Source organism: Aythya fuligula, chromosome Z (genome assembly GCF_009819795.1).
Source record: "Aythya fuligula isolate bAytFul2 chromosome Z, bAytFul2.pri, whole genome shotgun sequence".
NCBI lineage: Eukaryota > Metazoa > Chordata > Aves > Anseriformes > Anatidae > Aythya > Aythya fuligula.
The window spans coordinates 51,855,666-51,927,754 of NC_045593.1; the positions used below are offsets into that span (position 1 = coordinate 51,855,666).

Consider the following 72,089-nt stretch of genomic DNA (forward strand, 5'->3'; position numbering starts at 1 on the left):
CATCTGTGTTCATGTGTTCATCAGATCAGTACATGCTGTCACCTTGACCAGTTAGCCCTTTTTGCTGTTTTGCTGAGGGTGTATTACAAGAGATCTGATCTCTTGTATCAGACTTTTCTTTTTTTTTTTTTTTCACTGAATTGTATACTTAGCCAGCAAAGATTGTTGTTTCTTACAAAACTTAGTGCTATTGATTCCTGTTGACACTTAATTCACAGGAGGTGTCTGGCATCTGCTGGGATGGAGTCTGAAGGAATTAGAGATCATTGCTGCAGTTTCTCTTAATTAGAGTATTTTCATTTGAAGAAGCTAGCACTGGCAGTCAGACATTACCCCTTTGACAGGCACATGATCCAAGCTGACTTTTGTTCTCCCAAAGGGTCAAATGAACATCACAATTCAACAGAGCCAAGTTTAGCCTACATTACAGCACTATAATGGAGGGGATAAACTCTTCTCAAGCTGCTGTCTCTGTGTCAGCTGGGCAGCACGCCTTTCTTCTACCCCCGCCTTGAAATTGGGCTAATTGAGAAAGAATGACTTAAAAAGAAACTATCCCCATGCTATGTTCCTGCTTCGTAATTTTTTAAGCCAAAATTGTCATTCTGACTGACCTTTACAATTGTTATATTTTAAGAAGCAGAAAAATGAAAGAAAAAAGAAAAAAAAGCCAGATGGTATGGTCAGAATGGAAGCCTCCCTCGAATATTACTTTTATTATCATTATTTTAAAATCCAGTTGGTGTGGAAGTCAGTCCTGCATCACTTATCCTCTGACCAAGCATTACAGGGACAGACTGCTGCCAGGCTGCTATTGCACACATCCATTACAGCACAAACAGCAGCTGCTGTGCTGGGCCTCCAGACGGCATATGGCAGGCACCAGCCACAGGAGGCCGATCGAGCCCTTAACATCTGCAGGCAAACGGGGCTTCCCCCCCCCACCCCCCCCCCCCCCCCCCCCCTTTTTTTTTTTCTCCCAGATCTCACTTTTAGTGAAGGCCTCTTCAAGAAGCTACACTAAGCGATAGTTTTAATGGGTTTGGACTGAGTCTGGTATGTTGCAAATGAAGCTCATGCAAATTGTGAAGAAGGAAAGAGTAATTTTTTTCTTTTTAATTATTATTATTATTATTTTGCACAAATGATGTTTAGCTATTGATTTCTTTGCAAAACATCACCGTGTCAGAAGGCACAGTGATTTTTACAGCGCCACTGGAAAAAGGGAAACCTCTTGAGACATAGCAATAGGAGGTTCCAATGAAGGTTGGAGAAAGTTGTTTTATTGGAAAACAGCCATGAGCTGACTCCATGCCTGTGAACGGGGAGGCTAAAGGTACTGCTGTCCTAGAAGGAGATGAGGAAAGGGACCACCTAGGGAGCATGGATGAGATCTGCCAGGCTCCAGGGGAGATGAAGGGAGCAAGCACTGACAGGACAAGTAGACTCTCCCAGCCTCTCCCAGAAGTGGGGAATTAACTCAGTGAGATAAACATACAGGTTCTTTTAACAAAAGATTAAGGCTTATATAATACAGAAACCTGAGAGCAAACCTGTGCTCTCAGTGTTGCATGCCTTGGTGAGAAGTGCCTTTTCTGGATTCACTTGGTTAAGCTTGCAAAAGAGATTGGTTCTGCTGCACCCAGGTATGAGGTTGCAGGGACAGAGCAGTTTCAAATGGGAAGAGCTGCAAGCCAGTCCTGTCCTTACAGCAGGTTTACAGAGCTGCGTGGCAGGAGTGGGCTGCTCTGCACAGGAGGGCAGCTGGAGCTGAGGGTGACACCATACTGACCTATCCCTGGTGGCCAAGCCAGCAGAGCAGGGCAGGGCAGACACAGGGTCCTGACATGCTGGAACTCCAATGATTTTGCAATACTTCCTTTCCTTTGATACAGATCCTCTCCTATAACCAGGGCAAAGTGGTTAAATGGAATTAACATAAATGCTCTACCAGCCTTTATAGGTCTTGCAGTAGATAAAAATGGTCAGCTGTATGTATACGATGTCAATGTTAGACAGGAGGAAAAGGAATATCCATTCTTGCAGCAAGACTAGAGAAAGAGAACTCTATCTTGTAGGGATTCGGGCTGTCAATTTTTCCTGATAGGGAAAAGAAACCAACTAATAGAAAGATATTCCAATACAATTGCTAACTACACATTTGTAGTTCTGAATCCAATTCTGACATTTTCCTGAATTTTACACATAATTAACTGGAAAAGTATCAAAGGAGAACATAATTTTTAAATTATTTATTTAATTTTTTAATGAATCAGGAGGGGGAAAAAGAGGAAACATCTTTCCTTTATTATTGATTCAGGGAGAACACACAGTGAAAAATTGGGCTGAATGGAAGGAAGACAGAGTCATACCAAAGATCTCTGTCCTCTCTAATATCCTTCTTTTCTTTCTCTTGGTACAGAATTCTTTAGTGACACTTTTCTCCATGTATCATGAAAGCTAGTTTTACTTTTTCAGACTTTTTTTTTTTTTTTTTTTTTTTTTAATTTATGATTATATTTCAACACAGGTATGTTTAATCCTGTCATTCTTGCCTCCTGTGAAAGACATCACATGCAGAAAGCATGATGAAAAACCAGGCATTCTTGTTCTGATGAAAAGAAAGCCATTCTGTCCTATATAATGAAAGTCTGTTTACATACGTGCGTGGGTGCACATACAGACTGTGCGTGCACACACATAGGCAGGGATGGCTGTCTCACCACCTTCCTCAGGACTGGATGGTCCTGGTCCAGGATGTGAGCCATTCTTTTCCCTTATGTGGTGCATCAGAAATGATTTACTACTTCCTGCCAAAGTCCTTCAACTCAAAAATTACTTTTACATATGCTACTCTTTCTTCAAATGTGCAGGCAATTCTTTCTTCTGTGGTCAGAAACCCATCAACCCAGGTTCTAGATTATTTTCTGCTTTATGTTAGTGTAATCCCTCTGACACCAGAATACACGTTCAATCCCCGTGCATGGGTATACTTCAATTACATCAATATAAGAGCATGTAGGGGACTAGATTTTCTTTTAAACCTGGATTTTTAAGTCAGGGAGGGGATGCAACAAGGAACAGAAGTGGAAACACATTTATTGTGTGGACTGATTAGAATATTTGGTGGTGTAAGGTAACCAGTCGTGTCTTCTTGATTGATGAGAAGTATTGCATGGGGATATAGACTGCAGACAACAATTTAAGTCTTCTTTGTGCATGTGTTTCTCTGATAGTTTTCTCCAGCATCATGCTCATCTTCTACAGTTGTTGGGATGGATCCTGTTGTGTTCAGCAGGTACTGGGCTAACAGAGATGGCCCTTGCTCTTGTGGTGCCCCTTATCTCCAGCAGGTAATACAATGAGCCATTGAACAGATCATGGATAAAGCAATGTCTAACAATGGAAGTAGTACCCTGAGGTCCCATCTTCCACTTCAGAATGACATTGTACTTGTTCTTCAGAGAGGGTGGCCATCCAAAGCAGGAGAAGGTACAGGTAAAAATACCTAATAATTTCTGAGCCTTTTAGCAAAGGGGTGATATGGGGTCATTTAAACTAAAGAAGGGGAAAAAGAAAACAAACAAACAAAACACTTCCTTCTGTATTACAGAGAACAAAAAGAATTAATCCCTTTGGAAGCAGAGCTGTACCAACACAAGATTAATCTGGTATTTAAAATGTCAGATGCAGACTTGATTGAAGGCCAAGTAGTCATTGGTATCTGGGCTGAACATGGTGCTTGCAGTAGGACCTTAGCTTGGATGGAACCTGTAGACAGGCAGTTTTCCTCGTAAATGAAAATCATAGCAAGAATTAGCTGTTGTTTTCCTTTCACAAAGAAATTTTTTAAAAATCAGTGTGTTCATAGATATGGCTCACTAAAGAACTCTATAGTTATGATGTCAAAGAAAGATTTATAGTAACTTCAGAGACATATAGAGCAAATCTTGATTGTGGATCCAGAGACAGAGTTGGAGACCCTAAACTTTTCTGGAGTAGGATTTGCTCAATGCAAGCACTTCAGAAATTGACTGAGAGCCATGGTGATCAGGTAATACCAGTGTGTGCAAAACTCTTGGTGTAACCCTTCTGCCAGGACATGGCTGACAGAGATAGGGGCTGCCTGCAGTCACCACTACATTTAGGACCTAGTCAATAGGCCTGGTGGAAAAAAATCAAACAATCTAGATGTTGATTAAGATATACTTCCCTTCAAAGTGTAAAGGTGAACAGATTACTCCCCATAGAAGAATCCTCCACCTCTGTGATGATATATATACGTCTTCTCAAATTTTCGATAAGAGCACTTCTTATGCCCTGTTTACAATCTGTGTTGTCAAATACAGCACAAACAGCAAAACCATAATGCCAGTTAAACTTGTTTTATTACTTCTTCTCCTCTCCTCACATTTCAGACCTCTGGAGTGATCTGGAAAGAAGTGGCATTGTCTTCCAGGCATTAACCACCAATCTTAAATATGAAAAAGGGAAGGAACATGAGGTCAGAGAAGCATGTGAGGTTTAAGTGAGGATCTTGGCTAACAATAAATCAAGACGAAAAACAGAGAAACCTGTTCAGGTTGCTCTCTTTGCTCCATGTGGACTTGTGCTGTAGTTGTTACCTAGTCTGTCAGAGGCCAGAGGTGGTATAAAATAAGTTTTAGAACAGGCAAGATAACATGCACTAAATAGTGAAAAGAAATATAGTCAGTGCTGTATGCTTTTTCTCTTTGATCACAATCTCTGCCAAACTCTTTCTCCTAGAAGTGCTATGGGTTCAATGTTTTGGCTTGAAGTCAATATTTTGATGTGTTCCAGTTCTGGTCCAAGAGTTGCACACAGCAACTCACACAGTCCTTGTAGGATTTTAATGCACAGCTCCTCAGTATTACCAGTCTGTGCTGCATTTCACAAATGGAACATTTAAATTAGACAACTTCAAAGATGTTAAAGAGTTTGAAAGAGGTTCTTTGAATATAGGTTAATGCTAGGAAGCAATCTTTCCTATGGGATAAGAGGTTAAACCTTTTTTATGTATGTATGTATGTATGTATTTATCTAAAATCATCTGCAGATATGACACCTTCTACAAAGGTAATATAGTATTTGATAAGGTTCTGTGTTGAATGACAAGTCACATGTAGTTTCTTGGGCATTGGATGTATGTGGGAAATATTTGTTCATTTTCAACTAAACTTTGTAGATTTCTCTCTAGTCCACAATGACATTGCAGAAGGCAAGAATTTAATTTAAAACTAGCAATTTGAGTGCCTTTCCTCCAAAAGTCTTTAAGGTCAGTGGAACAATTTCCACTCCCCACAAGATAAAGAACCTGATGGGTGCTCTGTTTTCACCAGGTTGTTTCAGACTTTAACATTCTACAAAGATACATTTGGAAAAAGTTAAACAAAGATATTTGCAATTATCTCTGTGCATGTGTGTGTGCTAGGTTTAAATACTTAAAGAAAGTTCAGTGGGGATGAGAATAAGGAAAAAATAGACATTCATTTCATCTAATTATTCTTTTTCTTCCACTAACTTTATACAATAGCAGAAGAATTATTTTAATATACAGGGATAGTTATTTAAAGAACTGATACTCACAGGTCATGTTGATTACCTTAAGCTCTTCAGGCTAAGACATCTGATTACACTGCTCTGTAGAAGTCACATGTTTTTGCTACTTTGATCACACTACTCTGCAGAAGTCAAGTGTCATCACAGTTTCAAAAATATAACCTCAAATAGTAAAAGCTTGATCTCAAAAACCAGTTTAATCCAATCATGAAAATCATGAACAAAAGGCTGTTTAGAAACAGTTATTAAAATAATTTCTTTTTCACTTTGAGAAAGAAACTGTTGCAAAATTTCAGCACATCTGTGTAATAACTCTTACTCAATTCTTTAAGTCTTTGTAGTTTATATATTCACAGTTAACACTAGAGAGACCATTAATTCATCCGGTCCGTCCAAAGGCCAGGGAATTCCATGCAGTTACTCTTACACTAAATCCAATAGCATGTGCTGTGGGCTTACTCTTACCTCAGGAACAGTATCCTGACTTGCCTGGACAACATTAGGAGGCGGAGAACGTGCTCCTTTCTGGACTGATTCTTTCAGTGATTAATCTTCCGCAGTGTTCAATACAAATATCTTATTTCTAATTTGAATGTGTCTACCTTTATTTGACAGCTTTCTGTTTTCATCCTCTGGAAGGCTTGCACAACCCAAAATGCATACAGTTTTAGGAAGAGAAGATGTCCATGACCTCTGCAGAACCATCAGTAAATCATAATTCCATCTGAAAACAGGCAATATTTTTAATGAGCAACAAGGGATTAGCTGATGTATCTATACACTTATTTTTATGAGACTGACCCTTGATCTAAAATCATGGTCTGTTCCATCACTGGCTTCTTTACATCCAGGATTCAGAGTGCTGGGAAAGAGATATTATGCAGTTATTATTACTACTGTCATTTTATATATGTTTGGATACTGGGGCAAAGAGGTCTCGGCTTTGTAAATATTGATGTAAAATAAGATATTTTTTTCATTAAAAATGAACAACACAGAGAAAGTGAAATAATACTGTCATTGGAAGTTGCTTTTACAGAGATGGAAAAAAAAAAAGAAAAAAGAAATAAATGAAAAATTAGTGTCACTCCTTTAATCTTTCTTGTAGGAGGGAGAAAAGAATCCAGGGATCCTGGAGTGTCACACAAAATCAGAGTTGTGCATCTCTCAGAATTAAGATCCCTCATTGAGTAACTGGTCCTTGTTGCATCTAATTTATTGTCAGGATTAGAGCCTGTGATACATGGCCAGTGGACGTGGGTACTTGAGAAAAGTGATGGAGCAAATGCAGCACGACCAGGCACAGCTAATTCAGTGCAGGCATTTGTGATCCCACTAGGGAGAGCTCACGCACTGTATTCACACCACAAAAAACTGTTGCAATATGCTCCTGCCTTCCTTTTCTTACATCAGCCCGCAGCATTACAGCAGATGCACGAAGCCTAAAGTGTGTGTATATAATGTTTAAAAAGGCAGAATACAACAGGAAATGGTTTGGATGTTTCTGCCTATATCCTTCTTGTTGTAATCAGGTTTCCCACTTTGTTCCTGAGGTGTTACCTATGATAACAAAACCAGAACAGAGGCATCTGTTGCATATATACATATTTTTTTTCCATAGGTCTTGAAGAACAGATCACCACCCCACTCATCTCTGTTCCTTGTATACACAACTCAGGTTGTGAACCAATTTTTCTGCACCTTGTTTCCTTATCTATAAAGATAACGATACTTCCTGCACCTGTATTCACTAGCTGGTTGGCAGAGCCTTCAAAGCAGGGGCCAGATGCAGCCTCACTTTCAATTGCAGCCCCCTGTTTTTACTGTATCCTGAGCAAGACATTATCTGAAACATATTCTGAGCATAAAAAAGAAAACATTAGGTATTGTTCGGGGAAGAGGTCATCTCTTTACAGTAAAGTTGGGCGTAAGAGAAAAGAGAGGGATCATTTTCTAATCTTGGAAAGTTGGCTCACATTAAAGTACAATTTCCATCTGGAAACAGACATTGATGTTTCTAACACAAGTGCTTCTGTAGCAAGCTGCTATTCGCAATAGAACTGTAAGGGTTGCTATAAACCACCAGAGGTTGCTGTTACCAAATTAAAACAAAACAAAACAAAAACAACAAACACCCACACAACCAAAAACTAAACACTCAGATTCATTATAGGACAAGTAGATCTTCTTCATTCCCACACAAGTCTCCCTCCCACTTTTTTGTGCACATCTTCCAGTCCTTACTGCCAGGTCAGTTTGGAAAGAAGAATGGAAGGACTAGGAAAATCAGGAATGTTTGGTCCTCTGACTTTTAACAAGTATGAAGAGAAAAGTTTCCCTTTCAGACTGAGGTCTTGTGGGGAAAAATATTGCCTGTATCCTTTGTTTCTTTTCTGTCTTCACACAGACCTTGGTCTTTCATTATGCTCTTGGCACAGTGACCATAGTCACAGACCTGGGGAAGCAAAGCCACCAGAGCAGTGCTAAAGCAAACTCTGCCTTGGATCAGGCATTAACAACACTTCCCAAGGCACAAATCTGAAGGAGGTGTTGCCAGGATCCCAGGACTACTTCCATATAAGACCTCTGCAGCCCCAGCCCGATTCACAGCAGCCCCTGGGGTCTGCCATGCCTGAAGCAGCTGTAGCCTAGCAGTTTTGTAGTTTATAGCCTCCCTAAGCAGGTGTGAAGGTGGAGCAGGTAACCTCTGTCACCCAGAGATGAAGATGTGCATTGCCCCCCTGTGCCTGCCCTGAAGCACTGAGAGGATTTTTCAGTTACCTTGAAGGACGGACCAGGACCTGCTAGTCTGATGTAGTGTTGGTGCCCTACTTGCACTTTTATAAACCTATTCTCAGCAAGGGCTGGTCCTTGTCAAAGGTCTGTCTCTTGCCTGTTCTTCATTCATACAAATAGGAATGAAACCTCCACGTAACAGTTTTGATTTCTGATACTCAGCAAAGTCCTAGGTGGTTGTCTTTCGTTGTGAGCATGGTAATATTTGTAGCATTTATTGCTCACTGTTTCTAAAGGATTAGGTGAGGAGGTCCAAAGTGTCCTGTAGCACCTACAGGATTAAGAAACATTAGACTCAATCTTCCCCTGTACTCAATGTGTCAACCCCTCTTACTTGTAGTCAGCCATTCTTACTTGATTACACATACTCAATTGGCAGATTCAGCAACCTTCTCACTAATGAAAATAGGTTAAACTCACTTGCAGAAACCAAAGAGAAACCCATGCTTGCAAGTATGAATCAAATATGAAACAAAAACAAAAACAAAAACACAACAAAACACCAACAAACCCTCTGCTTTTCAGAGAGGAGGAAAGGAAAAGAGCCAGTGTAATGTGTGTCACGATAAGTTATTCCTTCATCAAAGCAGAATATTAAGTGTTTGAAGTCCTCCTGAGTTCCTGCTGTCAAAACACAGGAGCTTCTAAGTGCTTCTTCTAACATGTCGTGGCTTCCTCATATTAGATTTTGTAGTACTGTCAGAACCCTCCTGGATAGTAAAGACTCACTTAAACTACATGTGATCAATTGCTACCAGCTCCTAAAAAGTTGCCATAGTTTCTACAGCTTGTTGTTCTTGACTAACAGTTGACAAATCCCTTTTATAATACCTCTTTCATTTCAGAGATACATGGTTCTGCATTAGATAAGGATGAGAGCCTGCCCAGCACAATTAGTCAGAAGTACGCTTGCTCAGACTTACAGATGTTAGTCTGTTTATATTATTTTTACTCCTTTACAATGTAACCACTCTTTAAAATGGAAATGCAATGAAATTACATCCATTCCTGTCCATTTGTCCTTTTCTTTTCTCCCCTTCTCTTCACTAGACTGTTTTTCTTCTGATCTTCCCAAGATCAGAATTTTGAGGGAAGAAAGGGAGGAGGGAGGATGAGGAACGTTTTCTTATTTTTCAAGCCTCATCAATTTTATATGTTGCATAAAATGTAGTTTCTTTTGATTTAAAAATCTGGTGTCTGACACCTAAAAGAGAAATTACCTCCCCAAAAGAGAAAGCAAACAAAGAAAACAGATTCCTAAAAGATTACATACAAAAGCAAAGTACCCTGTAGGCATCCAGTGGAAAGAAGAGAAAATAAGTGGAAAGGGCTAACAGACAGATCAGAACATTTTACATATGTTGTTTTATTGTGTATGGGAGGCATTTCTGTTAAAAATAAAAGGAGAAGGCATTCCACAAAGTGGAAAAAATAGTAATGGTTTACCATGGTAATGGAAATGAAAATCTGGCTTACATAACAAGGCTTAAGAGAGCCTGTTCCTGTCATATCTCAGAGAACAGCTTCCAGCCTTGTGTTGAAAAAGATAGAACTGAAGAGGTGAAAGTCTTTGCTTACAAGTTTCCTATTAATGGAAGGAGAAGACTGTTTTAATATTAAGAGTTACATGGGGGCTAAGAAATTGAAGTCTGCTTTAGAGTAATCTGCATGTATAAAAAGAAAATATATTTCTAAATATTGTTTGTTATCTGACTGTGGAGCTGATTCAACACCAAGCCCTGGGGAAGCTGTAATAGGTAGCAGAGCAGCTGAAGAGAAGCATCTTTGATCTGGGGAACTCATGGAGGGGAAGTGGCTTGCATGGCCACATCAGCATTGCATTGATTTGGACTTTGCTGCTGTGCAGGATAATTGACACTACCCTGTGGCTAGATGGTCCTCAGCTGAAAGTAGTTTTCCAGGAGGAAAAAAAAAAAGAAAAAAAAAAGAAAGGAAAGAAGAAAGAAAAAAAGAGGAGAGGAGAGGAGAGGAGAGGAGAGGAGAGGAGAGGACTGTAAGATGGCTAGTTATCATCAATTAAGTACCAGGTGTTACTGCAAATTCTTGATGACCTTACTTATCGTTTGAGAAGACATTTCAACAATATTTTCATAATTTATGTTATTAACTAATTAATTAATTTCTGTAAGTGCAGAAAATTGCACTTGAACACCTGAAAGTTGAGCTCAAATTTTGCCGGGCTTCTGGCTGTGGACTCATGGCAGCACTTTGTGAGAAACCTCTTCTGAATTTGAACAAGACCTGGTTAAGTCTGCTACACACAGGGGAAGAGAGAATGCATATTGTTGGTAAGAAAAGGAGGAGGTTGCTGAGATTTTGCCTTTGTTTTTAGAGAAAAACAACTTTAAATCATTAAAAAATTAGAATGTCTGTATTTTTCCTCCCTTCACTTTATCTTAGGCAGTCTGTTACACAGATAAAGCTCTTCATCCCAACATGCAGAACAATGTCTGTTTTAATGTCCTGGCCATGGATTGCATAGAAGAGCTTTCCAACAACACTGCTTCAGGATCAGAATGAATGGTATGAATATTAACCTAGAAGGACATTTTCAACAGCTGCTATCAGATGAAAGCTATCAGTCAACAGAACTATGAACACAATGTCTTAAGAAACTATTTTCTATCAGAACTTCTACCTCTAAAGTGCTTTGGAAACTCTCCTCTCCCAGTGTGTAAAACACATTTTCAAAGTAAGTTGGCCATGTGACAGGGAGAACCACCTGGTGCTCTCTCTACTTACAGGAATAAAAAGGAGTTGCTTAAGTCTCTGGCTTTATGGATGTGAAATGTTCTGTGGTTTTGGAGAAGAATAAGAACAAGTTTTATGACTGATAACCTTTATTAGATTTTGTTTTGTTTAATATGAATCATGGAAGCCTTCGTTAACTGGAACCAATTTTCTCTATGTCAGAATGAAGCAAGCCTGATAAATGCGAATTTCCTCATACTGATCTCTCCAGATGACTCCCTTTAGTGGTGCAAAGTTAATCCATCTGCTTCTGTTTCAGTCTTGAGCACAACACAACTGTCACAATATTTTTCAAGAGGCACCTCTGACAGAATCTGACCTCACATAATGAGTTACTTTCAAATAACCATGTAAGTCATAATGGTCATAAACTTCCAGTTAACACTAGGAAGCATGTATAGCAGAGCTATATATGGGAACATCTCTAATGCTTACCACTGCTGGGCTTGAGGAGGAAATTCTTTTGTACATATCTATCTTTTAACATGCCTTGACTTGAGTGAAAATTACATGATATGTTTCCATACAGAGCTGGTATCTGATAAGCAAGGTGGAACTCAAACATGTGGGGTGAATGGCAGAATGTGCTGAAGTTCCTGTATTGGCCACACTCTGTGTTACAAGAAAAGAACTCACAAAATCACAGAATCATAGAATCATAGAATATCCTGAGTTGGAAGGGACCCTTAAGGATCATCAAGTCCAACTCTTGACACCGCACAGAATGTGTAATGACACATGCATTACCAGATTTTGATCTGAAAATCATCACTAGTTTATGATCTGGCATAAAGCTCCACTACAGCTTTCAGTCTCTCTGCATATTCCTTGAAATCCTCGTACTATTGCAAAAGTTTGCATATTGCTAGCAATTATTTTTATAGAGCTAATTTAGAGAATTCTTATTTTATGCAGTCAGATCCAAAGAATTTTAAACCTTCCTGTGGTCAGCATAATTCTACGGAATTACAGCTAATAGATTATTATTATTTTTTTTTCTTTTATCTGTTTAATTTGGACACTAACTAATAAATATGAATATTCATTTGTATTACTATAAAAAAGGTAGAATGTCTGTTCTACATATACTCAGTAGAGATAACATGTCTCTATCTCTAAGATTTATTTTTTTTTCCCCTTGATCATATCGACTGCTTCACAGTGCAAGTAAATGGAAAAAAAAATAATTCATTGGGAGATGCAGACTCAGATTTTAGAGCACAGTTTGGAAGAAAGAAAAGATATTTGATCAAAATAGCAATCTCTGAATGTAAAACCAAAATTAAAGCTGGCACACTCAGCAGACCTGAGACAAATAAAGAGCTGGCAGAAATGCACTCAGCTGCTGGTTCACACTGATAGAGTATGGTGTTTTCACCCTGTTTAAATTTCCTCACCTCTTGGACAGTCTAGTTCTCTGTCATTTCACAGGTGCTGTCTTTGCTTCCTGCAAGAACCAAAGATCCCTGTCCCTACTTGTCACAAGCCAGTTGACTCCAAGTAACTTTTCACTCTGCACATCTGTGGACATGTGTTGCATTGCTATGTGCAGTTAATGTAGGCCACGGGAACACTTTTCTGAGTAGAGTACATTTTGTTCTCGTATATGAGAAGTAGAGTTTGTCTTGATCTGGCCTGTACTTTCAAATTATTTCAGTGCGTTGCTTTGCCATAATCCCCATAAAATAATACAGACCAAGGTAGAACAATTTATTTTAATTGGTAGCTCAGTCCATTGACTTAAAAAGGGAATTTAGAGATTGAACTTGAATTTGGAAAAAATACAAGTGGAAATATCACTGCATCTTAGATAAAGGGAGGGCAAGCAACTAAGCAGAAATTCTCCTGCCAGGTGATCTCAGAAATGTAATCTCTGCCTCAGTTTCTTCAGTCAGTAATGAGGGAATCCCCTTTTCCAGCACTGGAAGATTTGCAAGGAAAGCTTTATTAGTGTAAAATATATCAATCTGTTTTCATATAACATTTTTCATTCACAGTGTTAGACAGCAGAAAGGCATTTGACATTGTGATGGGGACTGGTTTTAAGAATCTCAAATGTCATCCTTTGCAAATTGGCAAATAAACATAAGATATGAGTTTTTTCCAGTCATCTTCTAAATCAGATTATAGTTTACTCTGAGTGGGCATAAAGTACTAAATTACATTGTATTTCTGTTCTTTCCCAAACAGAGTATGTATTTGATAACAGGAATCTATGCAAAAGTGAGAAAACTCTAAGCAGTGAAAACACCACTGGTTTTGGTAATATTTATACTAGGGAGATTTTGTGAATAAACTCCTCTGTGTCTGGTTAATCACAGTCAGAGAATATTTATTTTATTTTATTTTATTTTATTTTATTTTATTTTATTTTATTTTATTTTATTTTATTTTATTTTATTTTATTTTATTTTATTTTATTTTATTTTATTTTATTTTATTTTATTTTATTTTATTTTATTTTTAACGAAGTACCTACCTGACACATCTTCTGCAAATTAAGGATTTTCTAGACTTGAGCAGCATTCCAATCTTTTTGTGATTGCCATTTCCCAGATCTTTGTGCTGTGATTATGGAATGGCATGGCTTTTTCTTGTGTTCAGTGTTGACTCTGCCAAAGAACAGAAACAGGTGATAAACTGTTTAGGGTAAATATTTAGTGCTTTAAAGTATCATCTTTGTTACAGAAATTCACAGTTCTTTGCTCCCTGCACCTCCTTGTCTGATATGGGGATCTGGAGAAAGTCATTTATTAAAAAAAGTATAACAAAACAGATAAACAAAAAAAGCAAGCCAAGAGAAACCAATTGCTATGCTTGAATTTCCACTTTCTTAGTATCATGCCCTTATTCCTAGAAACAAAGTTTCCTTGCAAACATGTATACATGTATACTGTGAATATAATTAATTGCATACAGGAATTTTACAAGCATAAATCTTAAGCAGAGTTTAAATTCTGCACAATGTCAATGCCCTTTGCCTGTTCTGGCAATAAATACACATATGCTTTGCTGTTTTCCTTCAAGGCCTGAAGGCAGCCTGAATGGACTACCCAGAGATGACCAAGGGAAAAACATGTAGAAAAAAAAAAAAGGAAAATGGTAGGTCTTTGTCTGTGGAAGGAGTAAAATTAGAAGCCAAAACGCATGTTTACAGGTCACCAATCTCCACACCTATTCACCACCTCATTTATTAACCTTTTTCTTGGTTGCAGGGATATGGTCTCAAGATGAAGACGTGGGGGATCACACGTTTCGAGAATTTGGTTACAATCTGAAGTAAGGAAATGTTGCTCCTTGGGGGCCTGGCTGACAAATAAACACACAACATTGAAACATAATATTCAGTCAATGAACACCAGCAAATAAATTGTGACATACCAGGCACTGTAATGCCCTATAATAGGGATTATTATAGGGATTCATATATAAATATATAAATAGGGATTTTTTTGATTATGTAAACTTAATAGAAAATTTAATTGCAAAATATCTATCACTATGAAAATTTTCTAAAGAAACACTGGTTTGCTTCTCTTAAATGAAAGAAGAATATTTTTTTCATGTAATAATTTGTCTGCTGTTTCCCTCTTCTCTTTTTACATTTGTTTCCAGAACTGTGCATTGGCTATTTTGCATGCTTTCCTTTATTCAGGCATGAAGCCTTACATGATAGTAAATTGTTTTGCTAGATTAATATTCTGTCAAGTATATTTGGTATGATTTGAATTTTAAAGCAATTCACATTATTGTGTATTTATGCTTAAGGAACTATAATAAAATAAAACTTACACTTCTGAAATTGAAAGTTGTTAAAATCAAGCTCTGCTGATTTTGGGTTTGGCTGTCCACATATTTTATTAATTTCTACACATTAAATGCAGTGGTTTTTGTTGTTTGTTTATTTGTTTTTGTTTTTTGTTTTTTGTTTTTTTTTTCCTCAATATTTATACCTGGCTTTGAATAATTACCCTGACTAGCGTTTAATAAACATGAGTGAAAAACAACCTCTTGATGACAAAAAAAAAAAAAAAAAAAGTTTCATGAAGAAGTTTTCATATGGGCAATAGTTCGCAGTACCAAGACTCTAAGCCTTGGCTTTGGCTTAGAGTATTAGGTATTATCACACCTTGAGTGAATTTCAGTGGAATGAACCATAAATAAAGAGAACTGATATTTCACATAAGATAGATTTCTGGTATTGCTGTTTTGGGGAGACAGGTACCATTCCTGAAAGAATCTGTATGCTAAACTGCATTTAAAATTTCTTAAAGAGAAAATTCATAGGTAAACATATATTTGATGAACATGGTAAGTTAAAGCTTATCACTTTCATAATTGCTTTCCACTGCTACACTACAATTACTCTTCCAGGAAGAAAATTGTGTAGAAGAGGAAATACACAACCAGTTTCATGTAATTATAAATAAAATTTATTTACAGTTATTGTGAAAATAAGCCAAATGATTACCAACTCCTGATCAACCCACCCTCTCTCTACTGAAACCAAGCATGTGCAATAAGACAGTGCGCAAAATAAAAGAAAAATATAAGCATGTATCCTTGACTTTTTATTTTTTATGTTAAGATCAACTGTGAAGCTTAGATAATATCATAAGGAGCCTGGAGCAGCTCAAAAGAAAGATGTAGAAGAAAATGCACAGGCAGATTTTTGTTAGCTCTGACATGATCTGGAATAAGAAGCAGTATGTAATTTCATTGACTTGAAGAGAAAAATGGCTGTTGCCTTCCCTGCTTTTGCTCAGATGAGTTCTGCTAGCAGGCTGGGATAGGAAGGGTGAGGGACTAAAGCTACTTCTTGGTGTCTTCTGTCTAGTTTGCTCCACTGTCAAGGGAAGCCATATTACCCATGGAAGAGAAGAAATGTTGGCCACTTACAATGTAGAGTGCTCATACTTGAAGTAATGCCTGCAAATTAATTAAACAAGATGACTTCATTAGCTTTTACTACAGAAGTATTTTTGTTAAATGAAGACACTTGCTTTATTGTGATGGCTTTCTACTTGTGATCTTACAGATCATGAGGTTGAAACTCAAAGTCCTGTCTTACCTGTTTGGTTTCATTCTTCAAACTTCAACCTTCTGGAGACTGGTGCATGTATGACAGTAACAGTTTTTATAGTAAGTAAAAATAAAGGTTTGTTAGTTGTGGGACAAAATAAGAAAGAAGCATGACTGCATCTTGCAGCTTCAAAAATCATGATAAACACAAAGAATTCAAATGGCCTTTTTGAAGCAATGCTTGTTTTCTAGGTATCTCAGGAAACAACATTTCTGATTCAAGACATCTTAACACTTGGAGGGTTGCAATGTTTTTTGATTACTCCACCTTGGTAAACCCAGAAGAATGCTCATCTGGAATCTGGAATCTGTAGACATTAGCATCATGACTGTGATAACAAAAAACTCCCAGCCAAACCTGAACTTGTGTTCAATTTGCTGCTCCAGCTGGATACAAGTCTATTGGGCTTGATGGCATTCATCCCAAAGTACTTACAGAGTTGGCTGATGTCATTGCAAGACCTCTCTCAATTATTTTTGATTTAACAACAACAACCAAAAAAAAAAAAACAAAAAACAAACCCCAACATTTCTGGGGATGTGAAGAAGTCTCCATTAACTGGAAGCTGGCAAATATTGTTCCAGATTTTAAGAAGGGTAAGAAAGAAGACCCTGGCCTGTCAGTCTCACTTCAGTGCCTAGTAAAATAATGGAGAAAATTATTCAGGGAGTTATTGAAAAACACTTGAAAGACAATGAGGTCATTGGTCACAGCCAAGACAGGTTCACGATGGGAAGGTGCTGCTTAACAAACTTTATTTCATTTTATGACAAGGTCACCCTTGGCCAAGTTGGCCAAGTGAAGCCTATTGATGTAATCTTTGATTTCAGAAAAGCTTTTGATGATGTTTCTCACAGGATCCTTCTGGACAAAATGTCCAGCATACAGCTAGATAAAAACATAATACAATGAATGAATAACTGACTGACAGGTCAAGCTCAAAGGGTTATAGTAAATGGGGTTGCATGAGGCTGGTGGCCAGTCACTAGTGGGGTTCCCCAGGGCTCCCTTTTAGGGCTAGTTCTCTTCAGTGTTTTCATAAATTACTTGGACATAGGACTAAAATGTGTTTTGAGTAAGTTTGCTGGTGTGCTGATGGTACTAAATTGGGAGGAGCTGTTGACTCTGTCAAGGGTGGAGAGGCTGTACAGAGAGATCTTGACAAATTAGAGGGCTGGGCAATCTCCAACCACATGAAGCTTAACAAGAGCAAGCACTGGATTCTGAACCTGGTATGAGACAACCCTGCCTGTCCGTACAGACTGGCAGATGAGAGGCTGAGGAGCAGCCCAGCAGAAAGCTGTCTGGGGGCTCTGATGGCAAGTTGAACATGAGCCAGCAGTGTTCCCTGGCAGACAAAAAGACCAACCATATCCTGGGAAGCATCAGGCACAGCACTGCCAGCTGGTTGAGAGAAGCGATTGTCCAGCTCTGCTGTGCACTGGTGCAGCCTCACATTGAACACTGTGTGCAGCTTTGGACACCACAATATAAAAAGGACATAAAACTATCAGAGAGAACAGGAGGTCAACAAAGATGGTCAAGGGTGTACAGGGCAAGACATACGAAGAGTGGCTGAGATCCCTTGGTTTGTTCAGCCCCGAGCAGAGTAGGCTGAGGGGAGGCCTCATGGCGGCCTGCAGCTCCCTCACGAGGGGAGCGGAGGGGCAGGCTCTGAGCTCTGCTCTCTGGGGACAGCGACAGGACCCGAGGGAATGGCATGGAGCTGGGACAGGGGAGGGTCAGGCTGGGGGCTAGGGAAAGGTTCTGCACCCAGAGGGTGGTCGGGCACTGGGACAGGCTGCCCAGGGCAGTGGTCACAGCACCGAGCCTGCCAGAGTTCAAGAAGCATTTAGACAATGCTCTCAGACATATGGTCTGATTTTCAGGTGGTCCTGTGTGGAGCCAGGAGTTGGACTCAGTGATCCTTGCGAGTCCCTTCTGACTTGGGTCAGGATATTCTATGATTCTATGATTCTATTTGGACCACACCAGAGAGCGTTGAAAGTCTTCCAACTTCTCTGTAACTCCTGACATTCATATCAAGATTACCACAAGCTCACAGCAGTTATTTCTCAAAGCTGAAAAGTTGGTTTTCTCTCTGGTTACGAATATTTTCCAGAGGAGGGAGGGAAATTCAGCTATCATGCCACTATGTGGTTTTGTGTGCTCAAATCCAAAGTTACCATGTGTCACAGGATGTTGCTGAGTCTCCCCTGAATTGGGAAGTGAGTTCCAGTCACTGCTGTGTTTTCTGTGGAACCTGTAAATGAACCTAGTTGTACCTGAACAGGGACCTAAGCTTAGGGCACCAGAAAAGCAGTGTGACTACCACAACCTATTTTCTTTACTCTTCATATTTTTTGCCAGTACCCAACTTTCTTTTCTATGTGTTCCTTTTTTTTTATACAATGTCTCAAAGCCTTAACTGGTGTAGTTGTGCCATGTTAATGTATGCATTTTTGATATATATTTTTTTTTCTAAAGCAAGGTAGACTTTATTTAGCTTTAAGTGTCCTTCTAATGTAACTACATTAGGATTCCTACAGCTTTTCAATGCTCTGAAGTCTTTGCTTCTTGCTCCAGAGCATAAGGTAAATGGCTTTGGTAAACTCATTGTCACTCATAAACATCATCTTCCTCCTCCAAAACCACAACTTTCCGGATGGTTTTTACTCAGATCACAAACACACAAATTGTTCAGCAGCAGTCAATTAAATACCATGGTAACCTGCTGATTTTAATTATTCTTCCCTGTGCCCTAGCAGCTGTGAAACACATAGTGACAAGCCAAATGTAATTTAAATACTCTGTGGTGCCCCAGATGTGGCAGTACTTTGCCAGGTGTTTATTTTTAATGTATAGCTCAACATATTACCCTATTAACTCATTTTTATTTTTTTTTCCCCAGAAAACAAACAAACAAACAAACAAAAAACACACAAACAAACACTGAAAATTTAGGTTTTCTTCCATAAATGCTTTAATACCGCATTATGAATATGATCCTTCAATTTCGGTAATGGAGGACAGCTTTCTACTTCTGCTGCAGTGCTAAATATTTATTATGGACATTATTGCTACTACTTTGAACCAAGGCCACACCACACATAAGTTCATCCAAAAGTAACTGAAGTGTAGGGAAGATTTTATGGGTGTTGTTGTCCTTGATTTCTGTGAGAACAGATATGTCCTTAAGTTAGCTGTACATCATGTTACACCTATGTACCACACTTACACACACTTTCCCCAGTCATCTGCAGATACAAACAATGCTGAGCTTTGTCTTTTTGTCTTTTCCTATAGTGAGTCTATAGCCACTTAGAAGAATTCCACATTTTATCATTTTATTTTATATATATATATTTTAACTGGGATTTAGAGATCCTTTTTCTAAAAACAATGAAAATGAGTTGCCAGCTTTGCTATGTTTTAAAGTGGTTTCCTACACCTTATCCTACTGCATAGAAAGATCTGGCAGTGCAATATCTTACACCAAAACAAAAAACAAACAAAAATAAAGAAAAAAAAAAAACACAAAGAAACATCTGTACTTTAAAATATTCTGTAAAAAAGGAAACACATTGACTTAGATGTCAGAACAGTAAAAAATAAAGGGCAGTTATTATGTTGAATTATGTTGATCTTTGCTATTCTTGCATGAAATACTAGACTTTTCATGACATTGGCAGAAAATGGCCTTCTTGTGAACACATGTTTAAAATGGGAAGAGTGAGCATTCACAGGATTTATTGATAGGGCCAAACAACTTATGCAAAGATTTCTGGAAGCTATGTTCCAGCATGGCTAAAAGAGCCTTTATTTGCAATGCATGCATCTATGAAACAAAGTGGTGTTGTCTTTTTTTTTTTTTTTTTTTAACATATTTTAAAATGTTATTTATTTATTTATTTATTTATTTTTTTGACAATTAGCATGCATATATAAAGCTTCTTTGCCCTGTTGCCACTTTACCTTCTAAAGGAACAAAATCCTGAGTGTAAGGGACATCTAACACTGAAGATTTGCTGTAGCCACTTGAGGGCTCCCAACAATAATTGGATGGAATCAAATGTGTCATAGATGATTTGTAGCTACTTTTCTTATGGAGCAGGATATCTCCTGAACTCTTCTTTTAAGACAGATCCTGTGAAGCCAGCTATTCCGAAAGAAAAGGTACTCTATGTCCCAGAACAGGTGACTCAGGACCAGAGCTTATTATTCCAATCAAATGGGAACAAAGCGCTAAATCTCTCTTTCTCTCTCTCTCTTTATTTTTTTTTTCTTCTTCCCCTTATTGGAGCTGAGCTTTAGATGGTCTTCACTTTCCTATCTTTGCTTTTGGTCTTCCAGATGGAAAGCTTTAGAATTTAATGTTTTTCTTTCAGGCCTGGGAAACATTAACTGTTGGGTCTTCAGTTTATCAGTTTCATGGCGCATCACTGCAACACTGAGAAATAAACATATTTGGCTGAAAACGGCTGAAAGGATGACCCAGAAGAACCTGTGCTCACAGCTGTCACTGGAGAGCAAATAGCAGGAGAAGTTTGGCAGAAATTGAGATCAAACAAGCTCCAAGATAAACAAGCTCTGTAAAATACTGAGGTACCACAAAGCTTCCTCACATTGCACTTGAGATAATTTCCAACAAGCCACAGCAAGTCTAATCTGACCCCTTCCCGTACTCTTCCATGGACTGAATGACCACCCTGGATTACAAACAACCTCCAAACCTGTTGAAGTTTCTCAGCATGGAGCAGAAGCTGATTGAGGATAAGGTATGTCCTGAGAAATGGTCTTTGCAATGTGTCTTCAGTTTGAAAGCCATTCCCACTTGCTATTGAACCTACTTTCCCCTCAAAATTTGCTTTGACAATATTTATTCCTATTTAGAGCTTCATATTTTTCCCTTTATTTTGTTATTTTAAGGTGGAGATCTAAGTTTAGACAATGTAATTGTTAGTTTTAAAATTAGAGGGGCCATATAATCTAGTTTCCTGTAGAGATCAAAGACTGGTAATTTAGCTGGTCTCAGCCATGCCTAGTTACATTGAGCAGTTCTTTTTGGTTTTCACAGTGGCAGTACGACACGAAGAGTCTTTCTGAAGCAAACAAATAAACAGTATGCCCTGGACCTTCAGTTTAATCTATTACTTTAAAATCTGAAGTTAATTCAATATAAAGGAGTAATATAATTGTTTTCGACACCTTCCAAACTATCCTTTAAATTTTAAAATATATTTATTTTGGAACTAAAAATGAAGAGTAAATAAAGAGTAAAACAGATACCTTCCCACTTAACTACCAGTACTCCAAGAATGTGAAAATTTGGAAGCCTCTGCTCTATGCGCAGAAACCACAACAAAACATTATAGATTAAATTTCTGATTATAAAATAATAACTTCTGCATGAGTCTTGCCCAAGGTGCAGATGTTCTGATCACCTATGTTTTGCGTAATTTTAATTGAAGTTGTGTTTTCTGTTAAGGCATTTTTACTGTTTTTTTTTTTTTTTTTTTTAAACAAAAGCAATCCACTCAGACAGAGAAACAAACAAAAACAAATAGACAGAAAAGCTTTCTAAGGAGTTTGAAAAGCCTAAATTGAAAACAAGGCCAGAAGAAAAAGAAAATTGTTTCATCTTTATTTCTTGTTCAGAAAGCTCAAATGCATTCCAATGAAATCAAAGGATTATGAACTCCATGAGTCTCTGTAAGATGAGTGAGAACACAAAATAACTCTGCCTACTCAGCTAGCTATCTGTTGTGAGTATGTGTGTCAAAAAACCACTGTCATCCTTCAGAAGTAGCATATTCATCCCTACCAAATTCCAGTTGCAGAGACTGTAAACCAATGATTACAGTGGAATCTTCCTCATATTTCTATGTTATATCCCTAGTCGAAATCCTAAAAATTTGTCAGAATTAATGCAAAATTCTTGGGATTATTCACATATTTCTGTGGTGTTTCTGTGACAGACACAAGAGAAAAAAGGATAATTTTCTGAGTGGTCATACAATTAGGGTAGTTCTGCCATATGAAGGAATTGATTATTACCTCTGAGGAACTGGTGCTTGCTTATCAACTTGAATTGTCTGAAGGTCTTTCACTAATGCTTGTCATTTTACCATAGGAGTGATGTTAACATGCTATCAGATCGCAATCACACAAGCAGAATGGAAGGATGTGTTAGTTGGGGTTAAATGAATATTGCTCTTTAGCCTGAACTGCATCATATGCTACTTACACAGATTGTTTCTGTGCTGTAGTCTCCAGGACTCTTGGTTCCAGGATACCTATGGGCAAAGGTAGCCAGAGTATTGCTAAGCCTATTTACATTTGATCAATAAGCAGTAAAACCTACCTCCACACATGCACATGAGTTACTTCTGAAAGATGCTGCTGAAGGGGCTTGCTGACCCTTTCTGTCATACACTTAACCTTGGACTTTCCTTTTATAGGCCTAGACAGACAAGTGTGTGGTTAAACATTTGAAGGCATGACTGACTTGTCATCATCCCAACCAACGATGTTTTCTTATGGGTTACTGCTTCAACAAAATAAATGGGTAGTACTCTAATTACAGCACACTAAGAAGCATCTAGTTATGCAAAATGTAATGAACTTATGAGACTAGGAAGGTGGAGGGGTAATGGAAATTATACCAGGTTCATAGCTATGTTCTTACTAAGCTTCCATCTTTAATGAACATTTAATTATTTTAGGATTAAAATTACTGTATGAAAAAACACTGAATCATTATATTTCCTTGACATTAGTTACATGTAGTGTTCAAGCATTTTTATCACAGGAAAGATCAGTAGACATGCACCAGAAGTCTTGGTTTCTGGAACATCATGGAATTTGTCACAGAACGAAAACAAGGATAATCACGGATTTGCCACAGATTCTCACACAAAAGATGATGGCTAATTTTATTGAAATTGTGATTTGAAAACTGCATTCATCCACTCAAACAGTTGTCATATCTGACTACTACCAAAAGCACTAAAGACCCACAGTACTGGAGTATGCATACAGTGCAGATTCCCTACTCCACAGGCTCAAGCCATCCACATACCCGATTCAATCTGCCTGTAAAAACAGAAGCCATGCTAACACATAATGTGTGAGTTTCTTTATTAACTTTGATACTGGCATCCAGTATGTACTTGCATGCAGGGGTGCACCCCATGAATTTCAGCAGTGCCACTGCTTGTACTCCTTTGTCAGGGCTTTCTGAAGAAGCTGTGGGAGGACTTAGTCCTTCCAGGATACACATGCACTCAGAGCAAAGGCACTTACAGAAAAGCACCATTAAAATTATCACTTGGCCCATGACCAAAAACATCACATTAACAGCTTTTTAATTAAGGCCAGCCAAGTTTTGTCAAATAATCCCTCTTAGGCCATGGTTAGTGTGTATAGCTGAGAGGTAACTCTGGTTAACTCCAGCTATAAAATGTCTCTGTGGGCAATAAGGTTGTATGTCAGGCACACCAGGCCATCACACAAATGCAGTCTCTGCTCTAGAGGTCTCTAAGGTGTGTGCATGAACACTCTCTATTACAAGGAATCTAAGCTCTTCCACTGCTCATTTTACAGAATATTTTCAGTGCAAAGACTTGTGTATTTAGCATCATCACCTCAGATGACCAAAAGTTCAGAGTAACGCCCCAGGGTGGCTGAATACTTTTAAAAGGGAGAATGCCTTGATATTGCACTCTTTCCTTGTTATTGCATACTCTCTCCCTCTCTTCCTCTCTCTCTCTCACTCTTTCTCTCTTTCTCTGTCAAAAATATTGGAAGCAGAGGTTTCTGTTTCATCCATAGTCTCCAAGGCTATCACCATTTCCTGTTGAATGTACAAAGATTCAGCTTAAAGACCTGACCTGCCAATACTAATTCAAACTAGCCCAGGAAATAGTTATTTAGGAAAATTAGCTCAAGAATTATGGCATTATTCTTCCATTTTGTGGCGGTTTTACTTGGGTGGGCAGCTGAACTCCACCTCAGCTGTTCTTTCACTCACCCTCCTCAAAGGGAAAGGGGGAGAAAATATGAAGAAAAGGGGCAAGGGTTGAGATAAGGACAGGGAGAGATTAGTCAACAATTATTGTAACAAACAAAAACCGACCCAGAGTAGGGAGATAATACGATTTATTGCTTATTACTAACAAGCTAGAGAAGTGAGAAACAAAGGAAAGAAACCAAAAACACCTTCCCCTATTCACCCTCTTTCCACCTCTTCCCCCAGGCAGCACAGGGGAATGGAGAATGGGGGCTGCGGTCAGTCTATAGCACTTTGTCTCCACCGCTCCTTCATGGTCCCTCTCTGCCCCTGCTCCCCATGGGGTCCCTCCCAGGGTATGCCGTCCTTCTGATATAGTATAAACTCACTTTAGGATAGAATAAAGCTTGTGGTTTGATATTGTATAAACTTACTTTAGGATAGAATAGAACTTGTGATTAAAAGTTAGCAAGGACAAAGTAAACAACATCTTGTTATCTGTAGACCTTCTGTTACGTTTAAGCATTTTGTTATTTGAAAACACCCCATTATCCGTTAACACTCAGTCAGGCTAAGACTTGAGATAACTTGAGTCAACTGTCTGTTATGTCTTGTTAACTGAGACATCCTGTTATCCGCTGACCCCCAGTTAAACCGAAAGACAACTCAGCATTTTTACAGCCTGGAAAACAACTGATTAAGAAAGTGCATTACAAGGAAGACCTACGGCCTTCCTCCCAAAGACCACTGCCCACATCCTGGAGACCCTGGCCCACAATTCTTGGAAGGCTTTGCGCAAGCGCAAGGACTGATAAACTAATTAGCATATGAAGCGAGGGTAGGCGGGGTTAGGTAATGAATATATATAGGTGCTAATTGAATATTCATTGTTTCACTGTATAAATACGAGATAGTTTGTCACTTCAAACATGCACGATAGGCGGAAGGATGCCCCGTGCATCCAGTGCTGCAATAAAGAATATATCACTTAAAGAAATTTCGGCTTTGATCTTTAAATCACTTCCCAAACTGATCCTGCAGGGGCTGCCCACAGACAGCAGCTCTTCAAGCCCTGCTCCCACATGGCTCCATCTCACGGCGTCCATCCATCCATCCCCCAGTAGCAAACTGCTCCAGCACAGGTCCCCCACGGGTGGGCGGCAGCTCCTCCCAGACCCCTGCTCCTGCGTGGGCTCCTCTCCACAGGCTGCAGCTCCAGCCCGGGGCCTGCTCCTGCGGGGGCTCTCCATGGGCCGCAGCCTCCTCCAGGCCACATCCACCTGCTCCACCGGGGGCTCCTCCACCCATGGGGGGGCTGCAGCGTGAAGATCTGCTCCATGTGGGACCCATGGGCTGCAGGGGGACAGCCTGCTCCACCAGGGGCCTCTCCCTGCACAGCCCGCAGGGGAACTGCTGCTGCCTGCCTGCAGCACCTGCTGCCCTCCTGCTGCACTCACCTGAGGGCTGCAGGGGTGCTTTGCATCCCTCTCTTCCCCTCCCCCCCCCCCCCCTTTTTTTTTCCTTTCTTAAATGATCTGTTACAGAGGTGCAAACAATATCACTTATTCGATTATTGGATTGTCTCTGGCCAGTGGCAGGGCTGTTATCTAACATGGGGCAGCCACCCCTATGGCCCCCTGCTACCAAAGCCTTGCCACGTAAACCCACTACACGTTTTAGAAAGACACCTTTTGAGTGTTTGCAGTTGCCCCACCTGGAAAACACTGACATGAGATTGCCCTTTTCCGGAGACATCAGCTAAGTTAGGGTTAGCAAGTACAGTGCTTTGTGTTATTATTATTATTGGGTTTGCAGAAAAAGAAATCCTGTAGGAGAAAAAAAATACTAAGTAGATTACTTTTTACTTAATTTAAAGTTTTGTAAAAATACAAAAATAATTATTCAGACACGTTTTGCAAAAGTAGAAAAACAGCATGTGGGGTGTTTTCAAGATGTTTTCATTTACTGCGGTGTCATTGCTTTTTTTTTGTTTTGAGAAAACTTGAAATATTCAAATTTAATGGCTGTCAATACTATTACCTGCACTTCTGCAGCCAACGACCATCCTCTTTCCTGTTCAATACCTCTCTCAAGGAGAGGAATTGCACAAGCACAATGTAATAAAAAATGCCTAATTACTTTTTTTTTTTTTTTTTTTTTGGGTAGGGCTTCCCCCATTTTCCGACAGTGAATTGTTTTGCAAGTGATCTATTTGTAGTTTCAATGTCAGTGCAGTCACAAGTCCCTCCTTACAATATTGCTCACTTTAGTTTACTGCCAAGTTTATAATCTTTAAATGATTTATTAGTAGTTGTAGGAATGAAGTACAATACTACAAACAATATCATGTAGTAGCTATGATTTAATACCAGATGACAGCATATCAATATTTCAGCAAGTTTTGTATGTTTCTCTCTTAAAGCAGGCTTTGTTTCATTCCCACAGTTTTCTTCTGAAATCTTTGCAATCCAGAAGGTGGTTTAGGGTATGCACTTACCAAAGCCAAGTCCAGTTTTGTTTAGATGATTCTCTGGAAAGATATCCTGCAAAAGCCACTAGCAGGTGCACTTACTGAAGTAATATACATGACTTTGTTATGATTAACTTTCAGTCTTAGTGAAACTTCTGTTGAATTCTACAGGAGCTGCATCTTGTCCACAAAATTCTGCACAGAGGAATGTTACAGGTATGCTTCTCTGAGAGAGGAGATGACCATCAGAGCAAGCATGAATCTGAGGAAGGATAGTGAAAGCAGAGGAGGCTTGCCAAACGTGGCATTTGTTTGCCAAATTCACAGACTAAAACATATGTTGGGTGATACTTGATGTTTCTGCCTGCTAACAGAACCAAATGTCCAACCAAGTGGCCAACCCTCAAATTTGTTAGGGATGAACATACAGAAGGACATTGATCTCAATATTGTTAACTGTTAAGAACAGTGAAGTGTAGTCATTTCCAAAGGAGGTAACTTCTCAAGAAATAAGCAGCTGTTTTTTATTGCATGGTCCTGCCAGCCACACTAGGGTTTTTCAGATTGGATTCTGCAATGGGCCCTGCTCCCATCTGGGTCCCATTGCTGTATGGTCAGGCTTTCAACAGAGCTTAGACACTAAGTTGTTTTAGAAATCTGTCCAAAAATGTGTTATAATGCTAGGGGTGGAACCAAGAACAAAAGAAGAAAAGAGAAACCATTATAATTTTTAAGTGCTTTAGTCACACGTGCACTTGCTAAAAATGAGGTTGGTGCAGAGTACTTTAACGTCTGCCCACAGGGCTTATTTAAAATAGTAATTGAAAGAAGCAAGAATTTATGTGGAACTTAGACAGTTGACTATTTGAGATTTTGACCAAGACACTGACATTGAAAAATATTAATATTAGCTGAAGAACAAGAAGGACATATTGGCAAAGAAAGGGACAGAAAGAAATTCAGTTTTGCCGTGTCAGGGTATTATTTGTTTAATTTCAGATTAGTTAATACTTTTCAGTTTTGCTTTTCTCTTCTTTTCATCAAATATTGAATCAGCTTGCATGCATCTGACTATCCCAAGAGTATTTATGCTTAGATTTACAATGTATTACACAGAAAAACCCCAGTTATTATCAAAGGAACCTATAAGCTCTGCTGAGCAGAATTTTTCCTTTTTACTCTAGCATGAAATTAGCATAGAAATGACTGAAATCCAAGCAGTGAATGTTTGTTTGAACATGTAATTTAGTAGAGCAGAATATACTCCATAATTAGAGATTTGTTTTAAAGAACTTCGGAGATTTAGTTTCTATGTTGTGTAGTAAATATTTATGCACTATTCTGCTAAGCTACAAAAGGAAAAAAGTCTACCTTTTTACTGCAGTAACCATAGTGATGCACAGAATAGTGATACAACAAGGGACATAATAAGCATATATTCTTTGAACAGTGCCCATATACTTTCCAGATTCTGTTACCATATTAAACTATCAAATATTTAAGTGGCCATCAGAGAGAAGGAATAAAAACCAAAAATCAAAAACTCAAACCAAACTGAAACAAAAAAAGCTGTTTCTCATTCAGGCTAAAGTCCACATTACTTTACTTGTTTATCCATCATTTTACTGGGTAAGTTCCTCTGAAAGAAACTGTCAAATGAATTTGCAACCAGAATGATTTTTCTCTTAGTGGATGTCTCTTTTCCTTCGTTATTAGTCATTCAGAAATTAAGTAATAGTGGGCATAATGGAAGAAGCATCTCTGCTTACCTTAGCTTTATGCTGTACTGTTGTGCTGTCATTACCACTTGACAGGGGAGCAGAAACCTCAGTGGTAATTCTGACATATTACTGCAGAACACATTTCTATACCTACTGTCTAACCTTCCAAGATAATGCCCAGGTTCCCTTGATAGTGTGGATCCTTTGAATGTGATCATCTGCTTTGGAAATTTCTTAAGGTGGCCAAGAAGAAACAATGAAGACAAGGATACTATTTGAATTCTTACCAGCTAACCTTACAATCCCATTCCTCTAGCATTTGTAGGGGAAGCTCTTCCCTTCTATTGAAAATCTGAAGATTTTCTTGAGGTAAGCACATCTTTTTCCCTTCAGACGTAGAGCTTTTTTTTTTTTTTTTTTTTTTTTTTTTAACACATTTTGAGGTGAAATTTTAGTACCTTTTAGCTGTGATAAGACTAGGGTTCAATACCATGCTGTATGTGGTGGTAGTACTGGACCCTAATGCTTCCACTTGGCATTTGACTGACCAACCACCATCACTACAGCTGCCAGATGGATGTTCTAGTCCCACCTGTCCATAACCATTCTCAGTGCAGTAAATACTGAAAAAGATAAGCCATGAAATGAAACAAGGATTGGAAACAGATTTGCAGATGAATGCTGCCTCTTTAATCATTGGTACATATGGGTGTAGAGAAACAGTCTACATCTCTAACAGGTACATGAACAGCTGAATATTTTTTGTATGAAAAAGATAATCTTCCTTAGCCCCCCAAAATGCTTTGAGCAGAGGATGGTTGGGCAGGAATGTGCTGAACATACTCACTTGTCAAGATCTACAGGTTAGATGGAAAGGGAAATACATGCTCAATGTTTTCAAGTCTGAGGCAGTTTTGGGCACACCAAGCAGACCTTTAGGATCCAGAAGAACATTTGTGGATAGTAATCAACTCCAGATCCACAGTTGAACAAAGGTCTTAAGAAACTCAGGGTTGGAGTAGTGGCACTAAATTGGTCCATTATAGACCTGAAATGCCTAAGTTCACCATAGGCACCTAGTACAGAAAAAGCAATGGTTTGCTTACATGGACAAGTGTGAACAGACTCAAGCTCCTCTGAGACACTTTGGACAGGAGCCATGTTGCTCTGATGGTATGACATTGTGTTTAAGCTAATAAACCCAGCCTGTATGTACAAGGCTTCCCAAGTCAAGCATAGCACACTGCTAGCACCGCTCTCAATCTTTCAAGCTTCCTTCAAGCAGAAATTGAGTTATCCTGGATCCACTTTTTCATGTCCATGGAGACGGGTTTAAATGACTTCCCGGAAAGCACACAGTAGTTGTCAGCAGAACAACAATTTATTCTTGTTTTTGAGACTAAGAAAGAGTTTTGCATAGGACAAAATGGAAAGGACTGTTAAAAATGTATTGGTCTTAATCTAATAATTTAATCACTTGATTCCTTTTCTCTTTACTTTCTTTCCTATGTTAGGATTTACTCAATCTACATAAGTTACAGGGAGACGAGGAAATCACAGTTTCTGTTAATTTCAAATTAAAATTTGTTTCTTTTTAAGACACATAATCAGGCACCTAGAAGGCAATAGAAAACACACTTCATATTAAAATGACATTATGTTGAAATGGTATTGGTTGTGTAGACAAACCTTCAGCAAGATTCTTTGACCCATGCTTAAGATCAGACAGGACAGGCCATGTCAGGTGAGAACAACATTCAGCCACATCAAAAGGCTCCAGTCACAGTCAATTTTATTCACAAAAATAAGTGCAGTGGTTTGTGTCTTGCAACGCAGAAAACTTACATTTCTGCTTCCTCTGCCTTTAACAATGCTCAGGCCAAATAAGCACATGTAGCACTTTTTCATTCGCATTTTATTTCCTAGTATGCATAATCTTTATCATGCATTTCTCAAAGGTCAATAACTTAAGCATTTACCTCATGGCATTTTCCCAGTTTGACATCAGTACACCATAATAATGATGTGCAAACACTCTTTTACAAGCCTTTCACAGGATACCACATATTATATCATGGAATGAATGAAGCAAGTGATGACAATTAGTTAAGTAATGCAAGAATATCTGCCGTAACTTGCACTTCAAGCATAATCAGAGGTGGAAAAGGCCAGTAGTATGAGGTCACCTCACAGGATAAGAATGCTCGTAGTATGCTAATTGCAACGTATTTCCTATAGATGCAACACAAATTGAGCTGAATAGTGTCTGATTGCATGGCAAACATTGCTGTCTTTGTAAATTCTCACAACTTTGCCTCACATTGAACCATCTATTCACACGTGATGTAATAGCTGTTCTCAGAAATTAGATACCTATTCTTTCCTTGAGGTAGAAAGATGAGTAACTTTCCATGAATCAAACTGATGAGAACATTCACTTAAGGAAAAGCATTGTCTGTATACCACAGGTTTATTAAAAAAAAAAAATAAAAAAAAATCCATTTTACACTTACCCATAGCAATTCAACAGACAGTACTCCTTCTTTGTTGGCAGTGGTCCAAAATGTCAAAAAGGACAGGGAAATGTGCTGAAAAAAATCTCAAGATTATGAACAGTTCTTATCACTGAGGACACAATTGCTTGTAGTTGTAAATGACTCAAAGCGGATGTTGGGCAAAGACTTTTTATGAAATCTGGAGAATAGCACCCCTTTCTATAACACTCAGTCCCAGGGATCATTCTTAAAAAAACAACAACAAAAATACCTTTTGCATATATATTTTAAAACAAAAAACAACAACAACAAAAAACTATCTCAACACCCAATAGATGTAGTAGAAGTAGAAGAACCAAACCAAATGTCTCAAGGGAAGAAAGATGGTTAGAACCCTTGACAGGTTAACCTCCAAGCCCAGGCTCTAGTGTTATGATGACAACTTCATTTCATGGTCCTTCTGGGATGTACTGGGATAACTCAATGAGAAATGCCACACAAAACCCTATGCATAAAAAGTATAGCTGACAAAGAATATAAGGGATGATTGGGACCTGGCCCACTCTGAGTGTTCTAGCATTTCTCTGGCTAGTACCAAGAGTGTAGCTGACTTTGCATCTCAAGGTACACCTCCACAGTGAATGTGTCAAACAAAGTCTTACAGCTTAATTCTCACTGCCTGGGCATGCAGATGATATTTTCAAGGAAAATATTGAGAATACTTCCCACAAAGAAAAACAAAATCATAGTGTCTTCTGACATTGTTTTGTCATTGCTTTAAATATTTTCTATTCCATCTTTTTCCAAATTTAAATTAGATTATCAGCAAGTCACTTACTGTTTCTGACATCATTTAAAAGAAAATAACTTCATCAACTTTTTTTTTTTTTTTTTTTTTTTTTTTTTTTTTTTTTTTAGGTAAAGTTACATACACTGGTTAAAATTGATTGAAGACCTATCTGTCTTGCTAGTCTCATAAATAGAATGTTCAAAGTTCTTAATATAAATGGTTCACACAATTAAATGTTTCACACCATGTAACTTAGAAGTGTATGTCTAAGCACTATATATATGTAGGTACATATGGTGCACATATATACCTGTATATATGTAATATACCTGTATATACATACCGTATACATACCCTATTTATATACACACGCCTGTAGGGTGCACCCATACATATATAGGCTATAGTTTTCTTCTCCTTTATTTTGATTTTCCATTACAGATTTCCTAACAGAAAAAATGTGAAAATGTGAAACTCAAGCTTGCAATCTGTTTGAACTCCAAAATATGAAAGTTGTTATGTGTTATGCTACTTAAATGGATATCACTAACTTAAATGGATATCACTAACTTAAGAGACATAGAGGTATAATGGCAAAAAGAAATGAATTCTCTCAAACAACCATTGAAAATCACAGGTTCAGGGAAAATTACACTTAAAAAAGATACATACATTATTTCAGTGGTCACAAACACATACACATACACACACACACACACACAAACACACGAACATACGTGATAGAAGCTATATGTATACCAACCACTATTAACATGTAAGTATTATCAGGCCCTCATTAAATCATTTCAGAAATACTTAGCTGGTATTTTAATGAAGATTTTTTTTTTCTTTTTACTCTTCTTCAGTATAAGTGGATGTCCTTGAGGAGGCTGCTGGTATCAGCTCTCTGTGAGTGACATACAGAGAAAAAGAGAGAGAAATGCCTCTTCAGAAATGAGGCAGCAGAGTTTTCAGCTTCTACCTGGAGGTGAGAGAGCTAACCATCCATGGCACAGTGGTGGCTCAGAGCCTTTTCTCCAGTGGAGGAGAGGTAAGGCAAGAAAGTTGTGGGTGAGCAGTAGCAGCAGCATCCTGAAGTGTCAATTCCAAAATGTATGTCTAATGGAGGCATTTCTGTTGACGGGAATGGGGTTACACACTGCTGTCCTCTGAGCATGCATGTTCTGCCAGAAGGACAATAGTAGCACTGTTCCTCTGCAGACTGGAAATCTTTCTGTACAAATAGTGAATAATACTTTCATTATATTCCCTGCCAGTGCTTCTGAGAAAACCATGGCATCCCACTTTACTCAGTAATATCACATGGACAGCAGCCTCCTCAAAATTAGATTCGCTCAGCATACTGCTGTTTGCCCATATGTGGTGAATGCATGAACCAGATATGGAGACAACTTGCAAAAATCTTGATTTTTTTTTTTTCCTAATTTTAAAGAACAGATTTGATGTTGAAAGCCAACCTGTCCTAGCTAGCAAGAAAATTCCTTTCAAAGTGAACAAACTGTCATTACTGAAAGCAAATTCTGTGCTGATGTCCATCACGGAGGTCTGTGTATCCTATTTGCTTTATTTTGAAGGAAACCCTTTCAACAGTGTCTAACAGTAGCAAATCTATCAAAATTCAGGTTATCTTCTCTCTGAAGTTATCCTCTCATTGTCTCTCTATTCTTTTGTGAAATTCTTCATGCTCTAGATGAGCCTTAGATGTTTTTGGGAGAAGAAATCAGCAAAGTCTGGATGACTCTGAATTTTATGAATCAGCCTGGCAAATTAATGGGAACAGCATTTTGTTTTTGATTGAATTAGAAATAACCATGGCAACAAGATGTCTCAAAATGTTTTTGTTTTTCTTAATGAAGAAAGAAGCAAAACACTACATGTCAATCCAGTTAATTTGCTTGACCTGAAATAAAATGATTCATTTTAGGTTTGATCTCGTAAAACTTTTTATCCATTTATTCCTCTTCAAAATTTACAATATGAAAAAAAAAATAGAAAAGGAAACTTACAGTATCTCAAGATATTAATTGTATACCTTACATCGTTTTCAAAATGAAAAAAAGAGGAGTTTTGATGTACGATATTTGACCCAAATTTAAAAGCACATTTTGTCTTATTAAAATTGGTCTACTCAGCCTATATAGAAATGAAATCAAATAGTACTTCAACTCCTAAATTCTTTGGGTGATTTAAGAAAATGAGCTCAAGAGGCAATGAGAACATTTTTCTGGCTGTATTTTAGGATCTAACCTTTAGCAAACTTCTACTGAAATGCCAGTGCTCTTGTCTCGACAATACTCCATTTGAATGAAGTTATTCCAGCTTTATACCACTACACTTTAAAGAGAGTAAGGCCTCAGAAATTGAAATCTGTACTGTGGATTTCTGTGACTAGTATGCAGTTGGCAAACTGCAATCCTTTTTTATAATATAAACAAAACATGGGTGCTTGGGATTAAAACTGGATTATATTCTCTACTCTGTCTGCATTTGTAAATAGCAGGCATTTTGAAAATGGTTATCAGGAAAAAAGATTGTGTTTCTTTCTTGGGGGAAAAATGCAAAGATGCAAAGATATTCAGGGCAAGACAACAGGTTGTCCTGTGGATTACCAATGTAAAACAAAATAAATAAATAAATAAGCTATTTTACAAAGAAAAAACATGCTTTACAGAATGTCTTTCCAGAACATCAGCTTTATGTGTGAAAATGTGGCCCATGCATCCAAACGTACTTTTGGTATCCTGTCTGGTATCACCAGCAACAATGGCAAGATGCTCTACTAATGAAATGAGCAGAGCTTTTGAACAGTGCTGTATTTCCTCTATCTCCTGACTGTTTCTAGGCAGGATTGAGCCCATCCACCTGGTATATCCTGGATGCCCTGCAGCATGCTGGCGCTGGTGACAGCAGCAACATCCACCACACCAACCTGGTGGCAGAGGGGCATGACCCCAGACCTCCTTCCTCCTTCTTGAACCTGTTGCCAGCCAGGTCCTCCGCTGTTGCTGTAGCTGATTTCACCAAGCCATTAATGCTGCAGGCAGGTGCTCAAGACATGCCTCTTGTGGAAGGAGTGGGAATATGATATGTCCAGATCAGCAATCTTAGCTCATCAAGGGAAATGAGGGCCTATTAACAGAAGGCTTGGTGATGACACTTGCTGTAAAACCCATGTGCACTTGTTCATGTTATGAGATGTGTCTCATCAGATCAAGTAAACCAAACAAAGCTATGTGTCAATTCACTTCTACCCTGTGTGTCACAAAGAGAGCTGTAGCCATTTCCAACACAAGACAGAGGGAAGAAAAGATTTCCTGTTTACTCTATGTTGTGTGTGTTTGGATAGGTAAAGAGGAAAATACAATTTCTCATTATTTATTTATTTAATTATTTATTTTCATGGATAGTTACACCACAAAGCATTACAGAAGACTTGTACTTTCCAGCAAACAACATTTTAAAACACAAACCCACTGAAACCCAGGCTTTCAATGGAGTTGTTGCTTATTGACAGAACCGTTTGAATGTCTGGACTGCTGGTCATTTAAGTGTGACCTTCCCTGATTAATTCACTAAGAACAATGCTTGTACAGGCATTTCTATTCAGCTAGCTTAAATGCCTCTTTCAATACATTCCTAAAGACTTGGTCAAATAGCTGCTGTTATCTGTATGTATTTGCTAAATTTTGATGAAAACTGGAATGATCCATTACATTTCTTTCCAAATACGCTGGACGTAAGCATGGCGGGTTTTCTTTCACTGTTTAACCATCACAGTGTGGTGCTATGGATTAGAAATCTTCCCATTTATATGATGGGAGCTTAATAGCAACCTACACTGTGGATTTCCTGGCTCTAGTGAGGTTAATTTTTTAAATTACTTTAATCTGTTGGATTTTTGAATCTTTTCTGGATGATATTGTTAAGTCTGTAACAGCTGGTGCTAAAAATAAATAAATAAATCTACTGTTTCCAGATGACCAGAAGGCAAAAAATGTTGGTGGTCCTTTCCTTTCAGTCCTACAAGGAAATAAAAAGAATTGTTATTTCTATTTAAATGGTAAGGAGGGGGTTTTCATCCACAAAATACACTCATTATGCATTTTTGGACAAGGTTGTAAGGGAGTGATGTTTCTATTAGCATTTGGGGGCTATTTAAAAATCTAGTTCATTACAACTATCTTTAAAATACGTGCTTGAGAACTTTTAAATGTTTATTATTGACCAAAATGACTGCACCATAATAACAGAGAACACTTTTCCTCATGCAAATTTGCACCCTGTGGACAGTGTAGCATGAAACTAAACTATCCAGATTCTGTGTAATAGAAAGATATTTAAGAGCATGGTTTCCAGACCACCAGACTACCTCAGTCTTAGAGCTATTGCTGTTCAGGCTCAAATATTACTGGGGAGGAAGGGGAAAGAAAGGAAGGAAAGAAGAAAGGGAGGGAGGGAGGGAGGGAGGAAAAAAGGAAGGAAGGAAGGAAGGAAGGAAGGAAGGAAGGAAGGAAGGAAGGAAGGAAGGAAGGAAGGAAGGAAGGAAGGAAGGAAGGAAGGAGGGAAGGGAGGGAGGGAGGGAGGGAGGGAGGGAGGGAGGGAGGGAGGGAGGGAGGGAGGGAGGGAGGGAGGGAGATGCCAGATGTGCATGGTTACTTGTAACACCAAGGAGTTCTATGACGCTGTTCACTGGGAACAAACGATGATAAATACAGGTACCTGGAATTCTCCAGAGCTGTAGATATGGGCTGGGAAAAGTTTCCAAAAGACGTTGTGAATTGACTCAGTCCTGAATACATTCTCTGAATACATGAGTAGAGAAAACTCAGTTTATGTACTTTGGACTCAGTTTATTTCAGATGGTGATGAATTTCTCCTCCTCGCTACAGAAGTGTAACTTAATTTTATAGAAATGTGTGAATTCGTGGTGAGGGATCCTGTCATCCAAATCAAAGCCTAACAGCTTATCTTCGTCCTGATTTTTATGGTATTTAGATTGGTTTAGAACCCATAACACATATACTCTCACCCTTAAGTTGCAACGACTGCTTTTTGTTTTAATGTCATCTTAATTCCCAGTCAGTGAATAAATTTGTGGATGCAGATGTGTGCTGTGCACACAAAAAATGTTTTTCATATTTTTTTTTGAAGCACACTGGGAAGACCAGTGTGAAGATCACTTTGTTCCTGGGCAGTGGGGTCAGGCTGTTCCAGAAACAAGACCTCCTGCTAGAAGTATACGGGTCTTTTGAAGCAGCAATGAAGAAACAAAAGATGCATTCTGGAAGGCTTAGTCGTTATCTGCACTTCTGTTTGGGCTGACGGAATCTAAGCTACAATGAAGTCAGAGAAACTAGAGAAGACAGACGACGAGCACACTGAAATGTCTTGAAATAAATGGTGAGATGCTATGGCCACTGTGGCTGGCCTTAAAATTATAACACTTAACAAAATGCTTTGAAATACGGGGAAGGTATTCTATTCTTTTGTGAGAAGGTAGTGTACTTTTTTCATTCTCTAATTGCTTTCCATATAATGTGTCTGGTTGTCTCTCTTAATCATGCCTAATTTTGGTTCATTTTTGCATCTTGCACTGAAGGCAAAACAAACAAAAAATCCATTGGAGTTTTTCATTTATCCCATGGGGTCACATATTTACAGCTGATTGCTGAAGATGTAGAGTGCTGATCAGCCTAGATGTATTACAAAGAAGTTTTAAAACCTTCTAAAGGGTGAAAGTATCAAATTAGATAATTTTATTTTAACATGAGGCATTTTTTTCTGCTGCCACTAGACCTTCTTCATACTTTCATAGAACAAGACTACTCTCTGAATCTCTCTGAATTCTGAAGTACAGTTGTATTTTTGCTGTGGCAAGCTTTTTTTTTTTTTTTTTTTTTTTTTTTTTTTTTTTATGTGCCAAGAGAAACACTGCATTACACCAAATAACTCGACAACGTTTGGAAAAAGATATAACTACTAAGACCTCTTGTTATGAAAGTTCATATCATTAAAAGTGGTTAGGAAGCAAAACTCAGGATAAAAGGAAGATTTTATGAACCCTTCTCTGAAAGCATGTTAATCCCTAATAAGATAAAGTATGGTACAGAATATGCCACTGGTTTGACCTGTGGTAACTCCTTTGAAATTATACAAGGAATTTGACATCTTTAACCTGTAATCCCTCCTTTTATTTATAGGTTGAATTCAGACTCTTTATCGTGTTCCTTCTCACTCTATATTCTCCAGAAGTCCATGGGGCATAGAGTAAGACAAATCAGCAAACTAACATAGTATTAGTGGGATTTTTCATGAGGAACTGATACAGGGACTATGACTCAGTTTGCAGAAACAGGTGTGTTTGTTGAACGGCTGACTCACCACTAATAAATCCACCAGAACCTGCTTTATAGAAAAGGATAAATCAAGAAGAGCCCAGTATACTTTGCACTGGTGCTGTCTTATTTGAATATTGTGTGCAGTTCTGGGCTTTACAATATAAAAAAGATGTTGAGATACTTGAAAGCATCCAGAAGAGGGCAACACAGATTGGTAAAAGGGCTAGAAGTCATGTCCTGTAAGAAGAGGCTGAGGATACTCAGTTTGTCCAATCTGAAGAAGAACAGGCCAAGAGGCGAATTTATGGTTTCCAGAAACTCCTTGAGGAGGGGAAGGGCAGAAGGAGGTGCTGGTGGGGCATGACAGGACACATGGGAATGGCAAAGAGCTGCAGCAGGGTAGGTTTTGACTGAATATTTGGAAACATTTCTTTACCGTGAGGGTGGTCAAACGCTGGAACAGGCTTCCTGGTGAGGTGGTTGGTGCCCCATGCCTGTCAGTGTTCAAAAGGCATTTGGGTAATGCCCTCAAAAACATGCCTTAACTTTTGGTTAGCCCTGAAGTGGTCAGGCAGATGGAGTTGATGATCTCTATAGGTCCCTTCCAACTGAACTATTCTATTCTATTCTATTCTATTCTATTCTATTCTATTCTATTCTATTCTATTCTATTCTATTCTATTCTATTCTATTCTATTCTATTCTATTCTATTCTATTCTACTCTACTCTACTCTACTCTACTCTACTCTACTCTACTCTACTCTACTCTATTCTACTCTATGCCATGCCATGCCACGCCATGCCACGTTATGCCATTCCCATTCCCATTCCCATTCCCATTCCCATTCCCATTCCCATTCCCATTCCCATTCCCATTCCCATTCCCATTCCCATTCCCATTCCATTCCAGTGGCAAGAGACACAGCCTTCCCCAGTAGAGTATGATAGGATTTCCTATGCATACAAATTTCCACAGCACTTCAGTATTCCTATTTCTGACCACAACTGTGTCATGAGATCCTGCTCCCAAGTACACAAAGACAATGATGAAAGTATGACCTGTATTTGAACTGGACCTAAATAAACATTTCACCTCTGGAGAATGAGTGAATGAAAATTAATGTACATATACACCCATCTAAGGCAAGACTAGCAGAAGGATTATCTGTGGGAATCCTCAGGTGTCATGACAGGGGCCTGGCTGGCTACTCTGATGATTTTCATGTCTATTAAATGTGCACAAAAGGATATGTCCTCCCTCTTCCTACTGTGTGGGGAAGGGGTAATCTCTGATTACACCCTGCAAACTACTATCAGAGCAGTTTGAAGCATGTAGGCTTTCCTTCTTTTGCAGCATCTGTTTCATCTGTAGCTAAGATCTAACAGCTTCCATGCAGAAGTGGTTTCACCTCCTTTGCAGGTCACGACTCAGTCCTCAATCCTTAGTAAGCCAGTGACAGTACTGCTACAGTACTACTATAGCACTAATGGTGAAAATTGATTCCAAAATGAATCTTTCCTTATAATAAAGGCAGTAATAGTCAGTAATTTGTCTCAGACACATACCAGATGATCTAGATTGTTCCTTTTCATTTTAGCCATGCATAGATGAGTAGATATCTCATTCCACTCCATTAGCTGTATTTCTCTTTATTTCCTCTTTCTCTGTATTCCGTATATGTTTCTCTGTATTTCTGCCTGTATTGATGGTGTAGTTGTAAATATGGATTTGAATTGTATCTCTTTGCCTAGTCAAGACAGTTTTTCTCTAGGCAAAATCTGATGAGAAGCTCGCATAATGGGCTTGCTTCTTTCTTGCATCAGTCTTCTAGACGACAGTCAGAGGTTACCAAAGAGTAAGTCAGAATCACAATATTGTAGGCTTGCTTATACATGATTTTTACCATAATTAGCACATATAAGGCTTAAGACGTAACCCTCCTGAGATAAATTTGAGACACAGAATATATGGATCCAGTTGCTATTGAATGAGAAGAAGCTTTGTGTTTTTATATATCAAGTATTCTTTTGTATGTTCATTTATTGACCCTGCCCATAAGCTAAAAAGTGAAAGAAGTTGGAACTGGGTCAATCATCTGTATTGTGCTAAAGGTCATAGCAGAATACATACAGTTCCATGATATCTAAATAAACTCCATATCTGATGTTCTTCCTCTGCAGCCAGATTTTCAAAGACCTGACACATCTTTGGGGATAATACTGTCTAAATAGCTCATCCTCCTCCCAAATGGAGAAAATTCCAGCTGGCTTGCTGCTGATCAGAGTTTTGCATATATATTTGGATGATTTATTTGCTACTGGGATCTACCCCTTCTAGGTCACCTTCTCTATGCTCCATATTTTCATCCTTTCAGCAATATGTCATATCTCACTGACACTTCTTATACCTTGGAATTAACATACTATGATGTCTTCCATCCTTAAACATATCAGGATGTCTGATTTTGATCCAGAGCCTGTAGAGATTAATGTCTTCCTTTGCAGCTGCATTGCTTTTTTTTTTTTTTTTTTTTTTTTTTTTTTTTTTTCCCACTTCTCTCACCACCAGCTTCTCTTCAGTATGAATTTATTCCAGCTTTGCCTTCTAAGACAAGGCTTTACTCTTCCTCACCCATGAATCACCTTCCTTCACTTCACCTTTACTCCCAAAAACTTATGTAAACACATCCTCCACAGGTTGTCCACCTAAGGTTAAAAAAAACCTTGCAGAACATTACAGACCTTCTTAATAGACTGGTAATAAATTTCTTGAACTAGTGATTAAAAAAAAAAAAACAAAACACACACACAAAAACAAAAACAAACAAACAAACAAAAAAAAACAACACCACCACCACAACAACAACCCAACCTTCCAATTGCTGTCTAAAACATTTGATCATGATGTTTCAGAACTGCAAAATAAGACCATGTGAATATAGAAAAAAAAAATTGGATTTTCTTCCACTCTTACATACTGATTACATTATTAAACCTAAATCTCCAAATCTTTATTTCCCACCAGTGAATTGTAGAGTCTTCTGATCTCGTATTAGGAAGGAAAAAGTCATGGAGTGAAATATGATAAACATTAAAACTCTATATGTAAAGACAGATTGAGGATGCTACATTTGAAAGTACACCAGATGGCCACTATGAACACAACTGGTTTATTATAAAAATCCAAAGTTCCTTCATTGTAGTTTAAGAATTTATACTAAAGTGTAAATTCCAGGAAAATTCCATATATATAGGCAATTCCCTGGGTTGCATCTTTTTAGACATTTGATTTTTTCTTTGTAAGTGTCTTGATGGAATGTGTAATGGCTTGGGTTTTGGAAATCTGAATGCAAACATTCAAGACTTTCTTTTTCTTGAGATCCATTTTAATACTGTATTTCTCTATATATTGTATACAGAAAGTTTTCCTTTTATTTAGACCTAGGCTGAAAAGTAATGCTTGGCTGTATTTAAATTTAGTCTGCAGAGGAGAGTTAAGATGAAGGTTTGGGTATTCATTTGACAGTGCAGATTTCTCACAGTCTTACAAGCTGTTGTGAGGACTTATATCCCCAGCTTTTGTGCCTTCACAGGCCTGGTTTGCTTTGTAAGAACCCATCATTTTCCTAAGGACATCTAGATTAAAATCCTTCATTCCACAGGACCTTTAAGAATGCTGTTGATGTTCATTTGTGGCAGATTTCCCCTTCCCTTAGATATTTTGGGTTTATTTGCATAGCTTAGTGGATGCAGATTTTAGTTAGATGTTTCAAAGATGGAACTATTATACATATAAGGGTAGATAGACACTTGATCCTTTTATTCTTTCTGAGAAAAAATGCTCAATACATTCTATTTTTAAGAATGAAAGTGTTTTAATTGGATTTACATTTGATGTCCTAAATTCAGAGTTTCATTGGAAAAAGATTAACTTGTTGAATAGCTGATTAAGAAAATCTAACTTTGAAATTCATAGAATCATAGACTAATAGAATGGTTTGGGTTGAAAGGAACCTTCAAAATCACCTAGTTCCAATACCTCTCTCATGGGCAGGGACACCTCCCATTATACCAGGTTGTTCAAAGGCCCATCCAACCTGGCCTTGAACAGTTCCAGGGATGGGGCATCCACAGTTTCTCTGGGAAACTCATTCCAGTGCCTTGCCACCCACAGAGTAAAGATTTTCTTCCTTATATTTAATCTAAATCTACCCTAATGGCTAAAGCCATTACCCCTTGTCCTATCACTACACCCTCTGACAAAGAGTCACTCCCCAGCTTTCCTGTAGGCCCCATTTAGGCACTGGAAGGCCCCTGTAAGGTCTGCCCAGAGCTGTCTCTTCTCCAGGCTGAAAAACCCCAATCCCGTCAGCCTGTCTTCATAGGAAAGGTGCTCCAGACCCTTCATCATCTCTGTGGCCTCCTATGGACTTGTTCTAACAGGTCCATGTCCTTCTTGTGCTGGGGGCCCCAGAGCTGAACGCAGCTCTCCAGGTGGGGTCTCATGAGAGCAGAGCAGAGGGGGACAATCACCTCCACAGCCCTGCTGCCACTCTGCTTTTGATGCAACCAGGATACGGTTGGCTTTCTGGGCTGCAAGCGCACAGTGTTGGCTCATGTTTAGTTTCTCATCAACCAACACCCCCAGGTCCTTCTCCTCTGGGCTGCTCTGCTCTCAATCCATTCTCAATTCATTCCATCTCTAAGTCAATTCCATCTGTTAGTCAATTCCATTATATATATATATATATATATATATATATATATATATATTTATTTATTTATTTATTTTACTCATTTCATGGTATTTCTTCTGCCTGATTTTCTAAAATTTTTCTATAACTTATAAGGCTTTATGAATGCTTCAATCTTCAGAGAACTCTGCTCTGAAACAAAGCTGAATGTGTAGCCTGAAACTCCCTAACTTGGATACCATCATTTGGATACTATCAGTCTTTTGACTATCATTCCTTGTAACATAACAATCTCCATCCTCCCCAAATCCCCCCAACATTTATCTTGTTTTAGCTCAGCTGTATATGTGCACATACTTGATGCAATAACTTCTTGAGCATCTTTCTGTTGCTTATTGTGGTGTCATGTCTTGCCAAGAGGTAGGCAGGGGGAAGAAACATATTCCTGTTTTGTGACCAGTTTCCTTTTCTGCAATAGCCTTCCTTAATTGTATACTACATTTGGAATTCTACATCTTCTGTGATTAACGAGAGTAAGTCCTGTCTTGAGCTTGTGCCTGTAGGGCCCCTTCCAATTATCATCTGGCACCCACTAGTCTTGCTAAATTTACAGAAATGTATGTTTCACTAAATATTTCAGGACCAATAGAATAGTTTGCTTTCTTTCTTTCTTTTTCCTTTTATTTTTGCTGCCAATTTAGATACTACTGTCTATTTCTCCAAAGAACCTCATTTTCACTATCCTGCATTGTACTATTCTACAAAGTGAGCGTTACTATGGCAGAAGGCACAACAAGTCCTACAAAAGACATTGCAGAATGATGTCAAGTCTTTTATCAACACTCTTTTTTCAAGTTGATTTTTTTCCAAACATTATATTTTCCCAAAGGCTTCTGCGTTGTTAACTGCTTGTTTAATCTACTTCAGGAGATAAAACCTTTTTTTTTTTTTTTTTTCCTGGTGCTGGAAGACAGAAGCAGAATCTCACATATATTTCACATTCACTGAAAATAAATTGTTTAGGAATCAAAGAAATTTCAGGTGAATTAGTCATGATTTGACTTGAAGCATGGATCTGTGAAGCTCTCTTTGTACAAGTAAATCAACTATCAAAGTTTTAATTGGTTTCTTGCTCAGATCCTCAAGTGTAATATTCAGTAAAACAATATTTTTTTTTCATACAGATATGACTATTAGACATACTAGCTTGATGCACAACTGTATGTACATATACTGGTGATCATAGTTTAAAAATGTTTATTATAAAAGATTTAATGATCATAAACTTTGGTACTAAAGTACCTAATCTGTAGTGCATTTCCTTCAAGACAGGAGACTATCTTGTGTAAAGTGTCCAGTCTTCCTATAAAAAGTTTATGAGGAGATAGTGACTTTAAATGGATTCTGTCTGAGAGAAAAGAGAAAACATACACAGAAGGGAATATAAGTTTATAATCTAGTGGTTAGAGCAATCTTCATCTTTTCATTTTTTGTTCATTCAGAATGAAAAATAAGACAGTGTGAGGCTGATGAAGACACCTTTCTAAATTGCAGCATTAAACAGGAGTTTGTGGAATTTAGGTTCTCAGAGTCTAGGGGGCTCTTGCATTACCATTGCAGATGGCAATACTGCATGTCAATGTTAGATCCAGTCCTGATCTCATGGAATCCACCAGCCCATAGATTTCTAAATGTGAATGCTTTCCTTATATATCTATCCCACAAAATATTATGCAGATCAGATTTACTGCATAAGTTCATGCAATAAATACTGCTACACTAAATGTATATTATTTTGAATAAGGAAGAGCAGAGCTGCAAGATGCTGTTCATTTGCCATCACCTTGACTCTGGGAGGGAGATGTAACCACAGAACCTTCCTCCTCCTAGCTTACATACTGTGCTGTTTTGGCAAAACAACAGCCTGAAGTCTAATTGGTGCAGTGCACTCATTTTTTTTGGTGTGTGCACATACTTCCTAGATGACTTTAAAGAGGGGTTATTGACCTGATGCACCTCATGATGATCTTGTCAGGAAGTTTCCCAGTTATTTTCAGGGTAATCAGAATGAGCCTAGTAATAACATGTCAAGCATAAAATAAGAGGAAAGAGCTATCATATACTCTAGCCCTTAGCAATGTGGTCCTCCCACTTAATCTCTTTAAAAAAGAGATTTTAGTGAAAGTAAACTAGGTATATTCAAAAACTCTCTAATGTCCCGGCCATCTTTTTTTTTTTTTTTTTTTTTTTTTTTGAATCTCTGTACAGGAATAATCAGTATTTAACAGTGTTTAGCAGTACACCTTCTATTTACTTAACCTTATTCAAATTATCAGTATGTTCCATTAACTTAAATCTCTTTGAAAACCTAAGCTGGTCAGTGAGAAGGTTATCCTTGGCAGCTCAGGGTATTGTACAGCTGTAGCCTGGAATATAACAGTTGTCTTGAGGAATTCTGTGTTTCTATGAATCCTATTGCACAGGATTTATTCCACTCTAATCTGATCACCATCAGAACTAAAGGAAGTTAGATAACAGCAGAAGTTAGTGGACCAAGATCTGTCATATACGTCCTATGCAATTCTGTTGAACTTACCTGGTTGCACAAAGCTCAATAAAGGCAGAATTTATTCTGACAGCCCTCTACTCAAACACAGCCTTCAGAGTCTGATGCCTAGATCAAGTGTTTTCTTACTTTTTATTTATTTATTTATTTATTTATTTATTTTATTCATCATTTTCTATTCACTTCTGGGAGAAACAGTTTTGGGGAAGGGTGTTCAGACATGGTTGAAAGGAATGCAGCATTCAGTATTCAAAAAAAAAAAGAAAAGAAAAGAAAAGAATACCAAAAGTTTAAATTTATTATAGATATGTAGCTTGAAAGAGGTAGATTTTCTAGTCCTGGATTTCTTCCAGTGCAACTTGTCAAACCAGGTTACATTTGAAATGTGCCTGCAGCCAAGAATGTGGGAGCTCAGCGTGATGATGTGCAGAGGCTTGTTTGATTTGGGGTGATTTTCACTTTTCATCAAAGAAGCTACCTGATCCTCTTTCATGGGTAATATTTCCGAGGCTCATTATTATTCTTCTGTTTGCTTTGGTTACTGGGACTCTCTGGAGGAAACATCTCATTTAATTTAGTTTTTCATTATGAGACACTTCTTGTAAAGATGCAATGTTCTGCTTTGTTCTTTCGACTTCTAATCCGTAAAACCCTCCCTGCCTTTGCCATGTTTATTGACACCCAAGGGAGTCTACATTGCATAACACGTCAGACTTGATTTGTTTGTTTTTCCTTCCCAATTGTCACTGCTTTTCTAGGAAGAAATACTCAAGAATTCATCCTTTTCAAATACAAATCACAAGAGCTTATGCTTGAAGCATTATTGACTCTACAGAACTATGAAATTAATTTCATATGGCAATATTCACACAGGAGATAAATAATCAGTTTACTCTTTCTCAGCTTAGAGATGATAACATACAGACCAGGGACAGCAATTTCTTTAAAAGTGATAACTCAACTGGTGGTGATTCTCCTAGCACACTTCTAAGTAATTTTTAAAACAGAAAGAAAGTTCACTTTTTTTTTTTTTTTTTTCTTTTCTATATTCTAATTTCTTTTTCTTTCATATGATTATGCATACAGCTTGCCATTTGAATTAGTTGTAGCAACTTAGGCCCATTTTAGTGATCTTCAGTGATGTTAATGCAGAATACTGCATTTTTAGCTTATGCTAATTTGTAGCTATGAAGAGACAGAGACAAAAGAAATGCACATCACAGCTTGCTGAATTTTCTATATGTGAAACAACAGTAAGTCTAGATTGTTTTATGTTTTTGTTTCAGTCCTTGCTTTCCAGTTAATGGAAATGTGTTATGACTTGCCAGGTAAGAAACTCATGAATAAATATTTAGTGCTAATTAAATAAATGTTATGTTTTAGTAATAAGTCCCTTCTGCCTGTTTTGGATTCTCCTTGTTCTTCCTCCATTGCCCAAAAACATCTTCCCTGCTCTATCATACAACACTTTTTATTCTACTGGCTTCAGCTTTCAGTCCTCATTCACACAAGATCTTTTTTTTTTTTTTTTTTTTCCCACATGAGAGTGTTTCCAGTCATGCCCTACCTTCCGATGATTATGACAAAAACTTCTTTCATTTTCCCTCTGGAGGCTGGAATCCTGTCTCATTTGTGGTTTAAAACTTTCCTTTTTATAGCCTCTCTTACTCAGTGTCTTGCAGACACTCGTATTGAAAATACCCATAAGCATCTTTTTTTTTTTTTCTTTTTTCTTTTTTCTTTTTTCCTGTTTCGTTAATGGAATCCAAATTCCTCTTCATTTATATATCATCAATCCAAGTTTCTCCTGCTTCAAATACACTGTTTGTACTACTTGTGATTTAAGAGCTGCATATCTTCTTTCTAACTTTTTTTTTTTTTTTTTTTTTTTTTTTTTTTTTTTTTTTTTCCCCCTCTGGTTAGGGGCTAATTGTCTTTCTGCAAGATTTTTATTATTTATTTATTTATTTATTTATTTATTTATTTATTTTCTGGAAGGTTTACCACTCCCAATATTTATTGCTTCTTCTCTTGCAAACAGTCCCTAATATAGCACTACCACAGCCATTTGACAGCATCCCTGTGATGAATTTACCCTGCTACTTGCAATACCACATGGAGATATAGCTAAACTGACAGATTCTGGAGCCCTTATTTTGCAGAACACCCATCTTGTGTAAAATACAAAAAACAAAACAAAACAAAACAAAACAAAAACAAACAAACAAACAAAACAAAACAAAACAAAACAAAACAAAAAACTAAGATCCTTTGGGAACAATAAAGATAACTGATGGGGAAAAGGCAATCATTTTTAGCTGAGAGGAGGGAGAGAGAACAGCTTCTTGACATCTGTAAAGTGGGGAAGAAAACTTTACAAAACAGGTTGCTATTCTGCACCCAGCAACAGCTGATTATAAAGCACTGATTGGCTGCAACATTAACAGTGGATGAAGCAAATTTCTGTCAGACTCCTTGACTCTTAGTGGTTTCCAAACATAGATACTGTGGTGATGGACCAAAGGGAGAAAGATAGGATCTTCTTCATGATTCTGCTTGGAGCTGTTTAGACCTAATTTTTTAATTAACAAAATTTCAGCTAGACTCTGGGTACCCCTGGCTGTTTTCTATGCAAGGAGCTTATTTAAATTGTCAACCACTTTTACTCACATTGAAATTGTTTGTGTTGCCTCAGGTCAATGCAAATGAAGAAAGGACACAACAAAGGAGAAGTTAAATCATGAAGCACTTTCAGGGTGAGAAGAGGAGCGAAGCAGCAAATAAGGAGAGGAAAATCCTATTGAATATAGCTTAGGAAGACCATGCTACTTTCAAGAAGACCATTAATCTAAACACTCAAAGGATAAAAATTTGAAGCAAATATCTCCTATGATCAGGAGATACCCAAATTTGCTTTTATTTGAGAACAGTGAAAATGCTAGAAAACCAAAACATGCCTTTCAGCCAGAGGCAGATGGCTCTTAGAAGCCAGTGGACACAGACCACTTTACACAATGTCCTGGAGACCTGCTACAGACTGTCCTACCCTGACAATTGAGTGGATATCCTTTCTAATGAAGGCTCCTGGGCTCAGTCCAAGTCCCACCCATTATCCTCTGTAAAGTGAGTCAGAGCTTCCCAAAAATCCATGATGTTATGCCAACACTTTCTTCTATGATGGGTGAAGTGTCCTCTACCCTAGAATCTTGTAATACCCATATCAAAATCATAACAAAAAGGTGTACAGATGGAGTTTTGAAAACACAAATACACAAGCAAAAATATATTTGTAAGGCAGATTCCTAGAGCAATCATGGATACAATAGATGAACAGAGCTATTAAGTGCCTTTTTAATTTAATTTAATTTAATTTAATTTAATTTAATTTAATTTTATTTTATTTTATTTTATTTTATTTTATTTTACTGAAAATATGTTAGAAAAAATAGAAAACGAGTCTGGTTTCCTTAGCTCTATTTCTCCTCCCTCTCTTCTCTTCCTTCTAGCAGCACTGGGAAATGTGTTCCAATACTATTTCAATATATGATTAATGTAGTTAATTTAATGTTTCATTCTTTCCTCATATAAACTTGACAGTACATTATAACTCCACTCTGAGTAAACAAACAATGGCTTGTGGGGCCTCTCTTGTAGAATGCTTGTGCAAAAGAAAACCCAGAATATTGTGAAGGTAGCAGAAGCAGTAACAACGGCTTAACATGCTTCTTCTACTTCCATTCATTTCCAGCAAATATATACAAGTCCTCTGAAAAGATGTGGATTTTTCTAAGTCAAAATGTGCACCTACTCCTAAAATTCAGAGTAGTGATTTGATTTGGGGCAATAATACTGGCCTTAGTGGCCATCCATGAGCATGCTAAGCCATGGATTTGAGAAAATGTAGGTTATGGCAGTATAAATGCACTCTGCTATTTACTGTGCAAAGAGGGGCAAAGGGCGAAGACAGAGATGGGGAGAGAATTTACAGGAGACAAGCAGCTTCTTGGACATGTTAGCTGTCAATTATTTCTACACAGTACAATGCACGACCCTGTGGAGAAAGCCATGGCAACTCTGAAGAGCTCCAGGTAAAATATCAAGTCACAACCTTCCCATATGTGTAACGTACTGTGGGCTTACCCATGGATGGTATCCCAGGTTTCCTCCAATTGTAAGGTCTGCAGATTGCTTCCAGTACCAAGCTTCCCTTTCCCAAACAAGCTTGGCTTTTCACAGTGCCAGGTAGGTGCAATACAGCATCCCTACATGGGCACAGCTGTGCAGAGTGAGCTGAGAACCTATTCATGTAGTATGTCTCTGTGCATCTGCATATGTATATGAGCATATTTGTGTATGCAGCATACAGATTTAAAGGTTATCCTTCATGTGGTTGGACTTTCTGTTTCACCTCTGTTGAAGTGCCATTAAATTACACAGAAGATAATGTGATGAAGCTGGCTGAACTTAGAGGGTAGTGGTCAGTGGTGCAAAGTCTCATTTGAGGCCACTAATGAGCGTCATGCCTCAGGGGTCAATACTGGGTCCAGTCATGTTTAACATCTTCATTAAAGGTCTGGACAACATGGTAGGGTACACCCGCAGCAAGTTTGCTGATGACACACAATTGAGAAGAGTGGCTAATACACTAATACACCAGAGGGGTCATGCTGCCACACAGAGAGACGACAGGCTGAAGAAATGGGCTGTTAAGGACCTCATGAAGCTCAACAAGGAGAAGTCCTGCATCTGGGAAAGAACAACCCCATGCAGTAGTACATGCTGGAGGCTATCCAGGTAGAAGAAAACATAAAAAAGAAAGATGTAGGGATCCTGCTGGACACCAGGCTGAACACGAGTCAGACCTGTGCCCTTGCCGCAAAGAAGACCAATGGTATCCTGGGTTACATTAGGCAAATACTGGCAACAGCTTGAAAGAAGTGATCCTTCTCTCCTCAGCACTGCTGAGGCCACACCTGGAGGGCTATGTTCACTTCTTGTCTCCCCGGTACAGTAGAGACATGGGCATATATAAGAGAGTGCAATGTAGGGCCATGAAGATTATAAAGAAACTGGAGCATCTCTCCTATGAAGAAAGGCTTAGAGTACTGTGATTCTTCAGCCTGGAGAACAGAAGGCTCAGTGGGGATCTCATTAATAAATAATTTGAGAGATCGTGCAACTAAGGCATTGCCAGATTCTTTTCTGTTGTGCCCAGGGACATGACAAGAGGCAGTGGGCACAAACTGTAAGACAGGAGTTTCCCTCTGAACATCAGAGAACACCTTTTTACTGTGTGGGTAACTGAGGACTGGCACAGGCTGCCCAGTGAGGTTGTGGTGTCTCTTTGATTTTCAAAAGCCATCTGGACATGGTTCTTCAAGAATCTCTGGGTATCCCTACTTGAGAAGAGGGGGTTGACAAGATGGCCTCCAGAGGTTACCTCCAAAATAACCTATTCCTTGATACTGACATTATTGAAGTTGAACACACTTCTTATGAGGAACAGCTAAGGGAACTGGAGTTGTTTAGTCTGGGAAAGAGGAGGCTCAGGGGAGAGAGACCTTATTGCTCTCCAAAACTCCCTGAAAGGAAGGTGTGGGGAGCTTGGGATCAGCCTCTTCTCTCAGATAACTAATGATAGGACTACAGGAAATGGGCTCAAGTTGTGCCAGGGGAGGTTTAGATTGGAAATTAGGAGATATCTCTTCTCAGAAAGAGCGGTCAGGCATTGGAGCAGGTTGTCCAGGTGGAGTCACCATCCCTGGGGGTGTTTAAGGAAAGGTTGGACGTAGCATTTAGGGACATGGTTTAGTGGGTGACATTGGTAGTAGGGGGATGGTTGGACCAGATAATCTTGGAGGTCTTTTCCAGCCTTAATGATTCTATGATTCTATGAAGCTGTGGCTATTGAACTGTAGAAAATTCAGAAAGGCAGAAATAATACAATCTAATTTACAAACTTAATCATTACTAACTTTACTTCATTACTTGTATTCACACGTTTGTTTGAATTAATATAAATTAAACTTTAAGGTTAACAAAGCAACAGAAAATATTTCTAATACAATTGCTTGGTTGACCAGAGAACACTACCACAATACTATAATAAATATTAAGACAAAAGTTGAATTATATTAAAGAGATGTACTGTCTGAAAAAAAAAGCCATTTCAGAATCACTTTCTTATTTCAGGAAGAATGGCTTCTATGAAACATCTATGCTGTTTGTTTTCTTTAGAATCTTATTTTAAAGGAAAACTTTTTTTTTTTTTTTTTTTCTTAAAGGAAATGGACATCTTTTCTAAGTAGTATCTTTTACCCTTTCTGATCAACATAAAAAGTGAAGGACTATTTCTGGAATTACTTTTATATCTCCCTGCAGCTCTAATTATTATTATTATTATTATTATTATTATTATTATTATTATTATTATTATTATTATTATTATTATTAATCAACATCCCTATGTCCCACATTGAGCAATTTACTTGTTGTAACACTATAAAGGTGGACAAAGTACAGTCATATCTAATAATCTATCCATACTGAACTGACTCATTCTTCAAATCTATACCACAATTTAGATAGCTGAAGATCTCCGTATCAGATATGATGGTATTTCATCATTTTACAGTAACCATTTCAGAGATGCAGCCAGTCAAAAATGAGATGATGATACTAGTGTTACCAAGCATATATCTACATGTATATACATACATATATAGATATATATACATATCTCATAATTTAAACAGTTTTTATTGTTTGCTGGGTCTTTCAAAAGACATAAAATATGCATCAATTGTGAGCCAAATGTTTTCCCAATTTTTAGAACTATAGAGCACATGCACTTTCCTCCTTTATGGTGAAAGATATTTATTGTCAGGTTTTCCATAAAACAGACTCCAATTAATCTTTTTATATGTATGCTGCGGGTTTTTTTCCATGCCCATTTTAACTGACTAGACCAGCATTTTCTACCCTGTTCTGAAAAGACAGGTCCAGTCTTCAGAAGAACTGAACTTGGGGTCCTCTTATGAACTTCAGTCTAGTCTGGATCTGTGCAATACTCTCTGAAGTCACACCACTTCCACTAAGACAGATCAACTTACAGTAGCTACACTTGACAAACATTGGCTAAACGAAGCCAAGAGGATGTAACTCCTAGTGAGCTGAACTTAGGAAAAATGTCACGTAGAAGACATGAGTCAGGGTGTTTAATCCCAAAGTACGTGGAATACAGTGAGATCATCTGGCACCTTCCTATGTAAGTACGTCAAAAGCAAGCATTCAACAGGTTTGATCAGATAAATCCATTGCATAATGATAACATTTGCTGGAGCTGAAAAAGGAAGAATTGCAGTGCTCATATGAAAGACTGGATTGCAGATGGATTCAAAACACGATAGTTGGATTTCCATATTTACTTCAGGAACTGTATGAGGACTGGTGAAGTCTGGAGCATATAATTGATGCTCACAATTATCTTCAGCTGAAGCCACTAGTAGAATTCAAATTGTGGTATCAAATTTCTAACAGCCTCAGGATTTTGCTGTATGTTTCCAGCTTGCCATTACTCCACAGTATCCCAGCATAAGGTCTGATGAATTATTTGAATTCTCTTCAAAGCTCTTATAATTAGCTCAGTTTCTTTTGTCTCTGTAAATGTTGGCAAGTAAATCAATCTTGTAAATCAATCCCTTCATCTCCCCAAGCAAAGCACAGGGCAAGAACTATAGAACATACAAAAAGTTGGTGAGAACAAAGCATTCTCTTTCCAACACATGATATGGAAAACAACTATCGCTATTAATTTCATTCAAGTATGTCCCAATGCCATTTCACTCTAAATTCCAGCCATCATAAATGTTAGTAGCAATTATTCTCATTGTATTTAACCCTTATTTGCACAACTTTAAACAAGATTGCTTGCAATGATCAATATTTTCTTTTCCTTATGACAATTTTTTTTTGTCTCCCCCTTGATTTTTTATCTCCAACAGTTGGCAAGTGAATCTTGAATGACACAAAGTGCTTTGTTGTGGTCCATGATTCATTTCACTTATTCCCCAGCCACTCCCTGGGTGTGTTTTTATACGAGTGGGCTCTTTTGCAATTTGAAGGTGTACACCTCTTTAACAATATGGCATCATCTGCCTGCCAAGGGAAGGGACTAAAATGATTAACAGCTTCAAGAGGAAAATGCCACATCCATTCACAAGGCTTCTACTGCTTAAGCTCTGATGCAACAATTTTGTCAAACTAAAATATTCTCAATACATCCATCCAGAGGTTCTGATGGGTGCCATTCATACACACTGAAGATGTTTGTGCTCCACCTAACTCCCATATCTGGTCACTGTTTATTGTTGGAAAACATCTCCATCAAAAAGACTCAGGGAAGATGCACTCTGAAGAACATTATGGGCACAAAAGTTGGTAAGGCTGCAGTTTTTGCAGGGTCAGCTTAAGTTGCTACAAAAGCAGCCATAAATTATGGGATATCACTCCATGTTTCTGTGGAGTTGGCAAACCCCTAGCCTTTATGTTCATGTATACACTTTCTGCAGTGACCACTACATTCTGATACTCTTTTGAAACTCAGCACATGTGGATTCAGTTCTTTGTTTGAAACTATACACCTTATAAACGAGAACAACCTAATAAATAATTATGTGATTCTGCATTGTTACTGTTCTCAGGATGAGTATTTCCTCTTCATTGTATCTGACATTTGACTCCTGGCTGTAAGACATGTTTCATAAAGTCTTCAGGTGTTTCAGCTCTGGTCCAAAATGGAATCATAGTGTGTTCCCACAGAGCTGAAAAGTCCACTCTACTTCTGGGGATACACCTAGTTTCTGAAAAACTAACTCTGTAAGGTTGATAAAGGACAGAAAAGAGGGACATGCCTACTCCAGAGAAGTCACAAAATCATGGAATCACACAGTGGTTGAGGATGGAAGGGATCTCTGGAGGTCACCCGGTCCAACCCCCCTTCTCAGCCAGGGTCACCTAGAGCTGATTGCCCAGGACCATGTCCAGGCTACTTTTGAAGGGAAGGGAAACTCCCCAGCCACTCCACATGAGAGCAAAGAAGAAGTGGTAAACTCAGAGTGTGTTTGCTATAATATTCTAAATACTTAGTTCTTAGATTCTAAGTAGAATCTAAGTAGTTAGATTCTACTTCTACTTAGAAGTTCTACTTCATACCTGTAGAAAAAGGTATTAATTGCAGTGAAGGCTAGCAGGTTCAGAAGGGAGCTTTGCTAAGTACATGAGTCCTTGTGGTGGTTTTACCTTGCTGGGCAGCTGAACTCTACCACAACTGCTTTCTCACTCCCCCGCTTCGAAGAAGAAAGTATGCTGGAAAGAAAAAACAAAACAAAACAACTCACAGGTTGAGATGTGGATAATTTAATTAAAGAGAAAAGGAAGAGGAAAGAGAAAAAAAAACACACAAAAACAAAAACACTAGTAAACGCCATGCGAAAACACGGAGAGAGAGAAAATAAATTACTCTCTGCTCCCCATCAATGAGCGATGCTTGGCCACATATCAGGAAGCAGGGCCTCAGCAGGTGCAGTGGTTGTTTGGGAGGACAGACATTTTCATAGCGAGAGCCCCCCCTTTCCTTCCCATTTCCCACCTTTTATTGCTGAGTGTGACACCATATGGTATGGAATAACCCTTTGGTCGGTTTAGGTCAGCTGCCGTGGTGATGTTCCCTGCCCACATCTTGCCCACCCACAACCTGCTGGTCTGGGGGTTGGAGGGAATCCTGGTATTTTGCCAGCGCAGTGCAGCAATAGACAGAATATTGGTGTGATACCAGTGCAGTTCTAACTACAAGTGCAGAGCACAGCACTGCATGGGCTGCTGCAAGGAAAGTTAACTCCATCCAGACAGACCTGGTACAGTCCTATAAATTGGTCTGTTTATGAATAAGTAAAACGGAAAAAAGCACCCTAAGATCAATATAAATACTCTCTTAAACCCAAAGTTCAGGCTTTTTTCTTTTTTTTTCTTTTTTTCTTTTTTTTTTTTTTTTTTCTTCTACGATTGCATTGTCATTAATTTTCAAAGCAGAAGTCAGAAAGACTTTTTTTTTTTTTATGGTCTCCATAGATTGAAAAATCTGTTTTAAAATCTCCATAGATTGAAAATGGTAAGTTGTATACCACCTATTAACAAAAATCACCTATGTTTCAACAGAGGAATGTGAATGCGTATTAAATAATCAGTGTTTACTTTTGGAGGAAGTATTGCAAAGTATTCATGAAGACTCCATTCTTTAGCACTAACTACAAAATTCAGACGAATGACCCTAATACAAGCTCTTGTGGAATGTTTTCTGGGGCAGTCAGGCACAGGCACGTGCTTACCCACTCTAACTGTTAGTATATTTAATATTTTAGTCTTCAGTGATATTTACACAGGAATATTCTTATGTCAACCACTAGAAGACCAGCTTGAAAGAGGAACAGACTTTCAATGCACTGCTTGTGTATCATTCAACAGCATCTTCAGTATCTTAACATGAAGCAATCAAGATGTCTCAATCTTAAACATACATCTTTCTTGATACATCAATTGATTTGCAAGCTAATTTATTCCTCGTTGTAAAGCCTTGACTCAGAAAAGTACGTAAGCACATGTATAATCTTGAGCAAGTGTGTTGTCCCATTGATTTCAATAGGTGATTCATAAATCTATTGAATCATCACCTTAGTCTTTCTCTTTTAATTTCTTTGTCTGAGGATGATTTCTTACAGTTTAAATTCCATTACAGTCTCTATTAGTTTGCTTTGAGTATTTTATGTTTTTAAAATAATTAACAATTAAATCCTGGGGAAGTATGCATTTACAGCTATAGGGCTTTGGGCAAGGGGGAGAATATTACACTGAAAAATCAGCCACTTCATGTTAATCACGATTCAGCAGTTCTTTATTTGGTCTTGAACATCCAATATTGTCCCCTTTCCTAATTCAACCAGTCATCTTCAATTGCTTTTTTTTTTTTTTTTTTTTTTTTTTTTTTTGGGTGAAGATAGAAAACTTAATGTTAGTATTGGTTTTCTGTCTGCAGTTATATCTGGGCTGTTGCCTTTGCTCCTTCTCTTTGAAAATTCCTTTCCATACACTTGCCTCTGTGTTTGCAGGATCAGGATCCTTTCCTGCTCTAAAGCATCTTCTTATAGGCTTTGGCAGATGAGCTAAGCACAGTCTGCTTATGGACTCAGGTAGACATTTGGCAGGATCATAATTCAACAGCACTAATTATTTCTGCCTAGAACAGAGTACTCCCTCTGGCATTTCCCTTTCCCACAAGCTGTAGTACGGACGACCACGAGATGGCAGTACTGCATGAGCAATTGAACCAAGAGACAATTTACAGAAATTTCTTTGGAAACACATTTTCTGCAGCCAGCTTCAGTTCTTTTTGTAAATTCAATCTGGCCCAAACTTGCTTTGCAACAGCAAAGAGATAATGCTAGTGAAATCTGTACTGTTCACTTTCTGAAACGTGATGGTTAACTGCTAGCATTCTTGTGCTAATAAAAATGTAGTTTGATACAATACAGTGGGCACCAACAGTGGCAACATTTTATGGATTGCAAGATACTGCAGGGCACCATAAAAAGCCTGCAACTGGGTGATAAGATCGCCACTAAATCAAAACTCATCTTCCTTCTACGGAATGGACGTGTTCAGAATGGAAGAAAATCCACACTGACGTACTGTATTTCAAGGCAGAGCTGAAAGGAACAAGTTCTTTGCAAACAGAAGTGTTGACTTCCTTTAAAATGACTGATCTTTAGTGTCTGCTTGATAGAGTTAATTATACAGGACAAAGTAATGTGCTAATGTAGCTAAATTGTTTTCACTTTCCAGGGGCTGAAATACTTAGTTATTTCTACATAATAGTCAATTCTGCATAAAAATATACCTGTTCTGTAAGGCTGACCAGTAAGAATATGAGAATAGCTGAATACATACTGATCTAAAGATCTGAAAAATTGTGTCTTTCCTCTACCCCTTCATTTTATAGCAGCAAATAGTCTCTGGGAGCTGTAGACTACGAAATCTGTGTAGGAATTCCATCTTTTGCCTTACCCTGGCCCTCTGAATTATTTTCTTCAAGTTTGCAGAGACTGGAGATTGATTCAGGCCTTGCCCGGGAACTGTTGCCCTCTTTTCTCTACAGTAGAGTGCACAGAGTCTGGGGAGAGCAGACTTGTTTGGGAAATGCTGGTACAATGAATCTTCAGGGAGTGGGTATCAGCTACCTGTGACACAGCAAAGGACACTGTCAAGGAGGAGCTCAGAACTGTAGGGGGAATTGCCACTTTCTGATCACTGCTTCTCACATGAAACTGGCCTTCCTGTTGTGTCCATGTGAAGAAACACGCTACTTGGGCTTCATGAGGTGCTGTCTGAGGCCTCCTGTAAAATTTTTCAAACAACAATAAATGGAATGTGAATAGGTTCCCTGGTGCCTGCTTGCATTTTCTGAAGGCAGAACTGGGGACTCTAATTTCTACATAGTGTCCAAATGGCACTGAACAAACCTCAGCTTTGTTCCTCTGAATTGTGACAGCAATCTAACAAGAGGGTAGCCTCAGTATTTTTCATTTCTGGTAGTCAAAGACTTCTTTCTCTGAGGGCAGGGTCAAAAACACTCCTTCCTTCAGATGCAAAGAAATGTGTGACATGGGAAAAAAATATTAAAAGGCACTACATGAGAAATTATCTGTATGGGCAGAAGCCACTGCCTAACCCTGAAACAAACCCTGCTATTAAAGCTTTGAGATTAACACCGAAGAACCCAGTACAATATGACCTAGTGACTGGAAGACTGAAGGACCCAGTGAAGGTGGGTTTCCTTTGCTCAATTAGAATGGAGTTGGGAGGAGAAAAAAGAAAACAGAAATGGTGGTTTCTGGCTGCTTGCTATTTAACAAGTAACAGACACCTTCCCTCCACTCTTTTCTTAAGGAGGATACAAAGCAATCATTTCACTGGCAGTGTTTACTCTGGAGATATTCCAAAACAAGAGGAACAGTCAGCACAAAAGCATGCACAACAGACTCCTGTCAGATCCATCACTTCATCCACAGCATATTTAAAGGCTAATTGAGAGAAATGCATTCCTACACAATGGCTAATATGAACAGATTTATGCATGTGTGTATTTGTTTATAGAAATATACGCACATTCATTTTGTTATTATGTTTTGGCTGGAGAAATTAGCTGAAGTAATCAAACCAGTGCTGGGAAAAGTAATGCTAGCTGCTTAAGGCCACAGACATTTTTACCTTGTCAGATAAATACTTTTTAGTCTTACTGTTGTTTAGGAAATGCCATGAGGGGAAAAAAAAGTAAGTCTCCAGATAAGTTTAACCCTTGTAGATTCCTCCACTTGCACTGTGAATCTCTAACATGCAAAGATCTGTTTCAGGCTACCTGGTGGTTTTCCATTTTGTGCTGAAAATGTTAATAGTCAGCAAGGTGGCTTAACAGTGGTTGGTATATACAGACAAAGGAGGGAAATGTCCTAACACAGCTACCTGAGGAATTTCTCTGCCACTAAGACTTTGGCTGTTCTTCAGCTGAGGGAATATGAATGAGAAACTGATTTAATTTTTACTGTCATAGCCACAGAAGTGTATTGTGCTATGTGCTGTGTTACAAGTGTCACCCCCTTAACACCATGTGGAGGATAGAAGGATTCTATATGATTCCAAATCATCCATTTTTTGCTAAATCCCTTACCTTGTCTCTGGCAAAGGTGACTGGCATTTGATGTCTTTACTTACCCTGGTCATTTGTTCAGCTAACATCTCAGAAGATGCATTCTCCATCAAAGCCAAGGTCAGTTTCCAAGTGCACAATAAATAATTATGCTGTGGCTCAGAAAGTCACAATGCATACTGCAATGTTATCTTGCAGGAGATTAGATATTCAACAGGTATACAGTTTTCCTCTATAACCAGAAAGGATTACTTCTCCCTGGGTATTATAATTGGACTTCTGTAAAAAAAATCATTTCATGGTCATGAAAAATGTTGCATGTTTTAATAGAAGGTTTCCATTCTACTGCTTTCTGATTCTGCATTATCAAATACAAAATTATTTAATCTGAAAACACAAGGCCAGGCCCAATTACTACTCCTAAATCCTTTGAACATAGCATACAGCTGATGTTTAACTGGGTTTCCTTGCTCTGGAGAAAAGGCAATCAGCAGGTGATGATAGGCTAATGTTATTCTTTGGGTGTTGTCTAAGGCTCTTAAGTGCTACTATTGCCATAAATAATAAAAGAAACACACAACAAAATGAAGTACGTGGAAACACTTGAATATTAGCTCTGTGGGTCCACATGAGAAGATTCAAGACCTCAGAACTAAAGTCATCCATTATTTTCCTTATTGCTTTTATGCACAGGATACAGGATGCAATTAGTCAATAACCAGAGAAGAAGAACCATTCACAAGCCGTTTTTTAAATAAATATGCTTGGAACTGGAAATTAATGTCTGCCAAATACTGGTTAATAATTATTATGAAAGTTTTATTTTCAAATTTTTCTCTTTGCTTCCACCCCCCAACCAAACTCCTGCATAGGATTATGTCTTGATTATCATCAGCCATGTCAAAAGATGACACAATAGATGTATAAATCTTTGCAATGCATTTTGCTTCTAGGAAAAGCTTTCAGGAAAGCACACATGCTCACCCCATGCATATTCAAAACTCAGCAGATGTATCATGATGAGTTGCCTTGATTTGGCTCCAGAGTTACAAATTATAGCCATCAGCACACATCCTGCCAAGAACAGAGAATGAAACTCTGTTTAGTCCAATGATCCTCTTTCAGTTGCAGGCAGGGTTTTGTGTCCACCATGAAATATTTCCTTCTAAAAGTATTCCACTAACATTTGTTAATGTAACTATTTTGAAAATATAAGTAGATCTTTTGTTCCCTCGCAGTCATTCTATCTCTCCCCAAATCTGATCACGTTGTTTATTGCAGCAGATTGGGACTGAACTGATGAAACAACATTTCATTGTAAAAAGCAGGTTGCTGAGCCGAAAGGGTTTCACTGGAAATATTTGGGCTTGAAAATCCTCCACCAAATCCAAGGAATGGCTCCAATGTGACAGAGCAGGGATTCCTGGCAAGTCCAGTTCTAGAACTGGAGATGCAGGGGGCACAGCAGTTTGCAATCCAGAGTGATCCTGTCTTCTGCTTCCCCCCCCCGCTAATTCTGAAATTATTAACCTTTTCCAATTTGTAATTCAATCAAACTTTTCTTAAAGGCACAGAGTGAGGGAACACAAGTGAGCTGGATGTGTTGAATTTAAGTGAGCGTTTCAGTGTTTACTGGAATATTTTCTGTAAAGAAAGTTTACTGTTAGAACTCTTTTGAGAACAAAAGACTAGGAAACTAATCTCCAGTTCATACTTATTTGTTCTTTTGTTTTCTTCCTGAAATATTGCTAGGTCAGTTTCAGAGAGATGCCATAATGTAAGAATACATTCTTGCTGTCTCTATGTGGCAAAAACTTCTGAAAGATATTGGTTTCTTAAGGTTGTTCTCTATCTGGACTAAAATCTGCAAAGAAAGATTTACAAGGTAATTTCAAAACAAAACTTCACAGACTTTGATACACCAGCTATTGGAGATGATACAAAGACAATGCTCTATTGTGGACTATCCCTCCCTTGTTTTGTTGCCTCACAGCAAATAATGTCTTTCAAACATTTACTTTAGTACATGTAACCCAAAATGTCCTGTCAGTTTGGAATTTTCAAATTCATATGACCACAGTATGTCAGGGACAAATCAGCATGGTTTCCCTTGGAGGATTTTCACTCCCTTTCCGTCCTTTAGTGTTCTCCTACAGCTGAAAGAAGGACTCAACAGCATCAGAATCAATCCAGCCCTCAGCACTGTTCCCTTCAAGAGAATAATGAGAAAACAGAGTAATAGAAAGATAAAACACAAGACAATGCTGTAATTAAAAAACTATCCAAGAAGCAGAAAATAAGACAGAAAGCTGCAGTCAGTGTCAAATCATAGACAAAGAGCAATGAGTGTCTGTAAAATTGTGCACTTGTCTCATGGGCCTGGAAGAAAGCTCATGTCACAGTCACACCTCCTTGCAGAAAAGCAAACTTCAATTCGTATAGGCAATGGAAAATACAAAGCTGCCCAAATGATCTTGCCCAGCATCAGGCCTCTCAGAATATACAACAGTGCACACCAGGCTCAGCAGAGCATCCATATGTTTTAGGATTTGCTGGTATCACATGATCACAATTGAATCTTACTTTTTCCTGCCCAGATACTCAGATGTTCAGCATCCCTTGTTGCTAGAACTTCAGAAAGTATCTGCCAAGGCATCTGGATGCAACATACCTGTTGCACAGACACCATTAACAAATTCATGATCACGCGCAGCTCTGAAATTCTTGACAAGGTCCTGCCTCCTTTTGAACTTGTACTTATTTTAGCCATCTACCTTTTTCTGTGCTTTCTGTTTGATGACCCTTCAGATATACTTGCAAAAGCCTTTTATTTAATGATGCCTTTACACACTGATCCACTGATCAACATTTTCAGAGTGAGGGATTATCAACTGTCTTCTTACTGTGCTTACAAGATTAGAGCTTGTTCACAGGCAAGTAGTGTTCCATGGAAGGGAAGCTTTGCACTTCTCTGTAGGCTTTTCAAGAGAAATGTTAATATATGAGCAAAGAAGATTCTGCCTGTCTTTCACTGGAAAAAGAGGGGTGGGGGTGGGGGTAATCAAAAGAGATTATTACCATATATGATCCTTCTATTTTATAATTAGAAAAGCCAACAGAATTAACTCGGTATAATATTTTGGAATTTTCATGTTCTGGTTGAATGCAAGAAACAGAAGGACAGGCAGGCAAGTTCTTGTACAAGGTGGAAATCATGCTCCTACCATACAACTGATTAGAAATACAATGCTGTATGTTTACTATTGCTACAACATACTTTTCAATGAATTGTCTAGCCAACATCCTACCATTGAGCAAACGACTGCAGTTTCATTTTGTGTGGCAATCGAAACCATTCAGTTTCAAAGAACGATTGAAGTTTAATAAAGCGTTCCACTGCTAACCACCAAACAGTGTCAGATTTCCACCGGCAGGTTTAGGCAAAGAAAACTCTTGCTTTTTCAAGACCAACTGAATCAGGGATGTGTCATCAAGAAGCCTTTTTGTTTTAGCTTTACAGTCACTATATAACTGACTTGGAATGGCAGGTTGCATGTTAGTAAAGCAAACAGATATTCAAATTCTGCCTTCCCTGGAAGGATCAGGGAGATCTTCCTGGAGAACAGCATGAAAAGTGAACTTTTTTTTTTTTTTTTGGTGAGATGTTAGGACTTCAATACATACATTTGCACCATGAAACAAAAGATACAAAATTATGGAACTTAAGAACATATACAGAGCTAAATGCCACAGGATGGATTTGACTCACCACGAGACACTAGGTACAGCTCTGAGTGTCACAATCAAATCTGCTATACCTGACACTGAGACACTCACAGATGGAAAAGTGGTAATGTACTGTTCATGGCCAGACAATTCTTTGGATCATTTCACATACAGAGCACTAATAGGGTAAGCATAGAAATTATTTTAGAACACAAAATCTCTCTTTCCTGTGCCAAATGTACAATGGAGCATGTACCATACTTCTTCCAATTGTGCTCCATCCATAGAGCATAGGAGTTCACTACAATGCACAGACTTTTTCTTTCCTAAATTCAATTCAACATTGCAATTCATGCGTTTGGAGCTGGGGAGGACAGATCTTCAAACTCATTCCCTAATGGGCTGACATTACACAATAGCAGCTCTATTTCACTTAAGAATATGTGCCCCAAGTTCTCAGCCGAGGAACAAAGCAGTGTTTGGTGGATGGAGCTGTTTACATATAATTCAAACACAGCTTAAATAGCTGATGACTAACTTACAAAGCACAAAGATTCCAGTTTTGTCTTGCTGAAAAATGTAAAAATGAAACCAATTTTTCTGCTTTAAGAATATGTCACTGCCAGAAGCCCATTCAGACATTGGGAAAACTAGGGTCCACTTCAAAGTTAATTCTGGGATTGCCCAGTGTTAAACTTACGAAACATACTGGAAAAAATCAAGATATGAGTCATTCACACCAATTCATCTAGACATTGTGGGAATCAACTGCTATTACCCTTTGGGCTAAATGACTTTCTGGAGAAATTCCATTGAAAGCAGAACACAAGAAGCTAATTTGGCCCTCCATAGTTGGTTCGTTCATTTTGTCTTGCTTGCTTGCTTGCTTTCTTACGTTTTCTTGCTTGCTCTCTTACTTTTTGCTTGCTTACTCTCATGCTCTTTCTCTCAACCTGCCTTCCTTTCTTCCTCCCTTCCTTCCTCCCTTCCCAGTAGTATTTGAGCCTGAGCAACATCTCTAAGACTGCGGTAGTCTAGTGGTTTGGAAACTGTATTCTTAAATATCTATATATCTATCTAAATATCTATCTATATATCTAAATATCTATAACAAGAACTTTCATTTATTTATCTTTTCTAGAAAACCAAATCAAACCAAAAACAAACAAAAAAACACATCATCTGGATGATAGAGAAAAATGTTTATGTGCATCAGCATATCATACTTAATATGTGAATTCCTGAAAAGAAGTGGAGGCTGAAATCTCTGTGATTCTTCTTTGTGCTCCAAAACACAACAGGAAGACTTCATTTGGTTTGTTACTCTTGTAAACAAACAAACATTACATCATCAGCTTTGTATATTCAATTACATTTTCACTAATTTAATTTCACTAAAAAAATCACATTTTCACTAAATTAATTTCACTAATTTTCACTTTAATTTCACTAAAGATTGCTAAACACTAGATCTAAATTAATTATGAACAGTAATTAATTTATGTGGGAACTAAGCTCCTACCTTCCTGCCACCCTATGGTTTCTGGCATTATCAGTGACTCTTCCACAGATGAAATCTTTGTTCAAAGATCTATTGCAAGTTGTACTAGCAGAATTGGACTCCATCAACATGGAAAAGTCAGAGGTGCTACTCCTGTAACCCTTCACAGCACTTTTAGCTTATAACAATTTGGACTAGGACAAGAAAATAAGATCTTGGTTTTCTGAAGAGCTTTTGCATTATTCAGTTCAAAAGAGTTATCTGTGAAATTACTGGACCTTCTATTTCTTTATGTCAATGTTCAGAATTTAAATTTTGCACTCCAATAGATGTTCAGTTTGAAAATGTGGACAGAGAGATTGCATCATTCTCCTCAGAAATTAAATCACATCAGAGCTCACCTGTAGATCCACTTTCAAACAAAAATGGTCACCACTTATTAGTGGGCAGATCTGGAACTGTGTCTGACTTTCTAAATCCCAGGTGCAATGCTCTCTGAACTACTTCCTTCCTTAAGAAGACAATAAAAAAAAAATCAGCATTTTATCTCTTAACATTGTTATCAAAGAGATTTTTGTCACTTTATTGTTATGCTGAAAGACTCTTCACCATTAGAAATCTGATATGTTTTAACAATTTACATTCATATTCACCTGCCAGAAAGACAATGTGCCTAATATATTTTTAATGTTCATTATTAAGTGCACACAAACTTTGGGCTTTCTTTGCTAAGATCAACCTTCTGTCCTAACAATTGTCACAGATCAGGCATGTTAGTGCATAAGATGAGCTCATGATGCCAAAACACACTTCCCCACTTCCAGGCCCGTATTTGCAGCACAGAAACTACTTGTTTCTGGACAAACTTCAGATCTGGTCTACCTTTGACTGTCTTTAGTGCCAAAAACTTATGTGATTTCTAATCCCCAGAAAAAGAAGTGTGGCATGTTACAAAGTCTTAAATAATGCTACTACACATGGGAGTTACAATCAATATCTACTCAATTATTACAGATTTTCAGAGACATTCATTAGAATTCATTTTGGTCATGTTATTCTGTGATCAGTCAGGAAGGAGTTCATACTTTGAGTAGCTTTGATACATATTCCTTCATTTTTATACATTCCAGTGATTACAAAAAACTTTACAAACAACGATTGAGTTTACAGTGTTAAGACAACAGCTGAGCATCATGATTACTACAGCATGGTGTCAAACACTATCATCTGATGAGAGACATTTCAGAAAGGAACTGGGGAAACTCACTAAAGATAAGGCACGTCTGGTTATTAAATATGATCAGCAAGATGAGACATTCAGCTTAGGAAATTCCTATTCCACTGACCTTAAAAAAAAATGGAAGAACAGAATGTTTGTAGGATTTTTGAGTGCTTCTTCTCATTCTGATATCCTTAGCTACCACATTTGCTAGTGGTTAGTGCAAGAAGAAGGATGTTATCTTGACAGTTTCAGCTATTCCTCTTTTGTGGCTTACTGAAACGCATCACTTTCTCTTGGGAATTGCATTCGTACTTCTGATTCTGGAGAAGTTAAAGTTATGACTTTGCCATAAAACCAAACCAAAACCAAAATTAAACAAAAACACAACAAAACAAACAACAACACCACCAACAAAAAAACACCACCAACAAAACAAAAACAAAAGCAAACCAACATAGTAGCTTCAGCTTTCATGATTTTCTTACGAAAAATTCACTTCACCAGAAATAATGTAGTCGAAGTGAGATTCCTGTGTGAGTCATAACCAATGAGTCTATCTTGAGGTCTGTGTGTTAAAAGAGTGTTTTTTTTTTTTTTTTTTTTTTTTTTTTTTAAGTGACTGAGAACAGCACGTAACCCAAAGAGCACAGTAAGCTTCATCTTGTCAGTTGCTACAGACAGTGCAAAGAAAACATTGACTGTAAGACACCATTTCTCATTATCTTAAGGCAACATAGAATTGTAGTTCATTGTTCTAAGACATGAATTCTCTTATATCAAAAAGTTGAAGTTTAATGATTCCCGTGAACACAGTATCTAGTAACAATTTCAAAAACTAGAAGCATGACAGGTGACATGTGTCCTTTGCTGCACCAGGTGTGGAAATACTATTTGCCATGCAGAGGACAAACCAGAAATTGTGCAAGAGCAATTAACTTAATCTTCCCCACAGAAGAATCTGTAGACACACCTTGCCTTCTGTAATGAGATCAAAGAACTCTAGAAATATGTTTGCCAAGGCCTTTACAGAGCATTATCCCCAAATCACCTGGAATGTGAGTGACATGGTGAATGCTGATGTCCTTGCTGGCGTTTCTAAGCTCTTATTTCAGATGGCACGCAACTCACATTTGTACCTTTAGAGGAATTAATTAAGTAGCATTAGAAAGAAACATGAACAACCTGTTACTCAATGGGTTCAGGACTAAGCAGAACTACAATGGTTTACACCAGCTGAGAAGTCCTGCTTGTTATTCAACTGCACTTTTTACTGTTTAAAATACAGTTTACATTTCTTTATCTGCAATTTTTGTTTCGAAATACAAAGGCCTTTAAAACCCTTAACTAGGCAGACATCCTCTGCGTCCCAAGACAGAGTTGCCCTCTCAAAGTTTACAAACAATTAATCAAAAAGATAGAACTGTATTCTATAGTTTATGCGTCATGATTAAAATAGATTTGGATGTGTAATAGCTGCAAAATAAATTACATCTTTAGCAGAACAGTATGAATATGAGTATTAGTAAAATGATAGAAGAGTAACTTAAATATACATTTTATTCATCCACATGTTTTATTAACATTACACTTTAAAAAAGCTAAGCACTTTACCAGAAGTCCATAAGGATACTAGTGGGGTTTTGTAATCATTCTAAAGAAAAAAAATAAAAAATGTAATTTTAGATGGTTGGCATCTATAATCAGACTTATATGCTACAGCTGAAGCACAGTGATGACTTGGTTTTATGGTACCTTTTACTTGTATTTAACAGAGACTGCATGGAGGCATAGGCACTTAGGCAAAAAAAAAAAAAAAAAAAAAAAAAAGCTACAAATTCAATGTTTAAGTTGCGCTCAAGAGTATGCCTAAAAATAAGGATAAAGAAAAAAATGAAAAAGAGATTAAGACCATTGTTATTAGCACTGAAGTGGATGGAGTTACAATGCAAGAGGATGAGTGAAGAGTTTGATTAGAAGGACTTTCAACTCAGTTGGGGATTTCCTCTCCTATACAGTTCCAGCCACAGCCCACTCTAAATACCATCTCACATGCAGGGCACACAGTACCCCATGCATGGTTTAGTATTTTCACTTCTCATCAGGGGCATACAGCTTCATTTACCCTTTGTGTGATATAAACTCAAGAATTAAAAACAAACAAACAAAACAAAAAAGCACAACAACTTTTTGAAAAAAAAAAAAAAGAAAAAGATATTTTAATGAAGCCAAAATGCAAACCTGTTTGTGTCCCCCTAATCTCATTTCCAAAGCAAGTAATGTTCAGACTTGCCATTTTTTGAAGCTCCTTTCCTTTTCACTTTGGATCTATCTGCAGCCTCCTCTTCTTACATATCATGTTAATTCCTTTTTATTGCACCTTGTCCACAGATTAATTCAGATTGTCCTAGTCTGAATCTTTTCCCTCCTCTCCCTATGTATAATGACCTAATCCTGGTAGATGCTAGTTCCTTTTCAGAATGGGAATATATGACAGTATTGCCAACCCTAGACGGGGTAAAAAAGTTTCACTTGTAAGGTGATTCTCTAAGCTCTCCTCACTTTGACAAAACCTATAGAATTTTAGAATATAGAATTTCCCCAGAAGAGAAAATTTTATTCTCTTTCCTCTTTTCTGTCTGTGTTTCACTCCAAGAAGGAGATCTTGAACCTCTAAAAATATTTTTGCACAGTGTCAGCAAATCAAACATTTATCTAAAATTTATCTGCTACTTGCCATTTAATAGAAAGCAGTTGCCCATGAGGAGCTAAGTACAGGTATTAACGCAGATAATTGTCTAATCAAAGTGTAAACTAACCAAAGTCAAATTACAGTAGCTATTATTACTAATGCATATAACTCTGTCTTACCATTAGAAAGCCTGACAGGGAAGATGTCAGTGACAGAAACATGCTCTAAAAGGAACTTAAGAGACTTTGGACTGTGGTATTCTGAATAGAAATGACTCTAGATTCTTTAGGTCAGACTTTTAAAGGGAACTGGACATATAAAAATAATATATAAAGACATGTAAATACTTTAGCTTTTGCACAGAAGAGGCACTTTTGAATATTCCTTGAGATTTCTATACTTTGAAAAATGTTCTACAGACATTTCTGAAAAATTGAACTAGTGAGTCAGTTATGGGAAACCCCAGAAAAGGATGAGATCCCTTAATACCCCTATTTTCATTACTGGATCCAAAGGTTGGGCCCAAAAAACACTGGTCTAAAGATCAGGGACCCACTGGACAAGTATAGATTTCTGGTTTCAATTCTCTCTACAGTGAAGGTTAACACCTTTTATATGAAACATTTCAATACATTATCAATCTTTGTATCAAGAACCAAACACCAAAGCTTTGCATTCTTCCAAGTGAAAGCTGACTTTAATTTTATTCTCTTATTCAATGAAGATTTTACTGTAAAGACTTAAAGTGCTCATGACTTAAACTTATTCACAGTGTCATAAAAGAGGGTGGGTTATTGTTGTAAGATGTAACAGATACAGAACAGAATACAACAGTATATGATCAGTTAAAAATAGTTTGCAAAAATGTTTATTAACATAGCATTGAGTAAAGTTAAGCAGAGAAATAGGATCAAACAATTGTTCTTCTAGTCATTTTTTCCATTCATATTGTTCCCTTCATGGTATTCATACTTTGATGTACACACAAACATTCCAGCAGATTAGGTAAGATCTGGCTTAAAATCAATGCAATTTAACAGGAGGAGAAAACTGAATTAAGGTGAATCAACATTAAAGTCTTTGATGCAGTTTAAATATTAAGTAAGTCCCTCAAACATTGATTGATCAAACCTTTTGGTGGAAAATTTTAAATATATTAAAGAAGCACAGGCTGCTCAGGGAGCACAACAAAACATAGTGGAAAAGATAAAGAACCTTTCCTGAGACCAAACCAAACTTGGGTTAATGGGGTCAAATTTTCCAGCCCTTATATGTGAAAGATACTGTGCCTATGTGGTGCAAATCACTTCCTACAGGTACTACCTGCTCTACATTAGCTTTAATCTTCACCTTAATTAGTTCAGATTATTTGTGAAAGGTATAATTTGCTATTTGGTTTTCAAAAGAATCCATACAGATCAGGCTTTTTTTTTTTTTTTTTTTTTTTTTTTTTTTTTTTTTTTTAAGCAAAGAAGGCAGATTTCTACCTTACTTGGTTCCTCTTATTTTCTTAATGTCTTTTTAATTCTTCCAAGGTCAAAGAACTCACTACTCACTTAAGTGGCCAGATACTCACAGTACAGCAGAACACATATTCCTGTCAGTGAAAAGCAAACTAGATGGCTGTAAAGAGTGCCAGACAGCTTAGATATGTCCTTTCTTACATATCCATTAACTGGAGATGTAGGCAGGGAAGATGCTCAAAACATGGTAATTTGCTGTAGACTTTTTGCTGTCATTAATGGTAGGATTTCCAAGCATTCTTGTGGGCAACATGGCCTTCATAGGAAGCCAATTGAACTAAATTGAACTCAGCTTTGGGTAGGCAAATGCTATGGTCACAACCATGGAGTAATGTTGCAGGACAATGTCCTTCCCTATGGAGTCATGTGAGGGTGAACCACGTCCTACTTCACAAGAAATTCATTAGAGCTCAAACAGGCAAATATTTACTCCTCAGAATTTCTCTCCAGTCTGCTAATGGTTCCTTATTTTTGCTCTCATTTTGCTAATGTTTGGCAGTCTGGTGCAGCAGGGTAGGCCGAAAGCAGAATGGAAACTGAGCTGTAATTTTCCCTCCTTCCTCAAGAACATACTGTCAGGTTTTGTGTTGTTTTTGGAAAGACAGATAAATTGTAGTCTTTCCCCCACCCCATTGTTTTTTCAACAATTACAGCTCTGACCTATTCCTGTCATTTTGACATATTTGTGTTTCTCTCATATACCTGCTGAATGATTAATACCCTAGATATAATATTTTAATTCAAACAGAATAGGAATGTGATTTTTTCAAGGTCTTTGTATCTTGCCTCCAAAGAGAAACAACATTTGGGCCACAGAAACACCAAGAGGAGAGAAAAAGCAAAAAAGATAACAGACAGAAAAATCTGTTGCAAGCTGATGTATTTGGCTATATTTCTTGTGTGTCTATATTCAGACAGGACTAAAATTTGGAAGATAAAAATCTTCGTAGATTTTTCTTTTTATAGAAGGTGGTCTATATCCCTGTCCTGGTTTAGGCTGGGCATCGGTCAGCGGGTGGTGAGCAATTGCCCAGCCTAACCCCGAGCAGTCCGGCCCCCTCCCCCCGGCTAGCCACCCCTATATATTGTTTAGCATGACGTCAGATGGTATGGAATACCCCTTTGGCTAGTTTGGGTCACCTGTCCTGGGTCTGTCCCCTCCCAGCTCTTACTGCACCCCCCAGCCTGCCCGTTGGCAGGACAGAGCAAAGGCTGAGATGTCCTTGGCTTAGTATAAGCACTGCTCTGCAACAATTAAAGCATCGGGGTGTTATCAGCACTCTTCTCATTCTAAGCCAAAACACAGCATTCCACCAGCTACTAGGAAGAAAATTAATTCTGTGCTAACTGAACCTGGAATAGGCTGCCCCAGGGGTGGAAACACAGCCCTACCATTTGCCATGGGCTGATCCAGTCTGCACTAGAGCAGGGGGAAGCTCCTGAACACCTGCAGTACATCGATGACATTATTGTGTGGGGTGACACAGCAGAGGAAGTTTTCGAGAAAGGGAAGAAAATAGTCCAAATCCTTCTGAAAGCCGGTTTTGCCATAAAACAAAATAAAGTCAAAGGACCTGCACGGGAGATCCAGTTTTTAGGAATAAAATGGCAAGATGGACGTCGTCAAATCCCAATGGATGTGATCAACAAAATAACAGCTATGTCTCCACCAACTAACAAAAAAGAAACACAGACTTTCCTTGGTAGAGTGGGTTTACAATCAGACTGTAATTTGGGATGTGCATTCTCCAAAACCCCACAACAATCCCAAAACATCTATATTAAAAATAGATGCACCTATGCTAAATATCTCAATTTCTGAAAATGAAATTTCCATGAAGACTTAAGTAGGCTACAGCACACATGTTCATTTTGACCAAGAGAAATTACTCTTATAATCACTTTTAAAGTGAAAAAATGTGCTAGATTATCAGCTGGTCTCAGCTGTGCTACATTGTTCTAAAAACAGAATAATACAGCTCAGAGATTTTTCTTTTTCAGATTCACAGTAAACATTAATTCTTCCAGCATGATAATCAAATCATAAAATTTCATCTTGTTGTTCCCATTTCAAGCCCCAAAGTTTTCAGTAGAACATCATTCTGTGTTTTGAAAAGAGATCCAGTCCTGAGGTAGTGATTCCAAATGATGAAGATTACAGATGATTGGAAGAAAGATTTTCTGCCCCATCCCTGGAGGTGAGATTGGATGGGGCCTTGGACAACCCGGTGTAGTGGTTGACATCTCTGCCCATGGGAGCGGGTTTGGAATTAGATGGTCTGTAAGGTCCCTTCCAACCTAAACCATTATATGATTCTATGATTTTATGATTTT

General features: G+C 38.0%; 1 long non-coding RNA gene across 1 annotated transcript; it reads right to left on the reverse strand.

Moving 5' to 3' along the window:
• Window positions 1-13,633: 13,633 nt before the first annotated feature.
• On the reverse strand, window positions 13,634-32,546 carry LOC116500847. The gene is made up of 3 exons (XR_004254349.1): window positions 32,073-32,546; window positions 30,947-31,021; window positions 13,634-13,760 (listed from the first exon to the last, which is right to left on the reverse strand). It is a non-coding gene; the product is annotated as an uncharacterized LOC116500847 (long non-coding RNA).
• Between the last annotated feature and the right edge of the window lie 39,543 nt (window positions 32,547-72,089).